At 39.0% G+C, this 72,089-nt stretch overlaps 2 protein-coding genes across 2 annotated transcripts; one reads left to right on the top strand and one right to left on the bottom strand.

The window, feature by feature from the left end:
- Positions 1-2,050: 2,050 nt before the first annotated feature.
- Positions 2,051-3,771, bottom strand: LOC137390893 (uncharacterized). Its single transcript, XM_068077208.1, has 2 exons — positions 2,133-3,771; positions 2,051-2,058 (listed from the first exon to the last, which is right to left on the bottom strand). The coding sequence occupies exons 1-2, from the start codon at positions 3,769-3,771 to the stop codon at positions 2,051-2,053; spliced, it is 1,647 nt and encodes a 548-aa protein (XP_067933309.1).
- A 39,211-nt stretch (positions 3,772-42,982) lies between these two features.
- On the top strand, positions 42,983-71,629 carry LOC137390892 (disintegrin and metalloproteinase domain-containing protein 12-like). The gene is made up of 8 exons (XM_068077207.1): positions 42,983-43,874; positions 45,025-45,177; positions 58,339-58,449; positions 60,496-60,777; positions 62,338-62,493; positions 68,344-68,354; positions 68,985-69,216; positions 71,598-71,629. Exons 1-8 carry the CDS (start codon positions 42,983-42,985, stop codon positions 71,627-71,629), a joined length of 1,869 nt encoding a protein of 622 aa, XP_067933308.1.
- The last annotated feature ends 460 nt before the right edge of the window (positions 71,630-72,089 follow it).

The following is a 72,089-nucleotide window of genomic DNA, read 5'->3' as shown; positions in this document are numbered from 1 at the left end:
CGTGTTCTTAGATACATGAGCAGCCTTATTTTTTGGATTTAGTAGGGAGAGTAGGCATCTTGGTTGTTGCCCGTGTAACATTTCGGAAGGAGTTTTCCAGTTAAGGCTTGGGTGAGGGAGCATTTTGTAAGTGGCAAGCGCAAGACGTACACTGTCCTTTAGCTGAATTCCTCCAACACAGTTTTTTTCTACTGCTTTCTTGAATGTCTGTACAAAGCGTTCGGCTTCACCATTAGATGATGGATGGTAAGCAGGGGAAGTGATATGTTGAATAAAATGTTGGCTACAGAACTCTTCAAACTCTTTAGATGCAAATTGTGGGCCGTTGTCTGTGACAATTGTTTTTGGTAGGCCCTCCAAGCTAAATATATCTTTGAGAACATGAGTTGTTTGCTGAGTTGTAGTCTGCCCAATGTCCATCATGCCGACGTAGGGAAACTTCGAGAATGCGTCAATGCACAAAAGCCACATCTTGCCTCTAAACGGCCCGGCGAAATCTAAGTGAATGCGACTCCAGGGCTCTTCTGATGCAGGCCATGAAGTGTAGTGTTGTGGAGGCGCAGGGGCCTGCTGTCTACAGATGTCACACGCGCCTGTCATTGCCTCAATGTCAGAATTAATTGACTCCCACCATACGTAACGCCTAGCCAGCTGCTTTATTTTCATCACTCCCCAGTGGGATGTGTGTAGAGTCTCTAGTGTTGCAGATTGTAGTGCCTTGGGTACAACAACTCTGCAATTGGCATCTCTCTGAATAAGCACCACGTCGTCTTGTATGGTGAGGGAGTCTCTGTGCTCCCAAAATTTGTGAAATTCTTTCCCTTTGGGATTGTTTACAGGCCATCCTTCGGAAATCCATTTGGAGACAGTTTGAAGTGTAGGATCCTGTTTAGTGTACTGCTGGATCAGCATAGCGTCTATCGGATGGGTTTTTACTTCTTCTCTCAGCACGTGTGATACTTCTTGACTCTCCAGCTCTTCAGCAGAATCAAACTGGCTGTCAGGACCAAGTGGTAGTCGAGACAATGCATCAGCATTAGAATGCCTAGACGTGTGTTTGTACTTTATGTCATACTGGAAACCCATAAGAGTCAGGGCCCATCTTTGAAGACGTTGGGCAGTCATGGTGGGTATGTTCTTGCTTGGAGAGAAGATGCTTACTAAAGGCTCATGGTCTGTTGGCAGAACAAACTTCCTTCCATAGAGAAATTGACGAAACTTTGTGATACCATATATAATGGAAAGTGCTTCCCGCTCTATCTGGGAGTATCCTTTCTGAGAATCAGTGAGAGTCTTGGAAGCGTAGGCTATTGGTGTTTCATCATCACCATTAGTGTCCTGCATTGAGAGTACAGCACCCACTTTATAAGAAGATGCATCAGTTGCAAGCACTAATGTTCTAGTCTGGTCATAATGTGATAGGTGAGTGGCGCTAACAACATCATTCTTAAGTTGGATGAAGGCCTGCTGGCAAGAGTCACTCCAGACATATGGTACACTGTCTCTGAGTAAATAGTACAATGGTGCCGCTTTGTCTGCCATATTAGGAATAAATCGACCGTAGTAGGTTATTTTTCCAATGAATGCTTTCAACTGCTGGATATCTTGGGGCACAGGCAGCTGTTTAAGGGCAGCAATAGATGAAGCAGATGGGCGTTTAACTTGCTTGTCAATAACATGGCCTAAGTACTCCACGGAGTTTTGGAAAAATTGACATTTGTCAAGCCTTACACGAAAACCATGTTCCTGCAGTTTTGCTAATACCCGTTTTAGGTTATCCCAATGTTCTTTCTCTGTGCTTCCAGCTATGATGAGATCATCGAGATAGGCAGCCACACCAGGAAGTTCTTGAGTCAGAGCATCCATACATCTCTGAAATTGTGCTGGGCTTGAGGCAACTCCAAAGCACATGGTCTCATATCTGTAGAGACCAAATGGTGTGTTTATGACACACAAGTTCTTGGAAGCATCATCTAGCTCTAGTTGTAGATATGCATCTGCAAGATCTAACTTTGAAAAATACACACCCCCTCGAAGTTTTTCCATAAGGTCATCGAGCTGTGGCAAAGGATGCTGATCTACAGATATACTTTGATTGAGTTGTTTGAAATCACCACAGATTCTCACTTTACCAGATGGTTTAGATACAACGACTATGGGCGCAGCCCAGTCACTGAAGTCGACACGTTTTAGAACACCTTCTGAGACTAGGCGGTCTAACTCATCTTTTGTCGCTTGTTGTTTTGAGTAAGGTATGACACGTGGTTTAGAAAAGGCAGGCTTAGCTCCTTCTTTCAGATGAATGGAAACTTTATGTGATTTACAACGGCCTATACCTGATTTGAAAACGTCAGGAAACTGTTTTGAGATTGAGTTTATATTCGATTTGAGAGCTTGATCAGTGTCAGTGTTTGAAATAGCGTGTGCAACAAAGGAAAGACCTTGCTGAGATAACCCAAACTCATCACTCCAGTCCAGTCCAAGAAGGTTTGTGCCTTGGTCCGAGTCAACGACAAGTAAGCGCAAGTTTCTTTTTAGAGTTTGACCAACATGTACATCAACAAAGCATTGTCCTTTTACCTTGAGAACGGTGTTGCCATAGGCACGAAGTGACGTTTCTGAGGGTTGGTATGGAGGAAAACCTAGCTGTTGATACCCTTTTAGACCTACCATTGAACAAGTAGCGCCTGTGTCCCATTGAAACTTAGCCTGTCTGCCATTTACAGTGGCATTTATCCAAATTTGTTTGCCTTTGCGCTCGTAGGTGTCCGAGATTTGGAAAACACTGCTTGTTTCATCAACTACATTATTAGAGTTGTAGCCATTACTTGTATTAGTCTTGGATGATTTCATGCACACAGAACTGATATGTCCAAGGCCTTGGCAGAAGTTGCATTGCTTGTTGCGATGCGGACACTGTTTTCGGTCATGCTGTATGAAACACTGTGGGCAAGATTTGAGTTTAGACGTCTTACCTATTTCTGGCGTAGTCTTATCACTACTATGTCGTTGTGTATATTGTGCTTTGGGGTTAAGGTGTCTATGCTTGTATGACGATGCCATTTGATGAGTGGTTGGTTCCACTACTGTCTCACCTTTTAAGACTCTGTCAGTCTCTGATGTAGTAATAAAAGTGGAAGCTTTTTTAAGCACATCCTCAAGACTTGGATCCGTATCTAACAGGCATTGGCGTCTTATGTCAGCGTGAGGCGTCTCTTTTATTATGACGTCTCTAATCTGATCGTTGACATAACTTTCGCCACACCCTGTGTTTTTGCAAATAAAATTGCAGTTGCGGGCAATGCCTCGCAGATCAGCTGCCCAATCTGAGTACGACTGATTTGGCTTCATTCTGCAGTTATAAAATTCATATCTAGCTGCTTGTACGTGTTTCTTATCAGCAAAGTGTTCACTGAGCTTTATGGTAAGCTCATCAAACCCTTTTGTTGTTATGTCATCCTGCCCATACAGCTTTGTTAGTAACTCATAGGTTTCTGCACCAACCCATGACAACAAACATGCACGTTGCTGAGTACTGTCTGTTATGTTGTATACTGTAAAGTGTTGTCTAAGGCGTTGTAAATACTGTACCCAAGATTCCTTTTCTCTGCAGTAGTCATCAAACCTCGGTACGTTTACGGATGATGGCGCTGCAGTTGATTGCGCTGTTTGGTTCGTAGCAAGTTGTCCAAGAATCGCTGTAAACTGCTCCATCTGTGCCTTTTGTTGTGCTTGCATTGCTGCTATCAATTCTGTAATATTCTCTGCCATGGTTGTGCCTTTAATAACTTCAATAATCCCAGTTCCGACACCAACTGTTATGTTTTTTAGTAGAGAAGCTTTCTTTGGTAATTGCTTTAAAGGTGTATTGTGTATAAATACATGTTAGCAATAATAGCTCAACGTGACAAAAGAAAGTATGCAGCAAATCGTGCAGGTGTTAAAAGTAGGGCAAATGATGAGTCAGCAATTACTACTAGAAGAAAAAACAGCAATTGACTTAATAGCAAACTAATTAACTAAATAGGAATATATGACAGTATCATCACCTCGCAGTAACTACATGTATTTCATGTGTACTCTGAACTGGGTATTGAGTGTGCCACTAAAATTCCTTTGATGCTCAAAATTTCTCACTGATATGGTCTGTGTAGCTTTTATTGACTGCTTTTAACAGTTTTTGTGTTGTAATTAAAATGGTCCGAATGAAAATAAGTAAGGATTAGAAAGGTGCTGATAAGTTTGTGCTCTCGTAAAATGTCTTGCGCCACTACAAGCAGTAAGTAATGATGGTAAAGATGCTTTAGGCTTTGTTAGCTCTAACATGAAACATGTAACGTCTATTTAAGATAAACATCACTATTGCTCATTTAGTTAGAAATTATGGTTCTGAGGAAACAATATGTGTTAAAACTATAAAATTTGGTTACAGTATAAAAAACGGTTCACAAACAAAAATACGATTAATTGTTACAAGTTGAAAAGCTCAATACAAATGTTAATTCTGATGAAAATGCTGGAGTAAGAAAAGATTTTGCTCCAGATATAGATTTTAATGTCTTGAAAGAAAACCTGTTGCAAATGTCATTAATGCAGCAGAATGTTTTGAACTAAAGTGTTTTCACAAAGACCCATATAGCCAATGCAGTGGCTGTATTACCAAGTTGATTATTACTAAGTTAAAAGAGGCCATACTCGTTACCTCACAGACATTCGAAGGATATTTTGGTTATGGGCAATATGTTTTCTAAGTTTGGCGTCTTGAAATGGTCAGGTGAGACAATGCGAAGAGCTATAAAAGTGTAAAGTTCAGGTTGCTTGCCAAAAACTCAGTTTACGTTGGCCATCAGAAGCTCGAGGCAACCTTATTCTAATGGTATGGCAGAAAGTGCGGCAAAGATTGTAAAGTAGCTGGGCAGAAAACCTGCTAATCCCGCGACCAAATGAGCGGAGCGAAGTTTGAAAGTTTTATGATAAATGCATGTGCATACAACTTACAAAAAATTTTCATCAACAACGTCGCAGACCCTTGTTTCGAAATCGCATCAACAAATTTAACCATCATTTTGTAGAGTCGTTAAAGTACTGTACAGGATGAAAATATTCGTTGGTTATAAAAATTCGCGATTTCGCGAACAGACAACTCCGCGAATTATAAAATTCAGTGAATAATTAGTTCTATTTTTAATCACAAGGGAGAATAACTACTGCATCAAATTAAAAACTAGCCGCTAGGCTGGTTTTTAATATAAATACTAAACGTAGCTGAGTTTCAAAACATTTTTAAAATCATTGCCTGGGCTTTGAGCTAACACCATTGCAAATGCATCACATTTATTTACCAAATTATTCAAGGTTGTCACAAGATATGCAGACTGGCGTCATCGCAAAATAGCCACTAGGCAGAAGTACTAAACGTAGCCGAGTTCCAAAACTTCTAAATCATCGCCGGGCTTCGAGTTTTATTGCCATTACATCAAACTTTACAAAATTATTCAAGGTTTTCACAAGTGACCACAAGTTATTCGGCATGGCTTCGTCATCGCAAAAAATCTCTCCTAGTCTTTTTACATTGAAATCAACTCCATCAATCTCTAATACCGAAGTTGAGAACGATCATGATTCTGATCTGGACATTATGGTATGTATTTGCTTTGTAGTGCAGATACGTTTTTTCCATAATTAACTGCATTAGTTAATTCGTTTGTTTAAAAACTGATCGCTTTCATTAAATACTTCAGCTATTGTTTTTGTACTTTCTTAACACTTATTAATATTTTTTGTGTGTGTTTACTGCAGATTGAGAATGAAACAACCTACTCCGATTACGAAAACTAGAGACAAGTAGTAATATTCATCAAGGCAGGAATATTGGCAGAGAAGCAACCAGTCAACCTAGCCAACCAGCTTCATCGACAACAGCTCTTTGATATCGCTGCAGCAAACATGATTAAATTATATATTTTATTTCATGTTTAGATATATTATAATTTATTACAAACTTGAGTGTACAAATAAAATATTTCAAATACAAATAAAATTTTACAAACGATGAATGTAGTAAATATAAACAGTTTAGTCTATATGGCGGTTGTCTAGAGCAATAAAATTAAACTGATACTCTTGAGAAGTGAATACTAGCGTGTAATGGTGCTCTCTGATTAGTTATTTTGGTAATAGCAGCTCTATATCGCTGTCACTGTCTTGGGTAGATGTTAAAGGCAATTCTCTCGCTACTACATGACTGGTAAGGAAGTTATCATCAGAACTCTCCTCCTGGCTTACTATTGCAAAATTCTGCCGGTTGGCCAGTTTTGTGCTCGTAAAGGCGCTTTTGTTCCTTTTTTTAAAACAGATATATTCTCCTCGTAAGTAGCTGCGGTCACTTCTACCTCAATTTCCAGACTTCCCTGAATGATTCGTGGTCTCCTAAGAATGACATATACCACCCTTGCAGTATTGTGCTTGCGCGTATGATGAAAAGTCTCTCTCTCACACTAAAACAAATAATGAAGCGGTAGGGATGAAAAAAATAAATAATGCGTTTTACCGAAGAACCAAAGTAAAATTCAACTAATTTAGTAAATAGTTTTGAAAAAACTCATTACTTACCACACATTGTTGGCTTATTAAAGGCCTCCAAAGCGATGAATATTCGTGAAAACCTCTGGACGCAGCAAAAACTGTTTACCGTAGCTTAGCATGATCGCCTCGCAGTTGTGAGCTAAATATAAACCGGAACACGCGGTGTGCGCATGCGTAGGAATAACTCTATTACTAGCCGCAATAGAGTTAACTTTTCCTAGAGAGTGACAGTTTTCAGCTGCGAATAAATTCATCCGCGACTATGCATGAAAAGACAATTTTCTATGGAGTGCCATTTGTAAAATTTTGTGATATCCACAATATAAAAACTTTTTTAGTATATAAGTTTACATGTTTAATATGTGAAGATTCATGTTTAGTATGCTAACTTACATATTTAGTATGCCAACTTACATGTTTAGTATGTGAAAATTCGTGTTTAGTAGGTCAGTTCACATGTTTTATATGGCAAGATTCATGTTTAGTATGCTAATTTTCATGTTTAGTATGTGAAGATTGGTGTTTAGTATGTCGAAATTCATGTTTGGTATGCTAACTTTAATGTTTTGTATTGCGAAATGCGCATGTTCGCTATTCCGCTGCGATCCTGTTTGATATGCCAATACGCATGTTTGTTATTCAACTTTTATTTTATATGCGATCTCCTTTTTTATTACATTTCGAAGAAATTCTCCTAAGTCAATCGCGCCCTGTTTTACACGTAGCCCGTGGCCCATCGATAAATAGTTGGCAAACTTGGAGAATTCCTCAATAACTATCTAACTTTTAATAACATCTAATAACCAACTTCCTCAATATATTATAAAAAAGGTCGTTGAAGAACTCTACGTCTTTGTTACTACAAAACAGAACAGTAACCTACAATACTCACTTGCTGTGATAAAAAATCACATATATAGAAAGTTGAGTCTTAATAGAATCTTGACTCTTACATTTTTTCAAAGTCAAGTAACTTTTGAATTTGAAATAATTTTCTATTAAACGAGTGTGGCAAAGCTAGCTTCGGATGTACACAAGTGAGGAAAACTCGCTATAGTGTCTTCGCTCCCCAGGGTTATTGATCGAAATTCTCCGTTTGCCAACTATTTATCGATGGGCCGCGGGCTACGTGTAAAACAGGGCGCGATTGACTTAGGAGCATTTCTTCGAAATGTAATAAAAAGGAGATCGCATACCGTATAAAATAAAAGTTGAATAACAAACATGCGTATTGGCATATCAAACAGGATCGCAGCGGAATAGCGAACATGCGCATTTCGCAATACAAAACATTAAAGTTAGCATACCAAACATGAATTTTGACATACTAAACACCAATCTTCACATACTAAACATGAAAATTAGCATACTAAACATGAATCTTGCCATATAAAACATGTGAACTGACATACTAAACACGAATTTTCACATGCTAAACATGTAAGTTGGCATACTAAATATGTAAGTTAGCATACTAAGCATGAATTTTCACATATTAAACATGTGAACTTATATACTAAAAAAGTTTTTATATTGTGGATATCACAAAATTTTACAAATGGCACTCCATAATTTTCGCAAAATATAACTCCGCGAACAAATTCATCCTGTACGGTATAATAATGATACAGAACACATATAAGCCTATTTTAATATTTTACCAAGTCTTTGTCTTTGAAAATCACCACAAAACGCTTAAAAAGCTTGGTTTAATAAAAGTTAAGACCGGCCTATGATACGCCAATAAAGCCGTGCGACAGATAGTAGAACTATTTAGCAGTGCGTATTTCACGAGAAAACCGTGCTCATTTCACCAGTCTATGGCATTGTTTACTTGTAATCGAATTTATCCGAAGGTTTCTGTAATAACTGTAGACCGTTTGAGGCGTAGACCGATTTACAGGTACGAAATTGTGGTGCACAGTTTTGTTAAATAACGTGCAGGTACATACCTTGATACGACACTGTAGAATAAGCCGATCCGTGAGTTGCCGTATAGCTTATATGTCATAGCACCGAGAAGCCAATCAAGCTGTTAATCTGATAGCTTTAATACCATGGCAAAAGCATCACTTACCTTGACTTGTCTCACCATTGCCTTAGACATCATTAGGCTACATAATACCTCAAAACACGATTACACACCATGCCCCCTCTCCTAGGAAAAAGCCAACTCGGAAGATCCTAATTTCATATATTGTTATTTCCAATCAAGTTACAAACTTCCAAGATCAAAACTACAATTTTCCTTTTATCCCAAATACTCTATCACCTCCTTCGCTTCCCAAGGATTCTTCCTCTGCAGCTAGGTCAAGGGTCTTGGACTCCTCTTGACCAGTGCAGGCATCTGTCGTACTGACAGGCTTGCTGCTTTTATAAACCCTGGGGTCTCAAAAGACTCCTCCAGGGAGCTTTTAGCAACGCCTACAGTTTCCACCCTGGCCTTCTCCGCACTCAAGCTTTCCTCCCTGAAATCGCCCTCCAGGCTTGGATTACAAGAGCCAGGTCCAGCAGCCTTCTCTGCTTAAGCATGGGCGCCGGCAGAAACGCTGTCCACCGCGGGCCTAGCCTTCGCAAATCTAGCTGGCATACAGGCTTTCACCTTGGCCATTCCAGCTAAGACGCCTTGGAGGGCGACAGAGCTCTCATACTCCTCACTCAATTCCATTTCCTCCTTCTCTAACTCCCTAATCTGCTCTTCAAACCTGCGCTGTAACCTCTCTCTCCTTAACCTAATATTTTTCCTTTTCTCCTCAAATTGATTCTCATCCAAAAAGCGGTCGCTTTCTATTTCGTCTAAAAACTCATTCACTTTGTTCAATATAGAGGCTTTCTGAACTTTTCCACTGTTCTTTATTACACCCGCATAACTAGCGCCAGATCGAGAAATTGATTCACTAGCTGACATTATGTCTAATTCTCTTTCAGCTTGATCCTTAAGACCAGACACCATTGGTTTGGGTGTTAATAAACGCTTAAGTTCCATATTTTCCTTCAAGTTCATTTTAAAACCATGAAAAACGTCAAGAAACTCCTTTTGGTCAAAATCATCTTTGCACATACTATTAATGTCAAGCAATTTTAGCTGATGTAACTCATGTAATCCTAAAAGATTTTTCCTAGAACCTGTTAAAACATACACGGAAGTGTCGACTGACCTAAAAGTGCTTCTGATTTCAACTTTACAAATTCCAGCTACAGATAGAGAAGATTCATCTGCGCTATATATACTACGTTCAGGTTTACTCAAACTCAGACCAAGCATTTTACTAGTCTCTTCTGTTACCGTAGAAACTTCTGCTCCTGTATCGAGTGTAAACTCAACATTTTTCCCATTTACTTTTAAAACTTGTTTAATGTCACTACTACATAGCCCATCTTTATTGCTTTTGGTGAATCTCACTCTATGTGGGCTTTTTCTAAAACTCCTACTTTGTCTACTAGACTTGTACCTATCCCCTGATGGGCTTCTACTACTACCACTGCTGCTATATCTCTTACAATCACGTCTAGACTCTCGTCTTTCAATACACTTGTTGCGAGGACAATCCTTAGAAATGTGACCTCTCAAAAGATTTAATGCCGTTTGATAAGCATCAGCTGCTTGGCTCGCAATATCAAACCCTAAGCTTCTCAGTAACTCCATTCCTCTGCTACCGATAGCGCCCAGTAAAACTAACAGCTTAGTCCTCCCCGCAAAGAGTGGGACCCCACCTTCAGTATTATCCATACGGAACGAAGTAAGCTCGCACACAACCTCAAACTCACTAAGCCAAGACTTAAAGGAACTAGAGACGTTTCCACTATCTAGCCTCAACTTAGGGAAAACACCAACATCTAGCTGTCTAGCAGCCATAACCGCACACAACTATGACAACCACTTTTGACACACCTAACAATTAACACCTCGAGGAATCACTATAGCACTACTACGATAATGCTACTCCACTACCTATACAACGTGGCAACCCAAATCTATAAATAACAATCACCTACCCGACCAACGCTGCGACACAATAGCGTTACTAATTAATATTACCAACCCTCAACGATATATTAGAACAACACAGTATAATAACACCCCTCAATTAATTAATGTAACAACACAGTACCCCGCCTACGACGCCATGTTAAATAACGTGCAGGTACATACCTTGATACGACACTGTAGAATAAGCCGATCCGTGAGTTGCCGTATAGCTTATATGTCATAGCACAGAGAAGCCAATCAAGCTGTTAATCTGATAGCTTTATTACCATGGCAAAGCATCACTTACCTTGACTTGTCTCACCATTGCCTTAGACATCATTAGGCTACATAATACCTTAAAACACGATTACACACCAAGTTTATCAGCCTATGTTTTTTTACCAATCACCGAAGGTTTCATTAAATTATTTAAAACGTTAGCCGAAATTCTTTACCACTTATGTACAAGCAGGGCCGAACTACAATGCCCCTTTATGACGAGAGAAATTTTTTATTTTGCTACAGTTTGCAGAAAACTTCCAGACACGTCAACGCTCATATTTGCTTTCTGTTAAAGATCGTTATCAAAACCATTCTACATTCAACACAACCAACTTTCAAACTGTGTATAGTACACAGTAACTTGCCACATACTTATTATTATTATAATTATCACATAAGTATTGACACATACCTATTGATCTAAATGCCTACTGTAGATTGTATACATTGTAAACTGTTGAATATTACGCTAAATTGTGTTACTTACCAACATCAAAGTAGGAAGAAGCACAGAGATAACGGCCTCCTAATGGTGAAACACGGGCTCGAAATGGTTGTAAAGAAAGTTTGAAGCTTATTGGTAGAGAATAATTGTACTCGCAGAATAGAAGACCACACATCCCATCTTGAACTGTCAGACATGAACTGTATTGTATTTCAAGGTTGCTATCTACCCTCCAGCCACAGTTTCCATAACTGTTGCCTACAAAAAATTGTTGTACTAGTGATTTTCGCGAGAAATTATTGTTATAAGGAGGACTTGACATTATTACAGGGTTTTGCCCATGACAGAACCTTATAATAATAACTGCACTAGTTGGGCTGCCCTCAAGGGTAGGGCAGCACAACCAATGAGCGTACAATGATTGGGCTGTCCTATGGTAGGCTGGTTGTAGCCTTTAATAACCAGCTTTTTTAATCTCTTTGATAAGCAGTAGCCTACTATGTGGAAAATATAGTAATTAAATCACCATAATTCTCATTCGCCTACAAGTACATATCTTATTTAAATAGTTCTTTTTAGGAATTCACTCTATTAAAGATGTAGTTGCGTCAAAAAAGCCAATTTAATGAAATTAAGACCCATAAAAGGCTAAAACATCAGCTACAATTTGATGCCATTTTTGTCTTTGTAGACCAACCCTGTCCAGAGATATATGCGTTTGAATGAGGTCCTCTTTTAAAAAGCTCACGTTCCAGCCGGCGCCTATTTCGTGACGTCACAAGCAAGGTATCTGAAACGAAACCACGAGCAATAAATATGAGGTCGATTCGTTAGCCAATCATGCGTGCGAAATTTTTATATAGGCCGTAATAAATGTTATCACTCGTAAAACGCGTTGTCTGTGATCTCGAAGATTCTCCTAATTAGAGAATTCATTCTCATTCGTTACTGATTCAACGCGTTTCAACAATTACTAAGTTATACATAGTTTTAAAATGGCTTCAAGTTTGAGGGACCGCTACTCAGAGTTATCTGAGCAACTTTTAGTAAAAGATTAGAGTAGACAGCCTATGGCCAAAGCTGACAGGCGTCAGCAGCGTTTTGCTGCAGAAGAAGACAGAATGGAGGTAAATTAACTTAGAGTCTTCTATACTTTAGTAAATGTAATATTTTTATAGTCATAAATACATATACTAATTAATAAAATGATAATTCTTTGCTACCTCCAATCATTGTTTCATAGCTTATCTGCCGTTTTACCTAGCTATAATATTTTTTTCGAATTTTCTTTGGTAAATTAGAGTCATGATTACAAATTATTTTCACTCGTAGGAAGTGGGTAAAATCGATTGATCATTGCAAATCTTTAATTTCCAGAACCAAAGCTTCGAATCATTGGCTTGGCGTACTTGTGCCTTTATTAAATGTTTATTCGTTTTTAAAATTACACTCACAATCTATTTAACTCCCAATTTGGAAGCTGTCAATAGATACGCTTTAGAATGACATATCTATGAATGACATATTTATTGCATCTACTTTGTTTACATTTACTTGTTTTACTGATTACAGAATGTTTATGTCGTTCCACCAGCCGAAGAAGCTTTGTCAGTGTGGAAACTGCCATAAAGGAGAAAGCGAGACTTGAATGCGTGCTGAATGATGTTTTGTTTGAGTTTGTTGCAGTAGATGAATTTGTCTTATTGTATCAGCTAATACTATGTGAGTGGCCACGACTTGATGAATATTTTTAATAAAAGCTTTATGCCGAGATGAAAATATTTTTGCTTGTAAAAATTATATAATAAAATAATATTGTTGAAGATAATGCAAAACATGATTTGCAGAACATTGTAGTGAATCGGATATGGTATATGGGTGTCCGCAGAACTGGAGAATGTGAGTTCAAATCCAGTTTGCAGCAGACTTCTCATCCTTAAAACTCTATCCCTGTCTATATTCTTTTCAAAGAAATGGCTTGCTTATTTCACTTATTTAGTATTCGGTAAGAATACTACTAGTAAGAAACTAGTACGTAGGCAATAGGCAATAGGCGACATAGTGTGGGCGGGGCTTATGGGAGGCTGTATATCGTTTGTATGGGTAGCTGCAGAACTGTGCTGATACAAAGACCGCGTTCTACATAAGTGACTTGACAGAATTACCGTAGACCGGTAGAATTGGTAGTCGGTACCCAAATGTTTACACAACATTTGGAGAAAGTGAGTAGAACAAATTTTCAATTTTCGTTATTTGAGGCCTTTGAAACATTCATAATAATGCATCTGTAGCAGGATTTAAAATTTTATTCTAGCCAACATGAGCAAATACAAAATAAGATATATGCCAATAGAGCCGCGTAAGACTAGACCTTTATTGCAAATACCCGATGTGAATACGAGAGATAGAGACAGGTTGCCAAACGCGTGACATCATTTTGGGCAAGTCTGGGCACGTTTTGGTGGCCTGAGCGTTTTTACGGCGATCAGATTTTTTCGGTTTTAATCTTCAAATATCTTGGCAATGCGATCGCGTAACACAACAAACAACATATCAACTGATAGAGAAAAAAAATGCTTTCTTTTAAGATCAACTTAAATTTGATGCAACTACATCTTTAATACAATGCTGTTCATCACTCTACATAACAAAGCTGGTTCTTTTATGCACGACTCACCGACTATGTGTTTCTGCACAGTCATCCGTGAGATGTGCCCACAACAAGTACTATTATAGCATACATAGTGTAAAGGTTTGTGCGACCTTCACTTTCTTCCTCTAGTACAAGACTCATGCATGAGTACAATACATATATTTTCCTCGTTCATCAAGGTGTACAAGAAAGAATCAAGTAACAGGCAATGAACAGTCCCAGAACAGCTCTGCTCTTCGACACAAATGTTCGAGCTAATATAGCTAGTAAGCTCCGCCTCCGTTCTACTTGGCTGGCCCCGGCATGGCTCTGGCCAGTGTCGTATAGTTTCACAGTGTCCCGTGACCAAAAGCCGGAAACAAAAACGTCCGATTCCAAACAAACCCGATCGACATACTGATCTCTAATGGAATATTCTTACCTCGCTCTCAGCATCTCACTCTTTTGCATTTACTTTATTTTATTACAAAAAATCATTGGTCGTTTCTTGTAGAGAATTTTGTCCTTTTTTCAAATGGTGTATAATACAATAATCAATTTCAAAAGGACTGCCAATGGGAGTAATTTTTGTTGGTTAGTGTGGCGGCATCTCCATTATAACTTATATAAAACAATAGTGGGTGCGGCTTGTTTGCTTGGAGCCGTGCGAGCTTCGATATGCCCATCCGTCAGCAGCAAAACTCTGTGAAGTTATACAGCTCTGTACTGTCAGAGTCATATAGCTTTAAAATGTCTCGCGACCAAAACCGGAAACAAAAACGCCCGATTCCAAACAAACCCGATCGACATACTGATCTATAATGGAATATTCATACCTCGCTCTCAATACCGTTCTTTTTTGCATTTACTTTACGTTTTTACAAAAACGTTATTAGCACCTTTTTGTAGGAAATTTTGTTTTTCTTTCAAATGGTTTATGATACAACAATCAATTTTAAAGTGACTGCTAATGGGAGTAGTTTTTGTTGATTAATGTTGCGGCCTCTCCATTATAACTTATATAAAAATAGTAGGCATGGCCTGTTTGTTTGGAGTCGAGCGAGCTCCCGTATACGCTTCTGTTGGTCGCGAGACTCTGTGAATCTATACGGCTCTGGCTTGGCTTGGCTGAACTCCGATCTCATTAACACACCTGACTGAGCACAGCTTGGCTCGGCTTAACTCAGCCCTATGCTCAGCTCCCAGTGGACCACATTCCACAACAATAGCAGACTTTTTCATTAGACATTTTTAGAACATCCCATAAGACATCTTTAAAACATTCCCATAATATACCTCCATAATACATCTCCATAAGACATCTTTGTAATATGATGTAAAGGAAACTGTCATACCCCTTTCTTGCTCCACAATAACCAAACGACTTGAGCGCAAGGCAAATTTATATATATTTGATAAATATATATAATAATAATAATAATTTGTCATACAACAGACTGCATGTGAGAGGCTGTTAGAGATCTCCGCTCTTTTTCACTCTCCCTCTATAGTAATTCTGAGAAAATAAGTCTCAACCCTCGGTTGTTTGTGTTGAATCAGTAATAGTCTTGAGGCTGACTTGGTGATCCTATCAATAGCCATGTCTTCAGCTGATTCGAAGCTCGGTTTAGTCTCTATCTTCACCATAAACTCTTTTTCCTTCTTGTCGGTCTTCTCTTTTGGCCCTACTCCCAACTAACTGTTCTTACATTCTCCTTTCAGAGAACGCTCTGGGAGGCACCTACTCGTCATCAGATAAGAAGATTAGTTTAGCCCAAAGTCTACACAAACGGGCCATGTACTCGAAATGGTAGACCTCCAGTTCTGTGAATGTCTGTTTAGCCTCTGCCTGCCTCTCGGCCTAGTTTAGTTCAGCAGTATGCATGACCAACTACTACCAGTAGCGCCTGTCCTCAGAGTTGCTTAGCTTTTTTGTTTTTGCAGCGGTACAGAAGCTAGTCAGCAGACCATCTTGGTACCGGATTCAGACGTGTCCGGAATTACTTCAGACTAGTCAAAGAAAATATTTTAGTTACCAGCTTAATAGCCGAGTCATCAGTTTGGTACTCCATTTAGCACTGGCTCAATGGCTCCAGCATGACATGCAGGAAGAAAGACAACTCTTGGCCATTAAATTGGCTTTGGCGACTTGACTGGCCATTTCTGATTGGTCCTTGCCAGCTTGTGCCTGCCCACTCTGACCGGCTTGACTTTCGACTTCCTTCAAAGCCCGCGGGTCGTGGTCAGAGAACAGATACACGACTTTGTGGCATGCCCCTAAAAACCATTCTTTTACCTTAGCCTTGTCTACATTATTTATAGCACTCCTTCATTTGCTACCTCAGTGCGCCTTGGGTGTGACTTGACTTGGTCCTTAGAAATGTGCTGTCACTTACAAGGACAAATGAAGATTGCGAAGTGCTGTAACAAGCGATGTTGGTTTTACCATTTGCTTGGTTTGTTTGCTTGTAAAGCCATACAATTCACATGTGTCAGGCTTATCCTGCAGGGCCTTGGTGACTGTCTAAATTTAACTGGTTTGGCTAACAAAACGCTCAATCTTTTTATGGCTTTCTTGGCTGGCTGTAGAGGTTTCTGTTTTAACTCCTCTAGGAGGCTTGGTAGTAGTCGAGGTAAGAGTTGACGTTGGCTCTTTTGCCGAGTTTGTTTCTATTACATGTAATTGAGAGACTCAAACCATTTAGGCAAGTATAGACTTATCCACCTCTTCTAGCCAGTCAAGGTTTTTTGTGTGTCAAAGACTTTTGCTCAGCTGGTCAGTGGCTCCTGCTGTTTTTACGAGGAATGATCGTGGCTGATTTCAGTCAATTGTTTGTAGAAGCATGAGTGCCAACAAGGTAAGTTTCAATGCAAGTATCTCTGCTACTAAAAGCAGGGTTGCTTGCAGAGGCAATCTGGCCAAGACACTCTTCTTCTGTTCCGATGGAAGACCCTACTGCCTTGTTCGAGTCTGTTGCATCCGTGCTCTGATACATGGTCAAATACAAAAGTACTCTCATACATGAATACTTGGCTCCACTCCTGCCTACAAACATGGCAAGCGGTTGAAGGAATGCTTCACAAAAACTAGCTGCAAAATATTGATAAAAACTCTGGGCAATATCTTCTCCTCAGTATTCCAGATTGCAAATGTCCTCTCCCAAATTGTTATTTAAGCTTGGCGCCTTTCCGCTTTTTGATACACTTTTGCCAAAAATCGTATGGGATTTACTGCTTTTAGATATAGGCATCAGTATCGGGCTTATAAATAAATAATAGGCATCAGATATACCACATCAGTCCGGTTTTTTAATAGTCCGAGCCGGCAGAGAGTGTTGTCAAACAATCTTCGGGGCAGACTTTTCTCGACTCTAAGACCAAATTGGTAGTCCTGTAATGCTGAAATGTTTTTTATTTATTTCATTTCTTTAAAGCTTTTTCACTAAGGCTTCAGCTTTTGAACTTGGTTTCTGATTTTCTGTCAGATTTTTGCGATCTTGGGCAGGATGGCTCTAGCCAAGTTTTCGGCCAGTTTTTATTTACTCCTTCCATGTTCAGTTGCTTGTGCTTGTCCAAACTCCTCTGGGCCAGCATGATACAGCTTCTTCAACTCTTGCTTTGGATAGAGGTTGTCCCTGTTGCTCTACCAAATACAGTCAAACATGGATAACTCGCCCACTGATAGCTCGAACACATGGTTAATTCGAACAGTTTTTTTGGTCCGTTTCCACATAATGATAAATTGCTATAAATAACTCGAACTCAACACTGTTAACTCGAACTGTTTTTTTGCCCAACGGCTACCGAAACGGTTGTTATCGCTTTAGAAAATCACTTTATTCAAAGCCATAGAGGTAAACCTTATCTTTTCGTAATTCATAAGCATCGTTATTACCACCATCGGCAAAATATTTTTGTCAACGACTTTTCTAAAGGTTTGGTCAAATTTGATTTATACTGCTATACGATGAATAGCACGGGCTAGCCGGGTCACGCGCGCAAGGATTTTTGCCACGCACATACAAAACAAAAGCAGCATGTTGTTTTTGTTTCGTAGGTGCGTGGTGAAAATACTTGAGTGCATGACCCGGCTAGCCCGTGATGAATAGTTTTCCGACGTTGATTCCGTGTTCAATCAACGTCGGAATGTTGAATGTTTAAAACGTCTTAAAAATTGTTGTAATTAAACGTATACGTTGTCTTAGCTAAAGAAAACTATTCATCGTTTGACCTAAACACAGAATACATGTGTACATTCAATAAGTATCTATTCAAAAAGCGTAAGTGATATACAATGTACCGTAAAACCTTGTAAAACATCTAATTGAACTGCCTCGGAGTGTTGCTCTTAACGAATCTCAGGTAAAGTAAGGTAATCTTTGCATAAACTTCAAGAAAAATCGGCAAAATTGATCGTGGGTAAGATGCTAAAAAAAGATGTCTTTTCTTTTGAGCATTTCAACAACGATCAAGTTTTGCCAATGTCAATCTAAAAAACGTCCTGGCAATAACATCACCTCAAACAGCAAACCAATCTCAAGTGATAGAAAAATCTCTATACTTTTTGATAAAAACGTTTTAAACTTTACATTAGAAGCATTTAATTTGAAACAAGCCATTTGTGCTTTTGATTTATATTATAGTTTGTATATGTACATGTATCTACTAATAAATAAGTAAATACATGGACTTGCGACAGTGCTCTGATAACTTGAACGCTCTGGTAATTCGAACACTTTTGCTCGGTCCCGTGAAGTTCGAGTTATCCATGTTTGACTGTATGTGTAAATGGGCCAAACTTTTATGATTTTTAGAACCTTTATAACAAGGTCCTACAAATTTAGTTTGCAATTTGAGATTTCTCTCATTTTTGCTGCTTGTTTATTATTCACACCCAGCCCCCAAAAATGTAGCAAACCAGCTCTTTTTTCACCTATTGGCTTATTTCTATTTGTGCCTCTTTGAGGGTAGCATGGACCTCCTCTAGCCTACTGAGTAGCTTTACCAAGTACTCATGTGTTGGCTGGAACTCTGTTGGTAAAGGCTGGTAATTTAGCTAGCCTGGCAAGCATAGTTCTCTTTTAAGCATGAGTAGGTTTGCAGTCTTTCCTATTGCTGAGTGTGTCCTACCCCGGCACACATTCGTTAGCTGGAAAGCATGCATTCCATTTCACTTAGCTCCTGGTTAGCAGCAACACCCTGAGTGAATTACCCAGTTCACTCATGTTGTACTCTGCAACTATATTTGCCTGGAGGTGATGTGGGGTTAGTTTTCTAGAGTGTGGTGTGTTAGTTTTCTCCACTCTAGAGCTGGCTAGCACAGTTCAATCAGTAGTTGACTCTGAAACTGTATGGTTATTGTGAATCTGTTTTGGCGAGCCCATGTAACAGAAGACTCTTTCATTCAGAGCACTAACCAACACTGGCACGTGGTTTCTGGAAAGACCAAAGCATTCTGCCAACAAGTCAAGTGCTCGGTTAACAGTAACTTCCACTAGTTACTCTTCAGTGTGATTCACAGTTGCCTTACTAAGTTTACTGCTACCTTTTGCCAAAAATGTCTAGTGTACTGTCAGCCTCTGCATGCTTCTGGCTGTCTTTTTCTTACTGTACTTTGCCAATTGGCATATCTCACAGCCTTTGACCAGTTTTCTTACTGTCACTTTCAGGCCCGGCCAGTACTAGATTAGATGGAGGGACTGGTAATCCTGCCCTGCCCCAGATTGGACCAACACTTGAGTTAGCCAAATGGTGGCTTGGTGCACAGCTGGCAAGCAGTTTGCACATCATTGAAGCCTGGTGGAAGTGATATCAGTGCCTCCGATAAAGAGAAACAGCTAAAACAGCTGAAAAAAGCTGAACTCTTTTTTAAGATAGTGCTCAGTAAATGGTGGCTACAGGTCATTGGTTTGTAGAGTGCATTTGAACCAGTTCCTTGCCTCCATCACCTCGAGTCTTCACTTGAGTAGTGTCACAGAGGCCCAGGGTGGCTTCAGCTGGTTTTGAGTAAACCCTTCCTATTTGTGGCTGTTGCAATGGCAGTGAGTTGGCTTATATAACCAACTGTTTTGCGCACATTCCTGGTGACTCCTGACACTGTCGTCAAGCTTTCCTTGAGTCTGCTCAGTAAGGTCTGGCTCTTTATGGTGAGTACCTTTTGAGTGGGTTTACGCTCTCTTGGCTTAATAAGCTCAAACTGTCATGATCAAGATTTCTATGACATGACCCAGCCTGGTGCTTCAGCGGGTTCTGAAACTACGACATGATTTCCAGTTATTGGGCCACTTGATTGATTAGTTCTTTCATCCAGCACAGCAAGCAAAGTGAAACATGGTCAGACCGGAGTAGTAGAAACTGCCACTCAAATAGGTACTGTCAGAAGTGTTTCACAACCTTCACATTAGTTCTTCTCGACATGGGCCAGAGTTTTGCTGAAGTAAGCAATTACCATTCTGCTGTCTTGGACCGGAAAAATTACTGACCCTACCATGCATCTACTGGTATTTGTAACTAATATGTACAGCTGACTTAAGTTTGGGAATCTCAATACAGCTGCAGAAAAAACACATTCTTTTAGAGCCTCAAAAGCGGCCTGTTTCTCTTTTCTTTTTTTTTACTTCTCGCTAACCCTTCAGCCTGTTTAAGCTCAGTGTAATTCTGTTTTGCAGCCAAAAACATGTTCTTCAGGTGGATTGGGCCATTGTCTTTGAAGGTTTTGTACCCGAGTCAGGAAACCCGAGCAGGAGAGGGGTGACTTTTTATCAATTCAGTGGTATTTCAAGTCTAGCTGTAGTAGCTGATTAGTAATGTTCAGACACTGCAAAATTACGCTTCTCTTTGGCCTAAAACAGTCAAACTTGTAGTCATTGGAGACTTCCTGGGCAACCCTCTATCAGCCTCAAACCGCAGTAGTTCTAGGTATAATAGGAATGAAACAATAGGAATAGCCTCTACATTTGCTCTCTATTCAGTCAGACAAAAACAGTCTGATATCTCATTTCTACATTTGTACCAGTATCGAGAAGTACTAGTATTGCCGTATTCAAAGATTCTGTTCTAGAACAGTAACCTCTTTTATACACTTACACTTCTATGCACGAATTGTCATTAATAATTCAACATATTCATAATTTTTTTTCTGTTCTTATTAATTGTATCATTTCCAAATGATATTTTATTGTAACCGTAGCAAAACAGACTTAATTTGGCTGTCACTTGCTAATTATTTCACATTTACATATAAACGATTTTATAGTTGTTTTATTTTTTTCTTTAATTTACTTGCCCTGCCACAATATTTTTTCTCATTATATGAAGTTTGAAAGTTATCGTGCTTTGACAAACTTTAAAAACCTTGACAGTTGTTTCTTTGTTTTAATATATTTAAACTGCACAAAACACTTTTCTCATGATAGAAAGCTTAAAAGTTAGAATAGCAACATTTGGTATATGTTAAACAAAAATAAATTTTCTTTGCGAGTCTTATGTTATCCGAGCAACACCGGGCATTTAGCTAGCGTATTCATATAATATATTCCCATAATGTATCCCAATAATGCATCTCCATAATATATTGTAAAGGAATTTGCCGGCCTTTACTTGGCACGATCTAGATTATTTCATACAGAAATAAATTGCGTGTGATTTCGTTCATTGTTTTATTAGCGAAGGAACTTCACTAGCCAAGGAGCGTACAGCCATTTGCTCTGTCTACTAAGTGAGCCTTGCTCCCTTATATACAATAAAATCGCCCGTTCCGGCTAACAGGACCGAGTAAGAACACCGGCTAACAATGTGAATAATTAGGCTCGCTAGTGCGTTGATATGACAACATAAACGACGACAATTGGTAGCATAACGAGTAACAAGGCTATAATAAAAAAGGACAACACATATAAACAAATATTTGCAGCCATATAAAATATATACAAACATATAATAAAATATTTACAAGAAGTGTAAAGTATTGGCCCGGCGTCCACCACAATATTTTCATAATATATCTCCATGACATCCCATAAATAATCCTCATAAGACCCTCTTCCAACTAGCAACATAACTCAATGATTCTGTAGCAGTTTGCAAATTTCCACATTCTTCAAAGTATTTCATACTACTCCGCTTGAAAATTGTATCATCATTGCAAAGGAAGTTGATTCAAAAATTTCTAATGGCTTGTATACAGTAATTGTAATCATACCATACTGGTTGTATATGTCATAGCACAAGTCATTTGATTTGCCAACATCTGTTCCATTGTACAGCATGGTGCACTGTGAGTTATGGCTGTTGCACTTGCCACCATAGCAGTAAGCCTCTTCTTGGTTGTAGCAGGAAGTGCCATCATGTTTGTGTTTATCTTCTGGACACCACTCCGAGCTGCCATCACATAACTCTTCCAAATCACACTCATTGTCTTGCGAAGCCCGACATAATGTAGATAAAGGTAACAAGGTGCAGGTATCAAGGTCACAGCAAGTACCTGTTCATATCAAAGCAATAGTACTTGGGTATTACGAAAACGTGAAATTTCAATTTCTGTCTGTATTTTTTTTTAGAAGTAAATAGGATTGGGTCTTATTGTTTAGCAACATATATAATTTAATATAAGGTATAATACATAAAGTAAATATATATAACTATTTATATCATATTACATTATATGCATGTAAAATTCATAGGCTATACATTGTTTGCATATGTGTAAGATTTTTTATTAAAAGAGTGGCCACATTTTAGTACATCCCATTAAGGTTTGACTCAAAATATGCTTTAACATGTTATTGTAACTTCCCAATTTTTGCATTTTATTATATTATAATTTGTTCGATATCATGAATATTAACTTCAAAATAAAATTATCAATGTTATCATGTTTGTTCTCTGTATATATGTAAATTTTGAAATGTTCTTAAATGGAAGTAAAACAACTTTTATTAAGGTTTAAATATAAATTATTTTAACATCTGCAAGACAGTGCTATGCTAGTCATTACAATTTGTCACAACAGTTGTAGGCTCGCTTGTAAAAAGTATTATAACTGCCTAACTACTCAATCTAAACCAACTTTTAATAAAATATAAAATTTTACACTTCTAGCAATTTTTTACAATAATAATAATTGGTCTTTAAAACTGGCGCTGCAAAAGAATTTATATCATAAACATGACATTCTTATTGAACTTTGATTATTCAAAACTAATTTAAAATTATCCCAGTTTCCCTCTTCAAAAATCAAAAAGACATACTTTATTTACAAAATAGAGTGCAAGTATAAAGAAAAATGCAAAAGGACCATTGTGAATTGCTCTTTATTGGTTTTTAATAACATGGAGTAAGCTTTACTCTTTTTTTAATGCTGTTATACTGATGAGAGGATGAGCAGGGGCAATTGTCACTGTCATTACTTTTTAATGTATGTATAACATAAATCTTCTATTTAAATGTCACTGGGCTTCGATTTTCAGTCCTTATATTACAGTGGCGATCCAACAGAGATGGCATTCAAATAAATGTTTATGGTAGCTGTATCTTATTAGTGATTTGCGATATGAAAAAATGCCGAAACTGGTAGTAAATTTTAATTTAAAAAAAGTTTATATATATGTACATAATAGACTGTAAACTATTCGTTTGCCTTACACTAATAATTTAGTTTATGCAATTTTAAAATAATCTTCTTACCTGTTAGTTTCTCACTAAATAATTATAGATAATAGTAAAATAGGAAATGAAGAGAACACTTTAGTTACATGTATGTGTACCTATAATTGAGTGAAGGTGTCATAAATTATTACAGTTGTGTATTTTGTCTTATTGTAGCGTCTTATTGAGTGTATGCGTCATATTGTAATTATGTCATTTTTCTTACTCTTGTCATTATTGTCTTATACACCTGTCTGAAATCAGGTTATCAGTTTTGCCTGTGAGTAAATGTCTTACGTAGCTTTTTGTGGTTTCAGTGCATTGCAATTGCTTCTTTGGTTAGTTAAATACTTGGAGTAACTGTGATGTAATAACTTCCTTCTGAGTTATCTTTGTGCGATTGCAAAACCCTTTTTATTCTCTTACATATTTGCACTGTAATCATTCATTGGGTGATTTTAATACAAGTGTTCAATAATGCATGTCTTGTTGCTCCTTCACTAAAATCGTTTGAGCAAACTATTTTGGCGATTAAAACGGGTATGAGTTACAGAAATAATGACAGTAAAACTATCCAGTTTAATCAAATTGTATGAAAGCAGGCAATCTTGGGGAGAATTCATCATGTGGTTTAGCCAGTTGGAGTTAATAGCTAAGTTTTAGAAAGTTGAAGATTTGACATCATTTGAACAGTTGCGGCAATCAACAACGGATGACTATGCAAAGTTAAATAGAGAGTTGCTGACAGCGTTCGGTGTTAACTGTTGTAATGCATATGAACAGCTATGTCTGCGTACATCCTAGAATGGAAAAACCACGGATGTATACTTGTCAGGCTTGCGTCGACACACAGATTCCGTTGGTCAAACTAACCCTGAATCATTGTTAAAGTGTGCATTTGTATTAGAATTACCAACAAAAGTAGCAAATCAACTAAAGGCAACAGCAGCTGTGGAAGGCATGAGGCTTGATGCGATAATCACAAAAGCAAGGTCAGTTCTATCAACTAAATTAGAGTCATCCTCCGATGTATGCAGAACTGTAGTCACATGGAAACTTGACAAATTTGCTAAATGTTACCCTCGATCTAGCTTTAGCCAGGTTTTAGGAGAATGACTTACTGGAAGAAAAAAAGACATCAAACAGATCTGCTGTCACAATTGTAATTTGCTAGGCCACATCAGTCGCTATTGCAAAGCTTAACAGTGCACGAGAATTGGGCTTGCAAGTAAGTGATTCTGATACTGGTAGGCTTAACTGTTGTAAAGATTTTGAGTCACCGGCACTAGAACTGAATGTAACCAAAAGGTAAGTGTTGTCTATATGTGGCAGTTATCTTGGACAACACCCACTAGCGAAGTGGTTAAGAGCTGCTTGCAGTTACTTGAAATGTGAGGTAAATTTATGTAAATGGAAGGCTAGAATACCCAGTCAGGTAATGGCAATGCTACTTGAAGTGTCTTATAGAGTCAAAAAGAGGGATCCTGTTAATGGCGGATGGAGTGTTGCAGATTCATCAAAGGGAAATGTATGTTGAGATGCCTGTAGCAAAGCAATAGGCCTCTGTGTTGAAATATATCATAATGTACTTGAAAAGGCAAGTTGGTTGAGGAGTAAGGACGATGGAGCTCACATAAATGTAAGTAGAGAGCTTTGGTTTTGAAATACTTGACCATATGCTGAAGAAGTGAAATGTGACTCGTACCTTCAGTTGTGCACACAAGGCATCAGTAAAGGACGTTGTGGAGCACAATCATGGCACTATCCAACAAATGTCAGCTAGATCAGGAGGTAAAGTTGGTGGTATGATGAACTAATACAACAATACACCTCAAGCTGATGGTATTGCGCCATTTAAGAAACTATTTAGATATAAATCGGATACCCTGATAGCTTTAGATACTGCTGAGAGACTAACTTAACTTCAAACAGAGTGCGAGATTTAGTTCATGTAAAACCACGGAATTGCAGGGGTACATCAGTATGGCAGACAGGCGATGTTACAGCCCTAATAGCCCTAGTTTCTAATACTGCATTCAAAAGGGATAGTATTACGCGGCATGTAAAAGATATCAGGTTTTTGCTGACGTTCTAATGCCCTACGTTCTTCTAATATATGATACTGTAAAGTAGACTTCAGTGTTGATGTAAGCACTGATAATGTTGTAAAGACTGACAATAATCATATTGAGGATAATAGTAAAAGTAGGGATGAACATAACCTTGGAGATGCTAGTGATGATGTTGCTAGGGCTAGTTCATCACGGCCTATTAGAGAGCGTAAAATAAAGGAAAAATAAGGTGAAAACAACAGTCAGCGGTGCCATAATTATTATTGCAGTATGGACTGAAAAAAGACAAGCTAAGAGAGGCGAAGAATGCAAAACACCAAAGCAGCATACCATAGTCCTGCAATTCTGTAAACATGGGGTGTCACATTATGCTGTTGCACTGACTTCATTAGTGTCATGTGACTATTATGTTGTCCTTTTGTCACATGTATTCACATTCCGATGAAAAGTCACAAAATCGCCAATATATCGTGAACCAAAAGTCTGATTTCAAAATTTTTTGAAGTTTTAGATAGATATGTTTTATTATGACAGACTAAAATTTGCGAAAACTTGAAAAACATTAAAAATTTACCAAATTTTATGCAGGCTTCTTATAACAAAAAAATCTGGTATAATATACATTATATAATATATATTATATAACATACATCATATAATACACATTATATAATATAAATTATATAATGTACATTATATGCATCAGACTTTAAGATGAACAGATAACCTGGCTTTAGCACTGACAGTTTTTTTACCAAGTTTGTTTGTTAATTTTTTCCAACTGCTCCTCTTCATAAAGGTGGACTCTCACACGGGTTTTGATAGTAGTTTTGGCAAACAAAGCAGACAAAAATAGAAAAACCAGATTAACTGGCTTGACTTATAATTATAGTACCTGTGGCACAGGAAGCTCCAGCAAAAAGACGACAAGTGTTGGCATCACAACATCTGTTCTGGCAGTGTGCAGCTGGTCCGCAGTCACACTCCTCACCTAAGCATAATAAAAAGATTACTTACTTTAAAATGCTGTTAGTAGCAACCCACTAGTTTTTCATGATTAAAGGACTTTTATAGTTTTTATATAGAGTTTATAAGATAGATGAGACTCTTTTTGATGAGTTTTATTGCATGTAATTAGAATGTCTGGTAAAAGTTTATATAGTTAGCTCTAGCTTATGAAGGTAATAAACTATGTAATAACTGTGTTAGGTCTATAGCAGTTGCTTGTTTAACGTGGTTTTAATACTTCGATGTATGTAATAAAAGTTTTAAGCATTTATGCTGGAATCTGTACTGATACATATTTTGAAGCTAAATTTTTAAAACTACTTTGATTACAAGTGGTTTCTATTTATGTGCACAAGAACTGTATATTTTAAATGGCTTGACGTAAGTAAGTTTTGCTCTGTTAACAAATTGTTTGGAAGCTAATATCGATTAGCTCAGCTGTGCGGAAAAGAGGTAGAAGGACCCTATGGAAGGTATTGAACATCCAGAAAAATATGAAAATGATCTAAACGAAAAATGGATTGTTTATGCCCCTTGTTCTTGAATACACTCGTTCCAACTAACTAAAGCGTTTTTTTCAGGATTTTTACTCAGTTTACAGAGTTTTTCAGGCTATTTTTTCAACAATTTTTCAACAGTTATTTCAAACAATTTTCAGAATATGCAAATTCAAATCTATCCATACTTATCTATTTTTTTCAAAGTTTATTTAATTAGTTAACAAAATTGACTAATTAATTACAAGGTGACTCTTTAATAATGGTTGTTCAGCTAGCTACGCTCAACGAGATGTTCTAAAGCCTACCTGGTTCAACAAAGTAGTTACCACAGCGTGTTTCTTCACTGTAAATCGGTTCAAAATGTGTAGGTTTATTTTTGAGGCAGGAGTCTCGACCTTTAGCAAACTCTTGAGCAACTTTTTCAAGAGAACACTCGGACCACTCTGTAGGGTTGTTATAACCTGTAAATCAAAATTCACAAAAATTTACTCTAACTCAAAAGTTGATGTAATGACAAGCTTCTGCAAAGCAAACTTGGTAGAGATGATTATGTTCAGGCAAAAAGCCAAATATTCTAGCAACAAACATGAAGATTACAAACATGTTCAGTTTGCTCTGATGCCATTATTTTATTTATGTTACATAGTCTACTGCTTTGACTTGATTACAAAGCCATTATTTGTAATCCTGTAGTTACAAGGTCATCTTTCTTCCTCTTCAACTGGTAAATTTTTTAATTTTTCTAGTAAGGTTTTTGTGGCTCAACAGTTTTAGATGAATACTAATTTGATTAGGCAAGCAGACATGCATACAGGCACCCATGCAGACGCGCGCGCGCGCACACACACACGCCTGCTTATGAGGACAAATGTAGCTGGTGTTAGATACAGATGATCAAGTCAGATGCCTAAAAGCTAAATTGTTAGCCAATTTCTTGCTACATTTTTGAGTAAAGGCAAGCAATTGAAAGCAATTTAATTTGTACTATTTTTACTTTTAGTTTCAAGCAAAAAATAGAATATTAGTAATAAACTAGATTAATTTGGCAACTGATTTGAGAAATTTATTAAAAAAATTCCATAAAAAATCTAAAAAGCAAAAATGGCCACTTGATAATTTATTCCTAAAACATTGAATAGTAGAAAAGAAAATATTGTATACTTACGATCTTTATAGCCACGCATTATGCATTCATGAAATCCAGGTCTGTCAGGATAAGTACATCCACAGCTAGGAGTAATATTCAAGTTGATGTGCTCCATCCCAAGTGTATGTCCAACTTCATGAGCAAAGGTAAGTGAAACCCACTCAATCAAGTTATTATCCAAGTCATAGACAATGATGCCACTGTCTAGGCTAGTGCAGATTCTATCTGCTCTACCAACGATGCCACTATCAAATTTTCGAGCAGAAAAAAGTACAGACAGATCATTTGAAGCTGTAGGAAGTATTGAATTAGCACGATAGCGATTGAATTCTTCGTGAAGTTCACGTGCAGAATATTTTAAATTGTCATTTGTAGAATCTCTGTGTTCTTGGTACCGTATTTTATCAACATCTGTCCAAATTTCAATGCCAATTAAGGCAAAGAATATGTTGAGTCTTTTATATAAAGGGCCTGCATAGTTTAGGATATTCATGACTCTCATTACTGTGTCATCTTCAGAACCAATGCGTGTATATAGACTTTTGTCTATTACAACATACAACTCTATGTAACGGGTGCTTACATTGTGCCCCGTAGCCTGATATGTTGCTCTAGGAACCCGTTTGCTTTTGTGCGAACAAGTGTAATGCCTTGATATAACCTCTTCTCCATCTTTCTTTGCCTCATAGGATTCTAAATGAAGTACATCAATGAGCCTATGAGTAACACTGTTTCCTTTTATTACAGGTTCTATTGAATATTTCTTTTTTGTACTACTCCAAGTGCCCTTAACTCCACTGCATAGATTTACTGACAAAGAAAAACCTTCCTTCGGAGTTCCTGCTGAAGATGAGTAATAACATTTTGGATTTATTTGTCTGTATGTAGCTTTAGGATTAAATCGCTTTATCATCACCATTGTATTGCCAATTCCCATAGCAGGCGCCAGTTGAACTGATGCTATAGTTATGTTTTGCTGCCTAACCAGCAAAACAATATGTCCAGAAAAACTTTGAAGAAATGTTTGTAGCTGGTCAAGTTGTTGTTTCGTATCCAACGGTAAGTCAACAGTTTGATTGTATTTCAGAGCTTTTAGTAATATTTGTACGCTATGATTTTGTACCTGACTCTCAATCCAAGGTTCCAATGATGCACTAGAGCTCATAGTCAATAACAGAAAGACTGGACCTGCCAGCCAACCGATACTCATGTTTCGGTATGACATCATCGATCAAGTCTCATCAAACCTTCCAATATCTTGGTCATACTTTATATAAAACTTGATTCGTTATTTCAGTACTGTTCAACTTACCATGTTCTCTTTTTACATATTGAATGTCTTGTGAAGCCAGAAGAATGCTAAGACTGACAGAAATTTTTTGAAACAAGTGATTGTTGTGCTGGCTTGATCTTGATCTTACAACATTTTTATTACTTTTATTTAACCGAGTAGTAACTTGACAGCGTGGCGGTCACAATGCTAACTAACTAAAAGTGTTCAAAACAGCGAGGGTTGGCACAACTTGAATGACTCTAAAATTAAGCCAGATGCAACACCTGCTAAGACCTGTGTATTTACCTTTCATAAGGTTGATGAACAAACAATAGACTCAACTCTTTGATGGATTAAGGTGAAGTGTTGAATTTGAACAATTTTTAATAAAGCATTATTAGACAATTAACTTCAGTTCTGTTTTCTTTCTCTGATGTAGAGTCTTATATGCTGAGATTTGACAAGGAAGAAGAAAGTATTTTAAAAGGATGTGAGTTTAAGGTCAAAGTAAACACACTCATTTCTATTGCAAAATTTGCAAGAAAGCATTAGAACAGCAGTCTGGGTCCTCACATTTCTTATATATAAAGTACTGCTAATGTTGTAGCTAGTAGAGCAAAAACTGATATCTATATAGGAGTAGATCCCGATGTAGAAACTGATATCAATGATATATGAACTGATGATATCTAAAATTTTGCTTTCCAATATCCACTAATGCTATCTGATTCTAAATAGCCATTCTCATTGTTATAATGTGGAGTTTCCTCAAGGTGGTTTTATTATATGAATGTTGACAAGGATAATTCAAGACGACTGCTTAGCTAGGCTGCTTGATCAGTACTGATGAGTCATAAAGATAACACCAGCTAGACCACCCATAACATTGCTTCAAGGTCACACATACTTAGTGCACATATAACATGCTCCTTTTTGGGAGGACCGTAAAACAAAACTTAAAATGTCAGTGAATACAAAAGCATAAAAATAGAAAATGTTTATAATAGAGTTTGGAGCTGAGTTAACTAAAATGTATGTCGGTGGATGCAGCTTACTAGGTTAGTGTTACATGCTCAATTTTTAAAATTAGTTTTCTGGCTAGGGGTACCTCACTGGAGGTTTGGATATGCGACCTGACCTAGTTGTGTGCGTTTGCGCAGATGGAAGTGACTGATAAATACTATTGGGCTGGTGGGTGGTGTGTGAAGACTGTGAGGTATCTGATGAGGTTAAAGGCTGTGTGACCTCTGACCTTGTGTCATTGTGGTTTACACCTTGTGCCGTTCTATGTTCCACTGCCATAAAATTACGCATGTTTCTATTCTCTAATTGCGAAGATTGCAGGGTTGCTGGAGTTTCCTTGTATGGCCTCAAAAATTTTATGTTCCTTCTAAAAACTCTACCTTTGCCGATATCCACATAAAAGCTCCTGGGTGTCTCTGCTCTCCGGATGATCACACCATCTACCCAACGCCGATGGCCTAGTTGGCACCAAACTCTCATGCTCACACACATCTCAATAAGTCGCCTAGCCGGGCTTGTGTTGAACATATCTTGTGACTGGCGCTCTCTGAAAGCTTTCTCAATGAAGTTAATGTCTACATTTTGAAGTTTGAGCTGTTGAAGCATAAACTGAAGATTGCTTCTTAGATTTCTTGACTGTAATAGAACTGAAGGTGATGGTAATTTACCCCCCAGTGGTGTAGATTGAAGGGAGGCTAAGACATCAAACAATGTTTGATTTGACTCATGGGACTTTTTCATGCTGCTTTTGATAGTTTGATTCATCCTTTCAGCAAGGCCGTTAGAGCGAGAATAATACGGACTAGATGTGATGTGCTGTATCTCAAGTTTTTTTAGAAACTGTTCAAATTCAAATGATGTAAAATACAAAGCATTATCAGAAACTAGGATCTCAGGTCTACCAAAGTCAAGGAACTGCCTACGCAGTATCTCGACAATGTTACTTGATTTTGCACTCTTCAGCTCACAGCAGGTAGGCCATCTAGAATATCTGTCTACCGTGACTAGACACTCCTTGCCAGCTAAGTGAAAAACATCTATGCTTACTGATTGCATTGGATACTGCAGTATGTCATATCGTTCGTAAGCACATTGTGCATTTGCCCTAACATTCTCCTGGCATGTTGCACAACTCAACACCACATCCTGTATCTGCCCCTGATAACAGAATTTTTGGCTTTCTCTATGCAGATACTAACCCCTAAATGTCCTATGTGAATAATATGTATTACCTGCTTGCGCATAGACACTAAGATGACTATTTGACTGTTTTTAAGTATTAGACCATCGTGTGTCGTCAAATCATATCTTGCTGCCAAAATGGTTTCAGTGGTTCAATGCAATTGCTCCTCTTAGCTGGCCAGCCATTTCGTATGTAGCTGCTAAGAATTTGTAGAGTGCTGTCTGATTGCACTGCGCTAAGGAGCCGGTCTTTAAAGGTTGGGTTTCTAAGGACACCGCTTGTGACTGAATAGATTTTTTCTGTATCTAGTGAGCTTAGAGCTTCTGCATTTTCACATAAATCTGCCAAAAAGGCACGCGATAGTGTGTCTGCAAGAACTAGAGCTTTACCTGGTTTATGCACAAGTGTGTAATCATATAATTGATTGCGTAGTCTCATTCTCAATAGCCTGGGACTGATATCATTAGGACCCTTATTCATGATTCCTATGAGTGGAAGATAATCCGTTTCCACCAATACATGTTGACCATATATATATATATTGATGGAATCTTCATAAGCCAAACTGAACTGGTAGATATTCTTTTTCGATTTGAGCATACTTTTTCTGAGTGTCTGTCAGTGTGCAGCTAGCAAACTCAATTGGCTGCCCGTTATGCATTATCCCTGCACCCATGCCAAACTGACTGGAGTCCACAGATAATACAATAGGCAGGTATGGATCAAACATTCGCAATGTTGGAGTGGATGTCACCATAGCCTTCAGTTGTGCCAAGGACTCGTCATGTGTGCCCTACCGCGACCAAGTCACATTTTTTTGGTTAGTTCTCTCAGCGGGGTGGTTATGTCTGACAAATTAGGGCAAAACTTTGAGAGATAAGTTGCCATTCCAAGCAATCTATGAACATCTTCCACATTTTGTGGTTGAGGCATGTCAATGACTGCTTTGGTCTTAGCTGGATCCGGCTTGATGACCCTATCCCCAATTATGTGACCTAGATATTTGATGTGCTTTTGTCTGAATGTACACTTTGACTCATTTAACCGGAGGTTCCTTTCTCGGCACCTCTCTAGCACTGATTTAAGGATTGCTTCATGTTCAGCCATTGTGGGTGCATGAATCAAGAGGTCATCGACATAGCACTCAACGCCTTTTATATCTTCCAATAGTTCAGAAACTGTGCGACAAAATATCTCTGGGCTTAAAGAAATACCATATGGCAACCTTAAAAACCTGTATCTACCGGAGGGAGTGGCAAATGTGGTGAGTAGGCTACTATCTTCATCTAGCTCCAACTGTAAGAAGCCAGATGTAGCATCTAACGTTGTGAATACCCGCGATTTAGATAGTTTAGCAAATATTTCTGATGCCGTTGGTAGTGCAAAATGTTCATGTCGTAAACATTTATTCAACTGGGTAGGATCTAGACAAATTCTAAGTAAGCCATTTGGTTTTAATACATTTACAATAGGGTGAACCCAATCTGTGGCCTGTTTCACTTTGGCTATAGTGCCCTGAGGTTCCATTTTTTGAAGAGTGTCTTTCAACTTATCGCGCAATCTAAAGGGAACCCTTTTGGCACTTTGAATTACTGGTTTAGCATTTTCTTTCAGTTGCAAGGCATGTTTGCATGGGAGGCACCCCAAACCACTGAACACATCTGGGTAAGCTTTAGCAAGGTCATCGCTGACTGTATTTGAGACATTGACCAAACCCAATTCCATTGCACTTGGTAATCCTAACAAGGTCTTCTGACCAGCACTTGATGACACTATTACAAAATCTAGTGGTACAAAACGAGCGCTAACATCCACCAACAATGTTACTTTACCAAGTACATCTAGTTCATGGTTGCTAAATGAAACTAATGACTTGCCATACTTTTGTAGAGGTGTATGCACTGATAAAGAGTCAAATATCCCTTTAGGCATGACATTGCATGAAGCTCCAGTGTCAACTTTGAGATGTAGCGGCTTTTCATTGCACCTTGCGGTGATGCACCATTCTCTTCGGCTCTTGTTGTTGTTCACAGTAAAAGTTATTTCATTCTGATCTCCAATGGTCTCTACTAGCTCATATGCAGCTTTGGCATCAGACTTACGTTGTGGTGCCATACAAGCTATGCTGAAATGATTCATCTTGTGGCAATTTCGGCACTCTTTGCCGTATGCAGGGCATGCTCCTTTAGGGTGACTCGACTTACAGTATTTACAGTTGTTTACCCTGACGCCGTTCTTATTCTTGTGAGCTAGATGAGTCAGTTGTTGTACTGTATTAATATTAGCATTCTCTTTGTCAATCTTCATATCTGTAAGATAATGTTTGGTGCCTTCCGCCCGACGACACAGCTGTATGACTTTGTTCAAATCCGGATTGCCATCTAAATTGAATATATCCTCTCTGACTTCTGGTGAGTTAATGCCACATACAATCCTGTCTATCAGAGCACTATTTTGTTCAACAGCATGTATATTGCAAGTAGACAAGCGTCCACTTAGTGCAGTTAAAAAATTGTCAAATGATTCACCTGTAAGCTGTGTTCTATTATGAAACTTGTACCGTTCATAGATAGTTTTTACTTGTGGTGTAAAGTGCCGGGTGAATGCCTCCTTAACCTTTTCAATATCCATGCGGTCTTTTTTCAGGAAGATTGAAAGTTCGGAATATCTCCTGACCCTGTGGTCCAAATAGGGTTAACAGTATGGCTACTTGGATTTCTCCCCCTTTTGTTGACTTCTTTGTTGCTAACATATAAAAGTTAAATTGTTCAAGCCTCTATTCAAGCATTTGTGCCAGCTTCTGCTAGTCTCACTGGGGTTACCAGCATTAGATATAAAGACACCTGGAGCTCGCAAACCACCCTCTACCATTACTATCCAGAAGCGATAATCCACATTATATACTATAGATGTCCTGACACCATGTTATAATGTGGAGTTTCCTCAAGGTGGTTTTATTGTATGAATGTTGACAAGGATAATTCAAGACGACTGCTTAGCTAGGCTGCTTGATCAGTACTGATGAGTCATAAAGATAACACCAGCTAGACCGCCCATAACATTGCTTCAAGGTCACACATACTTAGTACCCATATAACACTCATTAATCAGCACGGTGTATGCAACAAGAGAAAATATATGTCCTGCGTAGTGTCTGAGAATGTTGCTAGGTTTTAATACTTTCGAGTACTTGGATTTTTGAATTCGACGTTTAGCTCTGACATGTTTACAGTGGTAAATTTTGGTAACCAAAAGATTATGCAATTTTTTATTAAAAAGCACATGACTTGAACAAACAATGTTTATAATGTTTATAGTATTTGCATAAACCGAAATGAATACTTAAAAAAATTGTTTAGCATTGTTATCTTTTTGGCATCCGCTGCCAGTTGCTATCTGGTTCTTGATTCTATTTTGATTCATTTCAAGTTGTTCTGGATGTTCAATATCTTCTTCATAGTTTTCTGACCTAAAATATATCTTTTTATTACTAGCCCATTTAATAATATTGTCCAAACAAATTTTCAACAGAGCACCAACTATTATGAGTAGCTATTTTGAATATTTTTCCTTTAAAGAAACAGAAACTTTTTGCAGTGTGCACAGTTTGCACACATGTGCTAACCACAAATATTAGTTGTAAAAAAGAAATACAGCTCAAATCATAATTACTAAAGACGTTAGCAGCATTTTTATTTTTTTGTTGTATGTAAAATATGTCAAATAAGTCTGGCCGATAGTTCTCATAAAATCGTTCAGACATCGGCCATAAAACTCAGTTTGCAAATCAGCTGGTTTGAAGGCAGCTTCATTCCGAAAGTAGTGTCTGAATTTACCATTGAAATGTTTGGTATTATTTCTTTCTCTTGATTGGACATCAATGACTCTTAAGACCATCTCCCCTGTCACGCAATGAAAGACCTATTTGGCTTGGTTGACTATAGTTAATCGCTAAAGAGTACAACTTGTTACCTTACTACTAAAGGATTGCTATCAATATCTGTGCTGAGCCAAAAGTGGCAGTTTTCGGGATAGTTCAAAATACTGTTTTAAACTATACATTGAACAGCTACAATAGCAGTTTGATTATAATATGGCAAGTGTTGGCAAGTGTTTCTAGCACTATCAGTAACATTTAGCCTTATGGCAAGTGTTGGCAAGTGTTTCTAGCACTATCAGTAACATTTAGCCTTATGGCAAGTGTTGGCAAGTGTTTCTAGCACTTTCAGTAACATTTAGCCTTATGGCAAGTGTTGGCAAGTGTTTCTAGCACTATCAGTAACATTCAGCCTTATGGCAAGTGTTGGCAAGTGTTTCTAGCACTTTCAGTAACATTTAGCTTTATGGCAAGTGTTTCTAGCACTATCAGTAACATTTAGCCTTATGGCAAGTGTTGGCAAGTGTTTCTAGCACTATCAGTAACATTTAGCCTTATGGCAAGTGTTTCTAGCACTATCAGTAACATTTAGCCTTATGGCAAGTTTTTCTAGCACTATCAGTAACATTTAGCCTTATGGCAAGTGTTTCTAGCACTATCAGTAACATTTAGCCTGTTGGCAAGTGTTTCTAGCACTTTCAGTAACATTTAGCCTTATGGCAAGTGTTTCTAGCACTATCAGTAACATTTAGCCTTATGGCAAGTGTTGGCAAGTGTTTCTAGCACTTTCAGTAACATTTAGCTTTATGGCAAGTGTTTCTAGCACTATCAGTAACATTTAGCCTTATGGCAAGTGTTGGCAAGTGTTTCTAGCACTTTCAGTAACATTTAGCTTTATGGCAAGTGTTTCTAGCACTACCAGTAACATTTAGCCTTATGGCAAGTGTTTCTAGCACTATCAGTAACATTTAGCCTTATGGCAAGTGTTGGCAAGTGTTTCTAGCACTATCAGTACCATTTAGTCTTATGGCAAGTGTTGGCAAGTGTTTCTAGCACTATCAGTAACATTTAGCCGTGAGATTTTACAGTTTTACTCATTTCTAAAGAAACTGCATCACTATTTACTAACGTCAGAAAAATTTATGAAAAATATACTGATCTTTTAGCAAATGATCAACTAATTTTATATGTAAATGAAATATCCCAAAGCAGCTCCAAACTTTTTCGCTGCTAAAAGTAAGCATATCTTTGAGAGCATAATTTGAAACACATGATCAAAGAGAACAATAAGCAATCATCAATTACTTGTATAAATATAATTATGGTTGAAACTAACAACTTTCTCTTCACCAAAGCATGATGGGGAAGTGAATGGAAGTGTAACTTTGATAATACTGAAGAGAGAAAGGGTGCGAGTAGAAAAGGTAGCTAAGGTATTGCTCGAGTCCAACTTACCATAAAACCTCCAATGGAATGCCATGGCACTCTATTTTTCTACCCTTCCTCTATTATAGGCCTACTATAGGGACGGTCAATTGGAGCTGGCATTCAAATAGAGGCTGGCATTGTATTTTTCAAATGGCTCATCAGAATTATGGGAAAATAAATTTAGCTTTTGTACGGGTGTGGCAAATGTCATCTATATTTTGTCTTCTTTTCTCGGTGGAGTGACATTAAACCGTTTAGATGCAATAAATCTGCTAACTTACCTGCAACTTGTCAAATATCTCTTAATAAATATACATTGAAGAACCAAGAAACATCACTACCGGCTGACATCCATCGCTTGCAATTAACCTACAATGATATTTGTAAGATTCTGCTTGTCTCTGTTAAATTTCCTAATTGGATAGTTCACTTCACAATCTAGACATCCTGTATGATTCACTGCTCCTGACCAGAATGAAGGCTAGTTGATGTCTTGATCTTGGTTTGTCTGTAGGTCTTGTGTGGTCTGTCTGACTTGCCTAACTATTACACATGTATTTTTATTAGGTGTACTTGAAGTCATTTTTCTGGCATCGTTTGAGCCAACAACATGTAGTTTTTAGCTCTGTTTTTCAATACTGATGCTTTCTTTTATTTGTATTACCTGTAAGTTTCATTATTACGACAATGTTATATACATACCTATATAATCAAGAATTAACCAGAAAGGTAATCACGTGCTATTTATCAATCTCCAGGATGTGTTATTTTGGCGGACTGACGCATTATGTATCCATTGCTCACCGATCATATATGTATCCACTGAAATTACTTATATAGATTAGCAAAATAGCCTGCCCAAACTTGCCTGCATGCACTTATGTAACCTTCGTATATTTCTTTTATCGAACTTGCTTGCATGCGCTTATGTAATCCTTGTATACTCCTTTTATGGGCATGGATAGGGTAGGGGCGGAGTCAACGCCACTATATAAGCCAGTGCCCGAGTTGCACTGGCGGCTTGGTATAATTCTATGTTGTCATACGCATATACTCAAAATTATATTAATAAACAGAATAACTCTACTCAAAAGGACTGATCGTGTTGACGCCTGCCTGGGTGGCTTAAAGGTTGTAAAAAGCAGGCTTCGATTCAACATCAGACAGAACTGCTAGGGTGGATCTAGGGGACTAGGGATTGGTCTACGCTTTAACTAGACCTGATCGGGTATGCAAGGGCATAAGAGATCAGACACTAGAGCGAGCTACTAGTAGACCTAGACTAGTCAACTATAGAGACACAGAGGGCAGGCTAAATTGGTTTCGGAGTAAGCCTGACTGCTGGCCCACTGGGTACTTGTCGTGGACTGACCTGACCTTTCGGGCGTGTCAAGCAGGCCTCAGATAAGGTGTACCCGGAGTTTAGGTTACGTCCACCTGTTAGTGTAGTAAAGCTGACTCAGCTACCGGAGTCGGTTTGAAAATGAAAAGGATTCGTGTTTCATAGAGTATGGCAAAAAATCTTGTAACAGGAGCATTGTAATGCGTAGGTGCACTGTATTAATTATTAATTTAGCGTGTGCAATCACGAAAAGGGTATACATTATACAGAATGCAGTATACAGAACGGTGTAGGTTTGTGGTTAGGTGCACTTGCCTACAAACTTGTGATTGCGTTTTTTACGAGTTCAAACCTGCTACAAAACACGTTTTTCAGTTTTAAATTTCAATTGTTCAATCTGGACAGACAACAGACAAACGGCAACAAATAAACTTTGAGATTTACGTACATAGATTGATAAAGAATTGATTTTGTTTATTTGGTAGAATTGAATTAAATCACGTCATTAAAGTTAAGCTACATGTAGCTAAGGAATTAAAAATGGAATCACTAATTTCTTGATGAGAATGGAAATGACTCAAGTCATTTTTCAAAGACTTATAAACGTCTCTGTCAGGAACTAATAATCTTTTCATGTTGCATAGTCCTTTCTTCTGACACCATGTGAGCTTTCTAAACATGATTTTATTCCACTTGAAAAAGCAATGAATTCTCTAATGACTCGTATGCTGTATGGTCAACTTCCCAGTGTAGGTTTAGCTGCGGATGTAAATAAAGTTTCAGCTCAGTCATCATGCATGGCCATGCTATCGTACAAGCGAGGCCTTTTCAACTTCAAGCCCAATTTGATAACGTGGATTCTATCTGTAGCCTCAAACAAATAACCTCTGTCAACAGGATCAACGAAAAGGTGTTTATATAACATATAACAAGGAAAGTTTTCAAAATGTATAAAAGAGGCGGTTTTAAGCATCGAACAGTAGCAATAAAAGAAGAAAGAATCACATTGACACCCTAATTTAGTTTGATTTCAATTTCAACAATTGTTTCATCTGTTTTTTTCTACTTATGTTGAACACCGGGACGAGAAAAGTGATAACTTTAGCACTTCAAGTTCTTTACAAGTCTTGTTTTTAGCGAGATGGTTCGATGACTTGTCACTAAAAGCAGTTTTTGGAATTTTCTTAAAAAATCTCAAATGTCTAAAGGTCAGAGTTCGTCTACTATAAGTGGGCAGAGTTTTCGACTGATCATATATTAGTGAACTCGTATGGACTAATGATTATGGAAAACTTTCGGTAGGTAGCCCCTCTGCGATGATACTCATGTGTTACACAAAATATCTCACAAGAGTTTTTGTTATATAGGAGCTTAAATGTTTACATTGGAATTTCTAATAATCTTTGGTAAAATAAGTCAATGTTGTAGACAGATTGTTTCCGGAGTGCAATATCATTTTACCTGTTGTTTTTATTTTTAAAGCTGTAATTTCTGATAAAAGCCTAAATTCTAGAAACCAGATTTAGCAAACCTCTGATTTGTGGTAGACTGGTACAAAGAGTAAGCTATACACATTCTAAATTCTTCCTTTTTGTATGTTCAACTTGTATATGTGTTTTTTCGTTTGTTTGTTTGTATTTTCATCAAAGAATCCAAAAAAAAGCATAATAGAAAAATCAATCTGTATTTAATGATGAGGGCCCACGTGCACAATAGCGTTGCTAGTCGAGGTGCAGAGCCCGAGTAGACAGTCAACAAAAACAAAAGTTAATTTACTGCAAAAAACAAGCTATGTCAGAGAGTCAAGGAGCCATTGTTTTAGAGTAGTTCGAAAAACAGTGTGATTTTCAATCCGCCTCAATCCAACCGGCAGTCCGTTCCAAGCAGCCGCCAGCTGGTAAGCACAACACCTGTGGCCAACAGCGGAGGTCGAAGGTGGCAAGGGAAGAGAAAATTGAGAGTTTCTGGTATCATAAGGTGGATCTGGCTTAGATTTAATATAGCTTTTAAACTCAGAATGAGCCAATGTGCAAATACGTAAAAGATATAATTCATGAATAGGTAGAATATTTGCTTTTTGTAAAGATCAGAAGTATGATAGGTGGGGGGTTTATTAAAAATTATTCTCAATAGTCGATTTTGAATTACCAAAATTTTATTTAGGTGACTCCGTGGTGCATTTTCCCAAGCCTCAATACAATAGATAATTTTACTGTTGATCAGACTGTTGTAAAGCAAAATCAAAACATTTCTAGGTAATAATCCTGATGCTATATAAATCAGAGATTTATATAGCATCAGGTACATGTATAATAATACTAACCATTATATAGTTATGCATGACTGTATAATAGGACTAACCATTATATAGTCATGCATTGACGTGGAGGCCTTGTTGCTGCTAACTAAGAATCCTTGTAACTCTTATATAACTTAGCTAACCTCTTTACCCTTTTGAACTAAAGTCGGTCTAAAGTCCGCCCTCTAAAGTATAAACACTTATGCATGCGTGATTAGATTCATTATTGTACACAATAAAAACATACTACAACCTGTTTTGGATCGTTGGACAAGTGTCAATTAGCTAAAAAAATTTGTCATTCCACCAGCATTTACAGTGCACCCAGCAAGTATCATCCTTAATTGGTGACTATGTTTGAAATCTCTTGTGGAGATCTATGTGGAGTCCGCCAGCAACACAGTGGACCAACAAGAGTCATTTTCAATTAGCAGCCATGTTAGAAATTTTTAAATTGCAGCAGCGTTTTGTGCACCAGCAGGACAGATGTATCTGCCAAGAAATTTTTACCACCCAGAGAAAGCGGTATTTTTCCTTTAAAAACAGCAGCAAGTTTTGAGTTGTGGTTCTTACAAACAGAGGGTCAAGAATCGGATAGCCTATTTTTACCCGCTGACAAAAATCCATTTCGGATTTTAAAGAAATATAATACCATAGTGTGATGGAAGAGCATCGCGGACGGGGCCGGTGCCGGTGTGATGATCGGTTGCCGAGCTGAGCCGTGCCTCTCCCTTATGCTCAGAGGTCTGGCTGGCGATAGACGACCAAAATGACTCGGCAGTTCATGGGTCACGTAGGCCGAATAAAGAATAAAGCGTTATGGCGGGAAGCAGAAACCGCAAGGGGGCAGAGCCAAAGGATGAGAAGATTATAAAATGAAGAGCGTTTCACAAAAACAGGCAGAGCAGCACAGCTCCCTGCATACGATAGACATTGTGCATTGGTACTTGTATATTCTTTATGTATGCATGTTTTGACCACTGTTATTATGATGCAAATATATTTATTCTATAAGTATATGTTTATGCTTTAATAACAAATCGGTTTTCTTTATTTACTCGGCTTGTGGATAAAGTTAAGGTGGCACGATAAAATCCTTCGCATAATGATTAATAATTGGCTTACCAGTAAAAGCGGATAAAGTGTAGCTGGTTAATACTCAAATATCTATACTATGGTTCTGAAATAATATGGCTAAGCGAGGGAAAAATATTTTCGTTATAACATTCAGGAAAGCTTAGCGCAGAGAAAGAATTCTTAAAAATTCATACAAAAATGTAAATTTTTGAATTGTAGTTTGAAAGAAAATCAAACTTCAAATTTTGTTGTCCTTCTATAGGTTACCTACGAATGTTGTTTCTGGTTGTGCTAACAAAGGATTTGCTGGTTAACTAAAAAAATCTCAATAAAATGTAGGAAGTTTAAACTGATATATATGTTTACTTGAGACATAAATGAATAGGAGTCAATCTTTATACATAAAGTATGATTTTTTACCAGTTTTTTTATTTAATAAAACATTTTTTTATTCATGTACTGAGTTTAATAATGATTACTACTTGAAGTTTGCGACTAAAAGCTTTACGTCCAACAAAGCATGCTATCTGTAACAACTTATACATAATAATGTAGAATTATTATGCCCAGACTAGTCAGCTTTCTCCACAGTGCTGGTAAGTGTTACTTGTCCTGATCATGTTACTAGTTGTCATAGTAGTAGGCAGTGTTACATTAGAATTTTGAAACATCTGTTATTGTGTATTGTTTCAGCTTTGACCTGTTGAAACTAACTCTCATCAGTAGATCTGATGCTGAAGCAGTTGAAGAAGCTATTTGAAAATCAACACATCTAATAAACAGACACATGCACGGATGGCAAAAACTAAGTTATACATTCCAGACAATTTTCTTAAGGTTTTTAATACACTCAAGTGGTTTTCCTTCATGTTGAATAGTTGGGCATGCGTGCTACTAACTCTTGAATTAGCTGCAAATTTGGCTGGTGCATCACATTATCCAATGGAAGGCATTATTTCAGAGAAGTTGTCAGTCCATACTTCGCAAGAAATGGAAACCGTCAACATATTTGCTAGACTTGCTTACAAAGATGGACATATAGGCGAGTATTCATTACATACTCTACAGGACATGAACAAGTTTCATAGTTACATCTCTACATATCCTGATGATTTAGAGCTAGTCATCGAAAGATCTTCTAGCCATTCCGTTATTGTATATCTGTAATACTTCAGTAAAACTGGAGAAGCTATTATGGAGAGAGATAACAAAGATCGTTCACTTTCAAGATGTTTTTTTACTGGAAATGTGTTGAGTGTTTCTCACTCTTTGGCTTCCTTCAACCTCTGCAATGGTATCAAGGGTGAAATCGAAGTGCCTGAAAAAGGGTTTTCTGTAGACACTTTTGTCATTGACGGAAATATTCATTACCACTGGAATGAGCAAGATGTTAACAATACAAGTGGACACACTCAGTGTGGTACAGAAATTTCAAATATTAGCAAGCCAATGTACAACAACCTGCGTCACCAGAAGCGCTTTGGGAGGGAACTGCAGCTCCCCGCTGGGGTGACAGCTAGCACCAAATATACTGAACTATATGTTGTCATGGACCATGCACTTTTTCGCAGAACAGGCTCTTTGGATGCTACAATTATGAGAGGAGTAAATATGGTTAACTATGCTAGTGCCCTCTATCGACAGCTAAATATGTATATTGTACTTGTGGGGCTAGAAGTTTGGAACGAAGGAGATAAAATAGACAACAAGCCAGCAAATGATACAGAAGGAGAGTATGATCCAGACTGGATGCTTGGAGAGCTCAACAAATATAGGCATTATATAATTAACCGAGAGACACCAAATGACAGCGCTCAGCTTTTTTCAGCCCTTAATTTTACAGGGAGTACGATTGGAAAGGGTTTTACTGGAACAATTTGTATGCATACAGATAGTGGTGGTGTTACTTATGATGAGTACGCTAACATCTATGCTCGAGCTGCGTCTACCATGGCTCATGAACTTGGCCATAATTTGAATATGGGTCATAGCAATACCGAGGAAATTATTAACGGAACGAAATGCGAGTGTGACTATCCTGGAGATCCAGACTTCCATCCCTGTCTCATGTACTCCTACACACGTAGTAAGCTGCTATTTTGCTAGCCACAATTTCTTAATAAGCCACATATGGTTTTAGTTGAACAGTTTAGTTTAAACTAGTGTGAGACTGTCTTAGCAACGCTTCAGATTGTAGTAAAATAATGACCATGGCAGAAGGGTAGGCTCTCACTATCTGAAGCAGCTGCATACCCACTTTTTGCTTCCTATTTAATAAACTCTTCAATTCCACTAGTTTATTGTTCATAAAAGACCACTTCGATCTGGTTATATCAGCCAGTAGTGCTGAATCTAAACCGAGCAGTTTGCCAGGATATTGAGGGTGCTATGGCCACCTAACCCTCAACTCAATATTAAAGTTGATTCACTGTGTGGGCCGCACTCTATTGTTGACTTTTCATTTAGTTAAACCATCGAAGTGTTAGTGTAGATCTTTGCGATGTTATAGTTCCTAAAATTATCCAGCTGGTGGAAGTAAAATGTAAATTTGTTTTCACAATACGAACAACTATCTACTATTCAGATTAAAGATAAAAACAAGCATAATAAGCATTCAGCTCAATAAGCACTGTTGGTTTAACTTGATGAAAACTCAACAGCTTTGTGTTACCCGTGCAATGAATAAACTCACATACGAAGCTGATGCAATTCATATCAAGCAAAGATTATGATATCTGATAGGCTAGTTCATATTTATGTTGGGAACTTTTTTAGTTTGGGTCTGCTCAGTTTTGTTACACCATACATTACTGAAAAGGTTTAAAGTTATACGTTATAGGTAAACAGAATTTTTTTAGTGTTCGGTTAAATTTATAATAACAAATAAATAATTTGAATTTATTTGAATTCATGCTAAGAAATAAATAAGAAGCATATTGTTATTGTGTATAGAATGCACAGAATAATGTTCTAACACTGTGTATACAAGCTAAGTTTCCGGCAAATAGGCCATGACCAATCAGGTTTTACCAAACAACTTTCGTAGTACAAACTCAAGTTATTAGAGTTTACTGCTTATAAAATTATCGCTTCATGCTAATCTTTAAAATACTCTGTTTGAAGGTCACTTATGGTTCTCTAGCTTAGAAGCTGGCTAGCTTGTTTGAGTTAAGTAAATTTAAACCGCTGCTTCGATATTGCTTTATACGAAAATATTTTTCATTTTCGGGTTTTAGCATACAAGCTCGCTACGAAATGGTCAGAGTGCACGAAAGACCAACTGTCAAAAGACTTGGAGCGAAACCTTGGAGACTGTTTAACGAATGAACCAGAACAAGCATTGAAATTGGAAAATTCTGCTATCTGCGGGAACTTCTTTGTGGAAGAAGGTAATATGGTAGCAGGAAGAAGCTAACATGGTGGTAAAAGTATCATAAAACATGATCAGAAATATTATTGAATGATTCAGTGATTAACATTGATGTGGATTGTCGAGCATGTAAATAGCTCGGAACTAGTGGAGCCGGTGAACTTGGTGAATAAAAATTGACTATCTGCCTGCCTCTAAATGTGTGGTTTTTAAACTATTTCAAGTAACAGTCAGTGAACCAAGACATGATTTGTGCCGTGACCCAAGTGTTTCCTGCTACGAGTCACCAAAGTTGTAACAAATAGAATTTGTGTCAACTGTTTGAAATCTGCTGTTTTGACGAAGGGCAGCTCATATGTATTAATGTTCAATTTACATGCTGCTTCCATTTTTCGTTTAGTTTTAATTGTATCAGAACATATATTCTCCAACTTGCACTATTAGGAGATACATGGGTCAATAATCTTTCTTTTCTTTCATATGTTCACTCTTTACAAATTTCCAATAAGCTTTTTTGACTGACACAAATTAAACTAACAAAATGTATAAACATTTTGAAAAGATAATTTTGAAAGGTTGACTCGGTTGGGATGATTTTGTATGTGGAAGTCGCCATTGAAAATCCACATGCTCATGCTACTGACTTTGAGACTTCTCTTGTATGAGTTCTGCAGTTGTTGCTTTAACACTCGTCAGTGGGTAGAATTACATGTTATACATGAAGTTTTTATAAATTTTATTTTGGGAGCTGTCATAGATCAACTGACAGCTATCACAATTCTATGTCTTTCAAAATCAGCGCTATAGACAATACATGTAGATCAAATTTTAGTCATGAACAGTGGCTAATTGATGACTTGTGAAGTATTATTGAGATTGCTGTCCTGATAGAGGTATATACAAGTACAAGCTGTGTATCGTGTTATATATCAACTTTTACTGTCACTAGAGGTTTGACTGCCATAGTATGGTGATAATCATGTACTGGGTAAATCATTGTTTCTATGAACTATGTCAATTACATCATTTACCTACTCCAATGTTTATTTGAGTAATTTCATGCATGTGTATTTCTAGGCAGATTATTAAATGTATTTCTATGTCTAGGTAGGCAATTTTATATACTGTGGAGGACTGGACAAATATACTATTTATGCCATCTTTAGATATCTGTGTTCAACTATTATAACCTTACATACGCATTCCTCATATATCTTTGTTATGTAACACTTTATATTTAAGTCTGCCACGCAGGCCTGCCATAACTACACTCCTTTTATGGGCAAGACTAGAAGTGGGCGGAGAAAGGCCAGTATATAAGGAGGAGGCGCAAGCCACCTCATTGGGATAGTTGAGAACTTGATGCTGTTGTACATGTGTTCATGATTATATATATATATATAATAAATAGACTAAACTTCACTCACACAAACTGATTACGTTCATGCCTGCCTGGGTCGCTTAGACAGGACCATTCAACCAGAACTGGTCTGACTCCGGATAAGAACTGCCTGAGAGATAACTAAGGAAGGCTAGGGGTTGGGCTTCGCTAAGACTGGACCTGATCGGAGATGCAATAGCATAAGAGATCAGGCCCTACAGTGAGCTAGCCCGGGACCTAGATTAGCCAATGATAGGGACTCAGAGAGCAGGCTGTATTAGGGTTCCGAGCGAGCCTGAAGTTGGGCAACAGCCACGGCCTGATCTGACCACCAAGTGTGTCAGGCAGGCCCAACAAGGGGAAGGCCCAGAGTTCAGGCTGCACCTGCCTGTTAGTACAGTAAAGCTGGCTCAGCTACTGGAGCCAGGCCTTTACACTGGTGGCAGCAGTGGGATAGAATAAACCCACAAAAGAAGGACTAACAAGGCACAATCATGGCCAGACGCACTCGCAGCGCGGAATGACCGGGAGTCCCCCAATGGGAAGGACTAGATGGTCTAAAGCGACTGACGAACACGTTGGAGAGAATGATTGTTAACCAAGAGGTGCAGAGAAATCAGGGACCCCCAGTACCCAGAGAGACATTCAAGGCTCCCGAATACGATGGGAGCAGTGATGTGGAGGCTTTTGTCAGGCAGTTCAATGATGTAGCTATCGTGAATGACTGGGGAGCCAGATCCGCCCTACTACACATCCGAGGAAGGCTGAGAGAGCAGGCCAAGGAATGTGGACATGGACAGACGTTGCAGGCGGTATTTAATAACCTCCAAGCGAGGTTTGGCATGACACCCAAGGAAGCGAGAACTGAGCTACAGGGCCTGAGAAAAGAACAACACACCACCCTATTTGAGCATGCCCCTCGAATAGAAAAACTCACGAGTATTGCGTTCAAGGAACTATCCGATTGCATGAAAGAAGAGATGGCAGTGGACACCTTTTGCGGGCTGTTAGGGAACATATACCTACAAAGACACCTATTGGCAGTACCCATCCCCAACCTAGAGACAGCCGTGAGAGCGGGAAAGGAGTATCTGCAGATACAGCCCGATATGACTACTAGGCAGAACCACCTGATGAGATCCAGAATAAGGGCAGTTCAGCCAGAAGGATTTGAGCAAGCCAAAGAGGAGCAGGCTCTCGGGGAGCAGGCCGTAGTGGCCCAGACTACCTCTGACCCGCTAGGGGCTTTACTGACAACCATGAGAGACCTAAAGAGAGAGGTGGCTGACCTGAAAAAACAAATCGATCATCCACGGGCCCTTCCACAGCAGGTGACACGAGAAAGAGGTGTGGTCAAGTGCTGGGAGTGCAATCAGGCAGGTCACTGGAGGAAGAACTGCCCCAGGAGACAGACTGGTGGCAGAGCTACCAAGATACCGAACCAGGGAAACGCCTGCCGCCCGCAGCAGTAGGGCAACCTACTGGCTGCAATAGGGCACCAAGAGTTCATAACCACAGAAAACTGAAAGGGCAAGTCGAAGGAAGGCGGAGGTGGACCCAGAAGGCTGGCACCACCCCGCAAACTCGGTGGCTCTTGCCCGGATGCCCCCGGTGGGAATGGTTCATACCTATAACCCGTACCAGAGCCTAAAGGGTCTAGACGAAGCAGAAGGGGAAAAGGAGGTGGATCCTCGGGAATCGCCACAGGTGGCCAGACAGGCCCAAAGGCGATATATCCACCAAATACAAAGGCGAGCTAGACCACAAGAGACTTCAGAAAATGTTGGAAGTCTGGAGGGAAGTGCAACCAGAATGAACCACTCCAAAAGATTTGGGCCGCGAGGTTCGGGACAGAGAGCAGATTCAGCGTCGGCTGGAGCTCTCGGGAGACCTAAGCGCAGATTGGGGAGGAGGGAGAATTTAGCCACGCTTGAACACTTCCAGAAACAAGAATGACCTAGGTCGGAGAGAGAAGGTCCAGCAGGCACTGATCCTTTCCAGAGATCTGGACAGGACAGATCAGAAGAGAGTCGGCTCCTCAGGAGCTGAGACTCTCCAGAGATCTGTACCCTTCAGATCGGGAGCGAAGAAGGCCCCAGCAATGGTGGAGCATCTCCAGAAATCAGGGTGTTGCAGATCCAGAAATGAGGAGGGCTGGGGCAGAGCTTACCCCCCCCCCCCCCCCCAAAGGATCTGTGTAAGAGGAGGGATGAGAGCCGAATCAAGTTGGCCTCCTCCGGGATAGAGACCCAGGCCACCGCCTGAGTCCGGTGTCGGGTCCGACAGGCCGGTACGGGGAGAGCACAATGCCAGCTACTCCGGAGGAAAGCCTGGCGAACCAGCTCAAAGAGAGTCCACCACCGGACAGGCCTCGGGGTCATCCACGAAAAAGAGATTCAAAAGGGGCGTATAACGGCGCCACCGGAGTGGGGGAGCTACCAAAGATTGGGGCCTTGGAAAAACCCCATAAGTCAAGCTACTTTTTGTTGGAGAAGGTGGAGAGACAAGACCTGCTTTTCCTCATAGACACCGGCTTTAACACTAACCTGTTGTCCAAAAAAGTATTTGACAGGATGCCAGAGAGGGTGAAAGCACAGCTGGAGGAGAATGACCGGTACAGACTCATGGCGGACGAGAGCAAGCTCCAGTTCTACGGGCTAATCCGACTAGCAGAGAGAATCCGCGACGTACCGATTGAGGAGAGTTTCATTGTGAGTCAGATCAGCAAGGATGCCATCCTGGGAATGCCCTTCCTGATCTCACACTGATGCAACATGGAATTCGACCAACCAGTCATCTCTATTGGAGACAGAAAGCTCACCTGCACGGACAAGTATGGCAGGCTAATGGTGTCTAAAGTAGATACATGGAAGAAGGTCACCATTCCACCATTGTCAGAGCTAAGGGTGGCGGGGAGAATCTCAGCCAGAAATTACGTACCAGTAGGTATAATAGAGGGCTCCGACCTGCACCTTCCCGTGACGCGTAGCCTGAATCAACCCGGAGACCAGGGTGATGTGGCCGTGCAATGGCTAAACCCAGATAATCACCCCATAGAGCTGGTAGCCGGACACGTGATAGGCTTGTACAACCGCCATCAGGGAGGAGGATGTGCAGGCCGAGCTCTGGTCGGCATGGGAACACTCCAGTACCGAGGCAAACGGAGTAGGGTGTGCGGCCGTGCACGCCGGAAAAGCAGTCCCTGAGCATCTGGTCGAACTATACGATCAGGCCTTCCGAGGTTGTTCGCACGACCAGGAGAGACAAAAACTAGCCGCCCTGCTGGCCAAATACCAGAACGTATTCAGTAAATACGTGGCGAGGTAGGGCGAACTAATCTGGTGGAACATAGCATACCGCTGATAGAAGGAGCCAGACCCATTAGACAACCTCCTCACAGGTTGGGACTCCTCAAGGAGGCAGAAGCAGACAGACAGGTGACCGAATTATTAGAGAAGGGCCTGATTGAGCCTGCCAATGGGGCGTGGAGTTCTCCGGTGGTCATGGTACGTAAAAAGGATGGCGGATGGAGGTTCTGCATCGACTACAGGCAACTGAATGCCATAATCCAACAGAACGCCTACCCGATTCCAAGAATCGACGAGAGCCTGGATGCCCTGGCAGGAAGTCGATTTTTTAGCACACTAGACCTGACTAGTGGGTACTGGCGAGTGCCTTTGGATCAGGAGGCCCAAGAAAGGTCTGCATTCGCAACGCGGAGTAGACTGTGGAAGTGGAGGGTGCTGCCATTCGGACTGACGTTGCCCCCGCCATTTTCCAGAGATTGATGGAATCGGTGCTGCAGGGACTCCACTGGAAAACTCTCCTGCTCTACCTGGATGACATTATAGTCATCGCCCCCGACTTCGAGACTCACCTGACCCGCTTGGAGGAAGTCTTCGAGAGACTGGCAACTGCCAGGCTAAAGCTAAAACCCTTTTAAGTGCGAGCTCTTCCAGGAAAAGGTGAGATACCTCGGCCATGTAGTGAGCCCAGAAGGAGTGTCCATGGACCCGGATAAGGTTAAGGCAGTGGCGGAATAGCGGGTTCCCCGAAATGTAAAGGAACTACAGGCCTTCTTGGAAACCACAGGATATTATAGACAATATCTGAAGGACTACGCCCCTAACGCCAAGCCACTCACTGTCTTGACAGGAAAGGGGAACCATGGCAGTGGAGCCGAGTAGAACAATCAGCGTTTGAAACACTCCGGTATGGCCTTATCGTGGCACCCGTGTTAGGATATCCCGATCCTAAGAACAAATACATTCTGGACACCGATGCCAGCAATGTGGGGGGTGGGAGCTGTTTTGTCTCAAAACCAGAATGGTAGAGAGACGGTAGTAGCCTACTACAGCAAAACACTTAGCCCAGCGGAACAGAATTATTGCATGACTCGCAAAGAACTCCTGGCGGTGGTAAAAGCTGTCAAACACTTCCGGCTTTACCTGTACGGACAGCATTTTGTACTCCGTACAGACCATGCCTCCCTGAGATGGCTGTGTCGAAGAAGGGAGCCGTCGGCTCAGATGGCCAATAGCTAGAGATCCTGTCGGAATTTACGTATCAATTGGAACACCGGCCATGAGTCAAACAGGGAAACGCCAACAGACTGAGCCGGCAAGCCTGTCCGGAAGACTGTCGGCAGTGAACAAGAATAGAGGAAAAAGATGGGGGTCCAAGTAAACAGGCCATACTGAAGGGAGAGTCCGATACAGTAGCAGCCGTCAAGCTACCCGGCAAAAGAAACTTCTGACAGCTGGAACAGAGCCAGATGAAAGGCCAAAAAGCGGTGGCAAAAATGTACTGGGCAGTACAGAACGACCAGGACCTGTTGGAAGAGGAATTGACCCTGGAGAGCCGCGAGCTCTGAATCCTGTATAGAAGACGGGAGGTGATGAGACTTTCAGTGAACAGGATACTAGAGATCAGGCTATCTGCAAACGGTCATGCTAGGTGGTGTACCATATGCCCCAAGGCTGACCGGAACCGAGTAACCTGGGAGACACATCGATTGGCTCATGCGGGGGTGCACAAGATGGCGAAAAGGTTATTACTATACTGGTACTGGCCGGGGTTAAACGCGGATGTGCGAGACTCCTAAAAACCTGTGAGGTCTGCCAGGTAGCGAAAGCCGGGGAAACCACGTGGCGAAAAGTAGGCATCGGTTATATGCCGGACGACCTTGGCAGAACTTGGCGGTCAACCTGGTGGGACTGATGCCAGAGACTGATAGGGGAAATAAATGGATCCTGGTAATTAGTGACCATTTTTCCAGATGGCAAGATGCCCTAGCGATTCCGGATGCAACTGCCCCGGTGGTAGCCACAACCCTAGATGAAAGGGTGTTCTGCTATTTTGGCCTACCCGAGGAGTTGCATTCTGACCAAGGGGCCCAGTTTGAATCCAAACTCATGAGCGAGTTATGTGGGTATGGAACATCAACAAGATGCAGACCAACCCGTACCACCCCCAGGAGAATGGTATTGTGGAAAGAAACAATAGGAGTCTAGGAGACTCTTTGAGAGCCCTACGTCTATGCAAGGGGCCGACTGAATGAGAACTGTTATTACCCCAAATCATGAGGGCCTTCCGGGGCACGCCCCATTCCGCCACAGGAGAGACCGCCAATTTCATGATGATGGGTAGGGAACTCCAACTGCCCGACCAGCTCTCAGAACCAGTTACAGCAGACAGTCAGGCCATACAGCCCTACGTCTTAGAATTGGCCAATCGGCTGGAAGAGATTTACGAGATCCTTTGTGAATGAAAAACGAAGGTCCAGATCGAGGATGACAAGGAGCCACCCCTGTTTGAGGTAGGAGACCTGGTATTACTGGTGAACAAAAGGCGAAGAAGCGGGGAGATCCCTAAGTTGCAACCCAAGTATGTAGGGCCATATACGATCACCAGATGTCATGCCAATAATACCTACCAGGTAGAAAGGCAGGGCCAAGTGTCCGTGCAGAATGAGGAATGCCTGAAGCCGTACTTTGCATGCCTAGAGGTGGATGGTAGGGCCCCGGCCACCCGGGAGCCTGCTAGACGACCCAACATGCGGGGTGCTACCGGGAAAAGGAAGGGGAGGAGGGGAAAACTGATGGAGCTGCTGCCCACCCTAGAGCTCAGCAGAAGAGAACCCCCTTCTCGACCACCCATACGGCAAGGAGACATGGACCTTCTCCCCACCACAACTAACAGGGATATGTTCCAGAGAAGATTTCTGGAGGCCCTGGTGGAGGGAGAGGGTTCTGTCCCAGTGGACCACGGCACTAAGGGAGAGCACGACGACGCCACCGACCAGACAACTTTCCCAGAAGTAGAGCGGGACGACCCGGAACCCGAGTTCGACCCAATAGCCCAAGTTGAGCCTACCAGGCCAGGCTCGATAGGGGAAGAAGTGGTGGGGCGTCGACACAAGGACCTCAAGTCCTCAGAGCACTCGAGCTGGTGGATCAGGCACCACCCGCTAACTCTAGACCGGTTCTGGCCAGGGGAGAGACTCAGGTGGAACCAGAGTTATCCAGGACAGAGAGGCCCGTCGAAATGAGGAGAGACGGGAGGCCCAGCAGGACGACAGGACCACCCATACAATACGGGCAGGCAGTATGCCACCGGGTTGACCCCGAGAGTGGAAACCGAGACAATCCACTACCCTCTGAAGAGGCCTGGGACGACATAGCGGCTAGAGAGAGATATGAAAGGCTAAGAACCTGGGTCGGAGAGATAGAGAGGCTGCTCGAAGGAGGAAGCATTAGCCTCGACCAGGAAGGAAAAACGCAATACCAAACTCTGAAGGAATCGATGACAGAATTAAAAAAGGCGTTAACCGCTAAAGACCAACTCGCAAAGGCAGTAGAAGAAGAACGAGAAGTTTTGGGGGAGGGAGCGGAGATCGAGAAGGCTGTGGAGATGTCGGAAGTAGAGAAATTTTCCGGCCAGGAACGATCTGGCCCGAAAAATGCCGGCGATAGAGTTGACCGGGGTCAAGGAGTAGATTCCACCAAAAACTGGCCCCAATTACCACCATTCAAACTTAGCGCTGCTCCTGGACAGTCCATTCGTAACCTACTCCAAAATGATCAACTGCTTCAGCCAGTCCAAAACTATCTCAACCACGCTTACATGGATAAGAAAAACGCAAACCATGAGACCACGGAAGACGAAGAGCTACAGCAATTATTAGCCAAATTAGACGGTATATTAGATGAGACGGAGATATCAACCACGCACGAGAGATCAGGCCAAGAAGACAAATCAGGCCCATCTTCTAACAATATGAGGCCAGGTAGGAAGGTAGTACCCATTGCGTATAAATGGATACAACCAAGCAAAGGCAGTACATCCAACATACGGGTTATACGGATACCTACCGAACAAAACAGAGAGGTGCAATCACGAAGCCTGACTCCAAAAAATTTGGAGGAAATACTACAACCAAAGGGACTACGAGAGGAAATGACATGAGAGAGTAGGTAGGTGTAACCAGGGTAGGTGTAACCTAAACAAAGGTACACCTGAGACCACGAGCCAGAGCTCTCGGGTCGGGAGTGGAGCGGCAGTACCCTCGGGTAAGCCCCCACTAGAGACCAAGGATGGGCGCAGTCGAGATCCTCTGTCCAACATCAGGATAGAAAAAGAGAATAGAAATATGGACAAGCTAAAAGATCACTCTATCGAGTCGAAGCCAGTTCCGGCAAAACGGAAAAGCTCGACAAGGGATACCATAGACGGAGTGGCCAGAGATATCTGGTACACCCCCGCATCACACCAGAAAATGGAGGCCGCTGAAGACCGGGAAAAGGGGTGGGTCATGAACAGAAAGGCAGGCCAGAAGAGTAGGAGGCCTATACAGCCGGAAAAAGCGGGAAGCCAGGACCCAGAAATCGCCCAGACCAAAAGGGCAGGCCACCCTAACTTGACAATCAGGATAGATAATTGTCAGGCGACGGGAGACAATGAGGAACCGGGCAGATCATTTCTTCAAGAATATACGATCCCAAAAAAGGTCAGACGAGGGAGCGCACGGCAAGAGGGAAGCTCCCCGCCTACTCCTGCCACAGAGAAAAATCCGGGGAAAACCAAAGAAATTGAGCCGGTACTAGAAGTATATGCTAGCACCGCTGACCAGGAGGGGATAGAGACGGACTCAGGCACCAACACCCATATTCCAGCCAACAGAAGTGCAGAGCCCCGCCGCAATGACAGACGAGAGAGCTACCTCCGCGGCGCCGAACGAGAAGAAAGAGAGTACCAACGGTGCAGCCGGCTAGCCCGAGAAAGTCAGCAGGAGGTACAGCGACTAAGGAGCCGCGCCCGCCAGTACGAATAAGAACCCTTTGATGCCACCGTCCTTAATTGTTAACCCCGGGCTGAACAATTGGGGGGAGTGTGGAAGACTGGACAAATATACTATTTATGCCATCTTTAGATATCTGTGTTCAACTATTATAAACTTACATACGCATTCCTCATATATCTTTGTTATGTAACACTTTATATCTAAGTCTGCCATGCAGGCCTGCCGTAACTAAAACTGTATATTGTTATGTAAGAGTCGTTACACTCTTTTTATGGGCAAGACTAGAAGAGGGCGGAGAAAGGCCAGTATATAAGGAGGAGGCGCAAGCCACCTCGTTGGGTTAGTTGAGAACTTGATGCTGTTGTACATGTGTTCATGATTATATATATATAATAAATAGACTAAACTTCACTCACACGAGCTGATTACGTTCATGCCTGCCTGGGTCGCTTAGACAGGACCATTCAACCAAAACTGGTCTGACTCCGGATAAGAACTGCCTGAGAGATACCTAAGGAAGGCTAGGGGTTGAGCTACGCTACGACTTGACCTGATCGGAGATGCAATAGCATAAGAGATCAGGCCCTATAGTGAGCTAGCCTGGGACCTAGACTAGCCAACGATAGGGACTCAGAGAGCAGGCTGTATTAGGGTTTCGAGCGAGCCTGAGGTTGGGCAACAGCCACGGCCTGATCTGACCACCAAATGTGTCAGGCAGGCCCGACAAGGGGAAGGCCCAGAGTTCAGGCTGCACCTGCCTGTTAGTACAGTAAAGCTGGCTCAGCTACCGGGGCCAGGCCTTTACAATACCTAAAACTTCTAATTGAACGCCATGGCGCTCTGCTTTTCAACCTTTCTTTTATAGTGGCGGTCAATTTGAGGCGGTGTTCAAATAGAAGCTGGCAGTCTATTTCTCAAATGGTTCGTCAGAATTTTCGGAAGATAAATTTATCCCTATTACGGGCAAAGCGATTGTCACTTATATTCAGCCCACATTTTTTTTCGGTAGACCAATATTAAACATTTTGAATGCAATAAATCTGCTGATTTACCTCTAACTTTTAGTTAGAGGTCAATCATCTTTCAATAAATGTGTATCAAGAAACCAAGAAATATATCTACCAATTGATATCTATTGCTTGCAATTGACATGCGATGATATTATTGCCTGTGTACTTTTTTGCAATTTGTGGCATTTTCAGTTTTTATTTAAATTTGAAGGCATATTTTTATTTTATACCAATTGTTGAATAAAAGCTTATTGCCCTCACTAATACGTTTGCTACAGTTTGCAGCCAAAACTAGCTTTTTATGTGCAATAGAAGTGGAGTTATGAGCTTTGATTCATTGTAAGCTGTGTTAAGATAGCCGCAAGCATGCCGTTAAAGGTTGACTTGCAACAAAATTCACATGACAGTTATTTGGTATCATAAGATTCACCATGTTTTACTCTGTTGTGTTGTAGGTGCCAAATATGTGGGAATGTGATTACAAGCTCTTAAAAGCTCAAAAACGAAAAGCCGCCGTAGATTGGAATCTCTTTATTTTGATGACGTAGCCACGAAATTTGGTTATCGTCTTGTCACGTATGTTCTCACGTGAATTGAAAGGCCAATACAAAACTCAATATAAAACTTATCGTGGCACTAGTTTATGACAAACACTTCGGGTTTTACTGAAGACCCTGTATCAAATATAGACGCTCCGCTACTTTACAGTTTTGTTTCGGCCTGGTCTAATTGGCAAGTCGTAATCTGATCATGTGACCCAATACTTCTGTGTTGTACCAATATACCAATATTTTTGTGGTATTTAATAAATTATTTTAATATAACTTACAAATTTGAAGATTTTAAGAATATTTTTTGTTAGCATCATTCATAACCTGAACTCAGCTTACAATAGACCGAAGCTCGTAATTCTTCTTTTGTTGGCAATAAGTAGCCAGTTTTAGCTGCAAACTCTAGCAAATATATCAATGAGCACAATTAGCTTTTATCCAGCCTTGTTGAATCTTGATATACAAATCTTAGCGATGTTCTAATGTTTGTCAAGTTGTAGCAACTAAAAAAGTCACCTTTGTACTGCTATTAAACTCGCGGCATTCAAATCGCAAGTGTGCTAACATGCGTTAACATCGTTAAGTGTGCTAACATGCGCACATATATGTGCGTGATCAAATTTTTTCGGTTTTAATCTTCAAATATTATGACAATGAGATCGCTTAACACAAAAAACAGCATATCAACTGATAGACAAAAAATACTTTATTTTAAAATCACTCAAATTTGACGCAACTACATCTTTAATCCTTAGAACCCTGGCCGTTTTTGTCAATGCGTGCCAGAAACTCTGGGCAATTTTTCCAATGATCAAGTTTTTAGACTTTTATTAAAAATATCTAAATGCGCTCATAATACAATGATATTTGATAAAACGCTAGTAAAAAAGTCAGGCAACCGACAGCAAATGTCATCAAACTGAAAAAAACAGTACTTCACCATTATTCAGACTAAAACTAAAAAAGTTCGAAAAACTTTTTAAAACTTGTACAAACACTTACAGTAGTATCATATCCATCGAGCACATGTTCATCATTTCATTTCATCATCATTTCATCATCATCTCAAAATTTACTAGAAAAAAATAGTTATATATATAACTACAAGACTACAGCGTTCATATCATTTATATCGCTCTTCCCATATGTTGTATATCGTTTTCATGATTGCACACGCTAAATGTGTACTTTTTATTATAAATTTATAATAATTAATATTATATATAATATTAGTTATTATAAATTAATAATAACTATTATAATTAATAATATAAATGAATATTATCTTTTGCACATGTTTTTATCAACTTTTTAAAAGCTAATTTTCTTACCATTACCTACTTTTAGACTTATAAATTTCAAATGTGCTGTTTCACTTTTAAATGTGCCGTTACACTTCGATCACTAAATCTGTTAAAACTAAACACTTTTTACAAACACTATTTGTATTATCTTGAGTAGGAATTGTCTCTACATTATTTTGTCGTTTGGTCAGAAAATGTGTCAGACAAAGACAGTCCAATTTTACATTTTCACATTAGTGCAATTATTGAGATATATATACCAGTATCATCCATCAAAACTTTAAATACAAGAAGCTTCTGCTACAACAGTAACCTTTTTTTACACATACAAGTCTGCGTAGCCATTGCTATTACTGATTCAATTAATTTATGATTTCTATATATTTCTCTAGTCATACTAATTGTATCAGTATCAAACCATTTTTTACTACATGCTAATTATTTTGCATTTAAACACATTTACAGTTGTTTTATTTTTTCTTTCAATTTATTCCACCTGCACAAAACACTTTTCTCATAATATCAAGTTCAAAAGTTAGAATGGTAAATGGTGTAAATGTAAAAAAAATCTTTGTCTCTAGGCAGGCTATTTCATGTATGTCTATGTTTAGCGAGGATATATGTCTATTCAGGAGAAGAATGCGATTGTGGAAAATCATCTGACTGCCTCAGCAAGTGCAGTGCCTCAGCATGCTGCAATGCCTCGACTTGCATGCTCTTCCCTAATGCTACCTGCGCAACTGGTATGTGAGTATGCGGTTAGCCCTTCATTTTATTGAGTGACATTCCTTTGCTCTCTCTCCCTCTCTCCTCCATTCTCTTTCTCTCTCTCTCTCTCTCTCTCTATCTCTCTATCTCTCTCGCTCTCTCTCTCTCTCTCTCTTCCACTCTCTCTCTCTCTCTATCTTCTCCGCTCTCTCTCTCTCTCTCTTCAGCTCTCTCCCTCCCTCTCCTCCGCTCTCTCTTTCTCTTCCGCTCTCTTTATCTCTCTCCCTCTCTCTCTTTCTCTTTTTCTCCTTGTCTCTCTATCTCTTTTCCTCCCTCTCTCTCTATCTCCTCCGCTCTCTCTCCCTCTCTCTCTCTTCCCTCTCCCTCTAGCTCCTTTGCTCTCTCTCGCCCTTTCTTTTCCGCTCTTTATCTCCCTTTCTCTCTCTCTCTCTCTCTCTCTTCCTCTCTCTCTCTCCCTCTCTCTCTCTCCCTCTCTCTCTCTCCCTCTCTCTCTCTCCCTCTCTCTCTCTCTCTTCCTCTCTCTCTCTCTTCCTCTCTCTCTCTCTCCCTCTCTCTCTCTCCCTCTTCTCTCTCTTTTCTCCTTCACCCTTTTTTCTCTCTCCACTTTCTCTCTCCCTCTTTCCCTCTCTTTCTTTCCCTCTTTCCTTCTCTCTCTCCCTCTCTCATTCCTTTTCTCTCTCCTTTGCTCTTTTCTTTTTTCTCACCCCCTTTCGTCCTTTTTCTCTTTCCTTATCTTTCTCCTTTTCTGTCCCTTTGATTGAAATGTTAACATAAAAGATGTAGACTTAATTGACATAACTTTGTTCATGTTTATAACATCCTAACATATTAAAGTACCTATGTTTGTAGCACTGAGCGTGAAATAGTTAAAATGCATAGATGTTAGCAATTCAACAGTTCATTACAGAAAGAACAGGCAATAGGATACAAATCTATTGTTGGTTTTGGCCAAGCCTAAAGTTTGTATTACTGCATATGCAGTTATTAACACTTTTATATGCATTTGTTAACACTACTTTAGGAAGTTTCTGAAACTCTATTTTATGAAAATGTAAGACTACTGTATTAATTTGGGAACACTGTGTTGTATAAAAATGTTATCACTATATTGTATGAAGATATTAACATTTTTTATGAAGCTCTTAGCACTTTAATGTATGGAGTTGTTAACATGATATTGCGTGAAATCGTTAACACTTTATTGTGTAAAGTTTTTAACACTGCTGAATGAAATTGTTACCAGTCTATTATGTGAAGTTGTTAACAGTATTTTGTATGAAGCTGTTGCTGCTGCTGGTGGCCTCTTTTTATCTCTACTAGTTGGACAATTTAGTAGCAACTAACCAATATATTGACCACATCACCACATGCTTATTCATGCAGTTGATAGTTCATGGCAACTCACTAGCTTGCATTTATTGTTTTAATAGTTTTCCCTTGAGTATCATTGGTAATGCATGTCACCTCAAGCCACTTACAGTGCTATGGTAGTTTAGGCCTTCAGGGACTGCCTGATGGTGTACAGTAATCCTTCCTACTTTGAGTATGGTGGCTATGCTAAATTGCGAGTTTTCACTGTCCGCTATTTAGTAAAGCACCGTCAGTGTTATCACTAAGACATAAATGGGAGCGCACATTCTATCAATATCAAAGTTCCCTGGCAACTAGCTGGTTGATGTCAGTGATAAAACTAGATAAAAATAATGACAAAACCAGGCCCTCTAAAACAATATGTCATTCTGAATAAAGGTTAGTTTGCAAATATAGTTGTTTAACACGAATACTAAAAAATATAAAATTTTTATTATGAGCGTCAAACAATTGACAAAGGTCAAAAGTAGAAGATTACATTTGTTTGATCTCTAGTGTGCATTGATCTCTAATGTGCATTGATCTCTCTAATATCCTTTGATCTCTGTAGTGTACTTGGCAACACAGTCATCACAAGGGTGATGCTAGCACCACTGTTTTGTGAGGTCTCTTATTTTGCCTCCAGTGTCTTCAGCCTCCAGAGTTTAAAGTAAATAGTATTCAGACTTTACTGGTGCTATTGCTTGTAGGTGCTTGTTGTAACCTCGACACTTGCTCTATTCTACCCCAATCCACTTTGTGTCGCTCATTCCAAGACAGCGAGTGTGACTTGGAAGAATTTTGTGATGGTAGCTCTGAGTGGTGCCCAGACGATACTTACAAGTTGGACGGTACTTCCTGTTACAACAGAGGGAAGGCCTACAGCTATGATGGCAAGTGTAACAGCCACAACTCGCAGTGCCACTTTATCTGGGGCCATGACAGCGCTCAGTCAGCAAATGATAGCTGCTACAACCAGCTAAACAAGGATAGTAAGTGACTTCATGTTTCCCTCAATTATTGCAGATTGGCTAACCAGAACGCTGTGGACATCGAGTTGGCTCATAATAATTCTCTGGCGTATTCATTAGCAGCGCATGTACACTGTTACCCTTCTAATTTATTTGGTAATTAGGTTTCCGTCGGCACTGGCTGACCACAGAACCAACTTTTTCATTTATTACTCATTACAACTTACTGATGCAGCTGTGGCTGTCAACTTGTCATGGGTGATCGAATAATTTACACTGTACTGTACTTCTATTCTACAGTTGTTTTAACTTTCTCTAACTACAGTGGAGTCTGAACATTTTGGACCTAAAAAATTTAAATGTCTGCTTAATTCAAGCATTTGTTGAGGTCCCTGTCCCTCTACATCACTTACCATTGTAAATAGTTTAATTTTAATTAACTCTTGCTAATTTAAACTAAAAGATGGTAAAAGTGCAAAAACAAACAGAGCTGAATGTCGAATGTATTGGTTACAATCGTATAATCAACTGCTGTGACATATATTCTTTGGGGATTGTGAGAGGTGTGTCAAGTTCATAGGTCAAACTCCAGATTGGCAGCTAGCGCACAACCTTGAAAGAGCAAGTTTCTGTACTGGTAAAGTTGTATTTATTTTGTAAACTTAAAAAAATTGAAAATGGACTCACTGAAAAAAAATAGTGTGCTACAACTACGTACTAAACTTGAACAGTAGTAAACATGTATCTCTAGTATCTTGGATACAGAAGAGACTAATCAAAGTCTAATCAACAATTGCAGTTCCAAACTTTAATCAAAGCTTTTTCTATTTTTGAAAACGTGTCTTTAGAATTGAAATTAATGACAAAAGAAAAACCTACCAGTATAAGGGGGATATTACTAATGAAATTTTAAAAAAAGTAAAATTACATGTAAGTGAGATAGTAAAATAAGAGAAACCTTTTGAATCTTTAAATCAGAGATGAGGTTTTTTCTGCTAGCCAAGACTCTCTTGCTAGTTGAAAATAAAAAAGCGGGAAGAAACCAATACATGAAAACGTTGATCAACTATTATTAACTTGGCTCAAGCAATTGAGGGGCAACAATTTAATTGAGAATGGGCCAATCCTATTGGAAAAGGTTAATAAATTGTTACAGGAGTTAAACCGTAAAGCATTAAAAAAATCATAGGTAGAGATATGGAAAGTAAGGTATTAGATTGCATTTCAGACAATTAAGGTAAATTTAAAAGTGTTAACAGAGATGTTGTGATAGTTGTGATAACAGAGCTGCTTGAGAAATACTGTATGATCCCTCTGACGGTCTGACCTAAACAATATGAATGAAACATCTTTCAAAATGTTATTTTAAACAAACATTCTCTTAAAATGGCCTCTGATAAAATGATGCAGCTCAAGAGACTGCGCTGTTCTAGAGGTAAGTAGTGTCGCATCAATTCATAGTCAACTGCTTCAACCCTGCCTTCACAGATACTTCCCAGCCTGATGCAACTTTTAATATTTAATTGGGAGTGACGCTGAGCGGTGTGGGCTTGTCTGCAAATAAACTTTTTCCAATTGAAGCCTTCATCAATGCTGATCCAAGCCTAATCATTGTTGAAGATTTAAGTGATGGTGAGATAATAAACAGAGTTCGGGATCCCTCATCGACATCAAATGATGCAGAAGCAGAAGATATCGAAGTTGACAATGAGCCAATGGAAATCCCTTCAGCCTATTGTAACGGGATAACTCCCATATTAACTGGAATTGGTTGACAACAGTAGTTTATTTGAAACCTGTACCCTGAAATACGACATTTAAAAATAGAATAATAGTATTGTAATAAAACAATTCAAGCAAAATGAGATATTATAAAATGCTAATACTATAATATAATGCATGTGCTTACTAATCTTAATATTAACTGAAATTAGTTCTCTTGAGTACACAGTTTAAAACAAGATCGATAGAAGTAGACAATAGATAAAAGTAGGAAAAGAATTAAAAAACTCACAATTTCTGATCTCTTCCAGTCTTGTAGATACATAGAAAGTAGATGATTATTTAGAATGATATAATAAGCATAAGAGTCTTTAGTCTACTTTTTAACCAGCTTCAGCTGGCAGCTAGCTTTCCACTGTCTTCTCCCTTTGAGCTATCATGCTCTATTGAACATGACCTATGACCTCATGATGAGTAGGTTTGATACCAAATATGGTCGTTAGAAAAGCTATCACATCAATGCTATGTATGACATAACACAAAATAGTACTGACAGAAAATACTACTGATAGATAATACTGACAGAAAAGCCATCACACCAATGCTCTGTATGTCGTGACACATAATAATGCTGACACACCTATAATAAATTTAAAAAGGCTATATATGTTGTCAAAAACTTTCCTGAGACTAAAGCAAACATTGAGCAACATCAGCAAATATTGACCTTGAAAATAGTATACAGTGTAAAGTTCGGAAACAAACTTTGATACAACAATTCACCAACTCGTACATTCAATAAGTGTGTGTCTGTAAATCTTTTGTACATCTATCGTACAATGATATAAACATATATGATCAGTAAAATACACGTGTACTTTCATTTGTAATAACTGAATTGTGTTTCTAGTCTTGAGTAAATCATTGACACTTATCGTAAAACATTTATTTGAATGCCATGGCGCTCTATTGTTCAATCCTTCTTTTAGGTGAGGTTCAAATAAAGGGCAGCATCGAGTTTTTCAAATGTGTTGTCAGTGTGTTGAGAAAATCAGTGTCAGTGTGTCAGTGTGTTGAGAAAATATACATGTATTTAACCCTTTCATGGGCGAATCGAATTTTTCCCACATTTTACAGTCTCCTTTGGGTGGTGCGACATTAACTCTTTTGGATGCAAAAAATTTGCTAGCTTATCTCCAAGCTATCATATTCCAACTCTCTGAATAAATATGCATGAGGAAGCTGATACATGTCTCTACCAGTTGATATTTATTGCTTACCATCAACCTGCAATGATTTTATAGCCTGTGTTGCAGTTCGTTGGAGCTTTAAATATAAAAAATACCGATATTTTCTGATAAAATCTATTAAAATTTTATGTAAACGCATCTTTAAAGATGCTGTTAAAATTCACATGTTATATACCGTAAGCATAGGTGTTAAATGTTATATAAGCACAAGTGGGAATTGGTCATAGGTAGCTATTGACTTCCTTGATGAAAAGGAATTTTATTCTTTTACCAAACCCCACTTGCCAATGTGAGCCAATCCACAATAAACCGCATCATAAAAACGGCATAAACCCGGAAGTTAAGCGAGTTTTGCGATTGGCAAAACTTTATCAAATCCGTAATGCGTGCGAATAATGGAAACAGAACTTGCGAATTATGCGCATTAAAATCTCGCATCAGCTATTCAATTTTAAACGCTTTCAATACTTTGTTCGTCCTTTCTCGATTGAGTTTTAAGTGTTTGTGTCGCTAATACGTGTGTCACTAACTGCGTTGCTAATCATTAACTTATAGCATACAAATTCTTACCTCTTTTCAACAAAGCGCCAGATTCAATTCGCGAGATGGAAATGTCAATAAAAACACTTAATTCGAGTTGGCAGGTAATTGGCAGTATCTCTCCTTGTTGGTGGTTCTCTCTCTTGATTGGCAGTATCTTGCCTTTTTGGTGGTCCTCCTTCTTTATTGGCAGTATCTTGCCTTGTTGGTGGTCCTCTCTTTTGATTGGCAGTATCTTGCCTTTTTGGTGGTCCTCTTCCTGTATTGGCAGTATCTTGCCTTGTTGGTGGTCCTCTCTCTCTCTCTCTTGATTGACAGTATCTTGTCTTGTTGGTGGTCCTCTCTCTTGATTGGCAGTATCTTGCCTTGTTGGTGATCCTCTCTCTCTCCCTCTCCCTCTCCCTCTCCCTCTCTCTCTCCCTCTCTCTCTCTCCCTCTCTCTCCCTCTCTCTCTTTCTCTCTCCCTCTCTCTCTCCCTCCCTCTCTCTCCCTCTCTCTCCCTCCCTCTCCTCTCTCCATCTCTCTCTCTCTCTCTCTCTCTCTATCTCTCTCTCTCTCTCCCTCTCTCAAATGAATCTGTATGAATCGATTGACAGTATCTTGCCTTGTTGGTGGTCCTCTTTCTTTATTGGCAGTATCTTGCTTTGTTGTTGGTCCTCTCTCTCGATTGATTGAGTGACAGTATCTTCCCTTGTTGTTAGTCCTCTCTCTTGATTGACAGTACTTTACCTTGTGGGTAATACTAATTTGCGTTGATGGTATTTCGCCTTGTTGTCGGTTTTCTTGCCTTCAATGTTTGTCTCCCCATTTTCTTAACTCTCTCACTTTATCAGTAGCTTTTTTGTTTCTTGTTTCGTGTCTTGTTAGTAGTTATTTTATCTTGGTAATTATTTTGTCTTGCCCCTAGTTTTTATCGAATTTCTGCTCTCTCACTCTTTAAATTTTGAACATATGTTTCAGGACGAGAATATGGTAATTGTGGTTGGACCACCTCGTATGTTCAGGAAGGCATTGAGTATTTAAAGCAAGATTATCTAGATTATTAGAGCGAGATTATCTAGCCTGTGAGGTTAAGCAGGAAATGTGGTTTGCTGCACTGCATCTATGATGATGACCGCAGTCTTGAGACTCGTATCATTAACTATCCTCTTCTGAAGTATCGTCAAACGACCTACGATGGCTCTATCTGCATTGTTTCATCTTTTGACGTTGGTAAGTTCTTCAAGAAGTTTTTGGCACTCACAACCCATAAATTTCATACTTATATTTTACATATGAATCACAATGCTACTGTACAGCATTGGTGTAAAACCTTTTTTATTGTTCAGATGGGTGACGGAACAGTAAGTCGGTCTACCTACCTTCACCACTAGTATCACTGTTGCATGGACAGCTCAAGAATTGCGCTAAAATGTATACTGTAAACTATGCCTAAATTTATATTATATTTATATTATATAAAATTTATATCGAGTAAACTTTTGCTCATTTATTAATTATTTTCCAACTTTAGCTTTTATTCAAATACCCGCACCAACATTATGACAAAGTTAAACCAAAATCATTTCCAATAACATCATCTGTAACAGCTATAATTTTTTATTTTTGTCAGCACTTGCATTCAGCGAAATTCTCAGCTAAATTTCAATATTGGCATTTTGATTTGATCAAGCTTCAAATGCAAGATATATTGGGTCTAAATATGAAAGTATCATCACAGAAAGCGTAATTAAAATATAAAAAATGAACACACACTCAAAGTGAGTTCTCTCGTGGTAATTGGTGCATGGTGAATGGTAATTATGATAAATATTGAAAGAACTCATAAACAGTCAAAAAATACTACATTGAGCCAAAATATTGGTTATTAAGAGTTTTCACTTCGCTTACCTTTTTACCATACCAGATCTCAGGCAAGCTCAAAAACTAGTAAAATCTTTCATGTGGCACCTTAAGTGAACATGGGTTGTCTTTGCAGTATTAGCATATTCAAAGATAAGTATTCATACTAAATTGTTGCTAGCATTTAATTAGAGGTGAATTCGTACTGTAGGCCTGAAATACACAGCTGTTGATTTCAGTTTACTAACACAGCAAATCTGCAATGCTAAAGTTACATGATTGCTTCAGCATAATTGGTATGCAGCTATTATGGTAAATATTAAACGACCTCACAAACACTCCAAAAGTACTACATAGATGGCCAAAAATTTGGTTAACAAGAATTTGCACCTTGTATATCCTTTGACCATACCAGATATCAGGCAACCTCAAACACTAGTAAAATCTTTCATGTGGCACCTTAAGTGAACATGGGTTGTCTTTCTGTAGAATTAGTAATAAAACTATTTGCATTATCAGCATCAAAGGTTGCATGTTGGCAGCATCGTAATGATTTCTGTGGCTACTAGAAAGTCAGGTATTTGTCATTGCTATTTCACTGTTTCCTACATACTGAGTAGCTGTGAGCCTTTTCAGTTTAACAAGAAATGTTTGATGCCGAGTTTGGCAATGAAATTTATGTTGAGTGTTGGCAAAATTTTCTATAGCACAGGAATGGATTTTTTCTGTCATATGAGTTGTTTTTTATTTCAGTTTTTATTGTTCTTTTAGGCTGTGCATAAATCGCCTACTCAACTCTCAGATTAAGGTTTTTAATATTTCAGCCTCAGTTTGACAATAAAAATATGTCAACTGTGGTTTGAGTAGCTCAAGAGAATTTTGAATTTGTAGGTATATTAGTGAGTCTTTGGCAAGTTATTACATTTTTTCTTATTACACAAAAACTTTGTGCATCGCGCCATGTACTTCTCTTGCCCCATGTCATGAACTGTATGTAAACCAAGGCTAAGCTGCATTCTACTGTAAAACAACAAACTAGGAATAACTTCATAAGGCAATTGCTCTATCGTAATTAAATAACTGGCACTTGCCACTGCTCATTTTCCAGTCCGGAACCCGAGCACTGCCTGTTCTTGTCAATTTATTCTTTGTTTGTAAGCATGACAATCATATCTGCTTTCTAGTGTTCTCAGCCTGTTATGATAGATTTATTTATGATTGCGGCACCTTGATGATTTCACTTCCTCTCAGTGATATTTTGTCATGAAGCCGACTAATGCCTTTATAGTTTATGTTTTTCAGAAGCTCCTAATAAATGTATTAAAATACACTTTGCCAGAGTGGTGGCATATATTTACTAGTGTCTCTGTAAATAAGCTAGCATCCATTAGCCTTTTCTTTGGCTCACTAGCACTCGCTCGTCTAAGAAGTTCAATGGAAAAGGGTTTTAGTATTTGCTTGTGAATTATTCTAACATCGGTTCACACAAAGTGGCGGGCTCAACTTGGCTATGTAGTACTTAATGGAATGTTTATTGGTACAAAATATTAATGAGCCATTTTATTTATTTCTGCGGCTTGACATTTTCTGCAGTGAAGCAATCTCATCAGTACGGTTGTCTTGGTTTGCAGGCTATGAGAGGTCAGAGCTGTGCTCAAGTACTTTTTTTCAGTTTAAGTAGAGTAAGCGAGTACTCAAAACAAAATCGAGTACAAGTACAAGTATACACATGTTTCTGCCTTCCGAGTACAAGTAGAGTATCACAACTTGATTCCGAGTACAAGTAGAGTATTACAACTTGATTCCGAGTACAAGTAGAGTATCACAACTTGGTTCCGAGTACAAGTAGAGTATTACAACTTGATTCCGAGTACAAGTAGAGTATCACAACTTGGTTCCGAGTACAAGTAGAGTTATCTCTCAAATTTCAAGTTCAAGTAGGGTTTTCCTTCTGAATTTCAAGTACAAGTATAGAGTACATTAATCAAATATCAAGTACTTTTTGCCACTTTTTACAATTGCCACTCAATTAATCAATAATATATAGCAAGTGTGGATGTGCCATCAGCCTGCTGCTGCTCAGTCTGTTGAATTATGAGTCTGTTTTTGTAAAACAAGAAAAGTAACTTATAGCTGTGGTAGAGAAAAGGGCTACTAAACCACACCTAATGAAGGAAAAAGCGAATGTAACAACTAACCTCATAGTCAGTATATCCAAATTGTATTATTGTAGGGGAAGACTTGGTATTCCTATCTGTTACTGGCTCTATTACTGTCATTGGTCCTGCCTCTGCCATTGTTAAAATAAATCTCTCCTCATATTTTATTTTTCTGAATTCTCACAGACACTTAACTATCATACCATGTTACTTGCACAACATTTCAGTAGTCTATGTGACCTTGGATTGACATTTCAATAAGAAAAAGCCCTTGTTCCAACATACATTACACACGTACAGAGTACAAACAGAGAAATTGTGGTGCTGAACAAAGCAGGTAGTACACAATACAAATTGGATCACAGTCTAGGTAAAGTAAAGAAAAATATTGTGTATCAACAGGGAGTTGACAACTCCCTGGTGCAAGTAAGAAAAGAGTATATTTGATGTAGAGTAAAGTAGAGTAGAGTATTTTGATGTAGAGTAAAGTAGAGTAGAATATATTTGATGTAGAGTAAAGTAGAGTAGAGTATTTAAGTCTGCAAGTAGATTCCGAGTACTTTCTTCCCAAGGGAGTACAAGTAGAGTATATTTATCCCATATTATGGCCCCTTCGAGTAGAGTAGAGAGTAGTTGAAATCGGTACTCGAGTAGTACTTGTACTCGAATTTGTACTCGAGTAGCACAGCTCTGTGAGAGGTATGACCCTGGGCAGGTACCCAATGGAGCTGATTGCGGTAATAACAGCATGTGTGTAAACTCCAAGTGTGTTCCGGTGCCTGAAGAGGTTGAGTTGTGCAGCTGTAATGGGCATGGAGTCTGTAACCAGAAACTTGAGTGCCACTGTGACATAAGATGGGCTCCACCATTCTGTAAGACTAGATTTGGTGATTCCACTTCTACCAATCCTCCTGTCATTAGAGGTGTAAAAGTCACTTCAAATGAAGGTAAGTTTATCTTGGCATGGCTGCTTTGCTATAGCGACATTACTGAAAATGGTACAGTTTACCCTCAGGATACGGTTACCCTGGTATAATTATGATTTTTTTAATTTACGACGTGGGGCATTGTGATTTTTTCACCTCCACATATGAATCCTATTTCACCATTCAAATTCAAAAAAAATTTGCCTGACTTCAAATTTGACAGTCGGTGTGCCTATTGTGTACGTCACAATAACAAAGACTCCGAAATGCTATTTGCCAAAAATAGTTTCACGACACCTGAAAGAGACACCATGACCAATTTTTTTTAGTTCAGCAATTCCCGTGTGGAAATAGTAATAATTTCCTTTAAAGACCAGCTTCGTTTAACCTGCCAACAAAAATTCAATTCACTTCTTTACGAAAAAGAGCATTGTCAGAACTTTTTCGCTTAACTAGGTTGAAAAAGGGTTTTAAACAGATTCACTAAAAGTTATAGTAAAAGACAGAAACTGATAAGGAATAAAATTTTATTGACAAAAAGTTAAAATTCAGTAAAATAATTAAAAATACATACTAAAACTTAGCTTCAAGTGTGTGAGTGTTTAGTGAGCTAAACTTATTTGAGGTGAGTTTAAAGTTTATATTATACGTATGTCTGTCTTGAAGGTAAGAACTCCTTAAGGTACATACATTATAATATTACATTTACCAGATTATAACCACTAAATACAATAAAGTTACTGTAAGTAACTATAGTTACTAAGGTTAAAATACTATTACGTTACTAGTTTTTAATATGTACACCACTAATATAAAATTTTGACGATTTCACCTGAGTTTTCATTGTATAATTACTATGGTTTTAATACTCCTACATACAAGTTTTTAACCATACGATGCCAACCCTGGAATGAATCGAGATCATATCCTGATGGTGCACTGTAATTTTGTGACCAACATTTCACCTTGTGTCAAGCAGAAAATGTATCATTTAGATACTAATGTCAGCTGGCTATACTGGTGTCAGTCAGGTACCAAAGTCCTTTGTAACTAGTGTTTATCAGGCACTGATGCCCGATACCAGTGTCAGCGTCAATGCTTGTGGCAGATTTTTATTTTATCATATGACAAACTTACTAGATCTCTGTCCTGTCAAGCCCAACATTGGTTACAATTTTTGCGAAATGTTTGAGTAAAATGTGTATAACTCTTTTTTGTAGCTCGGTTTTAAGTTAAATTTATGTTTTTAGGTCTGATTGCTTTTTTTCTGTAGAACTGTACCCCTCACCCTTGTTTCCTTATTTATCATTTATATAATAAAATTCGTTTTGAATGTCAAGTATACTCTGATACTTTTGAATTGAGTTTTAAGGTTTAATAGTATTAGAATCTAAAATTAAGGTCGACTGCCTTTTACCTAGTTACATTTCACTGCCATCAACCTATACAACAATCATATCAGGTTTATTATCAATTTCAGTTGGAGCCTCAACTTCCATAGGAGTCGGCTGCATAGTAGTAGCCATAGCAATAATTGCTTACCATTAGAGAAGGAAACTTGATAGAGTTCCCTCATCTAATCCCAGGTGTGTATGGAGAGTTACCTATCAGCTTCATTCTGCTTACTACTTCTTGCTGTGTGCCTATATACAGTAAGAACCAGCATACTGTATCCACTGTATATATATACAGTATATATATACAGTATATATATATATATATATGTATATATATATACAGTATATATTGTATCTATATAAAACTCCCAGGTGTGTAACATCGTTCGTTGTCTGTCCAGTATTAGCGATTAAAGTCTAGGAAGGAAAAGTGCACTAGGTACTGGATTTGAACTCATGAAGATTTGCAACAGCAAGTTTGTAAACAAGCGTCACTAACCGCAAAGCTATGCCATTTTTATCGTTTTCCCTGCTCTTTCAATATAATGTACACTTTTTTCCGCGATTACACACGCCAAATAATTAATACAGTGCGCCCACAGAATATGATGGCCAAGTTATAAGATTTTTGGCCTTCTTTTATGAAACACAATGCTTTTTTGTTCTAGGACGAATTTGTTTTCCGTTATACGATATCAACAAAAATGTTTGTCGATTTTAAAATTTGACAGTCGGTGTATTGATATGCTATTGGCTGAAATCCCTCACACAACAACTGAGAAAGATATATGTTGCTTGTTATCTCAGTTCAGCATTATTCATTATAAGTTATAGAGAAAACAAATTCGAAAACAGATCAGTGATAAAGTTTTAGTGGAAAGTTGAAGTTAAGTAAAATACATATTAAAACTAAGCTTTAAAGATGTGATTGCCCCAAATTTTAGTTGATTTTAACAGAGCGTATCGATGTTTTTCTATCGTTTAAGATGTTGTTTGTTGTTTCAGGCAATCTCACTGTCAAGATATTTGAAGACTAAAATTGACAAAAATTAATCATGGTAAAAACGCACAGAAATAAATATGTGCCCAGACTTGCCCAAAATGATGCATATAGTGAAACAGCCTGTCTCACTTTTATTGCAATCTTTTGTATTCACATCGGCTATTACGATAAAAGTCTAGTCCTACGCGGCTTTATTGGCATATATTTTATTTTGTATTAGCTCATGATTGCTAGAATAAAATTTTAAATCTAAATACCGATATATTATTATAAATGTCTCGAACGCCTCAAATAAGGGAAATTAAAATTTTTCATATTAGTTTCTTTTGAATGCTGCTTCAACATCTGAGTACCGACTACGATTCTGCCAGTCTACTGTAATTAGGTTGTCTAGTTAACTTACTTCATAGCGATCTTTGTATCAGCTAAGTTATCAGTTGCTACCCACACCGGAAACTAAGTTACTAAATCAAATAAGCAAGCCGCATTTTTGA

The sequence above is a fragment of the Watersipora subatra genome, chromosome 3, assembly GCF_963576615.1.
Source record: "Watersipora subatra chromosome 3, tzWatSuba1.1, whole genome shotgun sequence".
Taxonomy (NCBI): domain Eukaryota; kingdom Metazoa; phylum Bryozoa; class Gymnolaemata; order Cheilostomatida; family Watersiporidae; genus Watersipora; species Watersipora subatra.
This window is presented reverse-complemented; position numbering and strand designations above follow the sequence as displayed.

Bases quoted from the DNA above. Each gene is read 5' to 3' on its own strand.
- LOC137390893 (XM_068077208.1), bottom strand. From the start codon at position 3,771: ATGGCAGAGAATATTACAGAATTGATAGCAGCAATGCAAGCACAACAA.
- LOC137390892 (XM_068077207.1), top strand. From the start codon at position 42,983: ATGGAGAGAGATAACAAAGATCGTTCACTTTCAAGATGTTTTTTTACT. The intron at 45,178-58,338 runs GTAATATGGTAG...ATGTCTATTCAG, and splicing joins GAACTTCTTTGTGGAAGAAG to GAGAAGAATGCGATTGTGGA. The intron at 69,217-71,597 runs GTAAGTTTATCT...TTGTTGTTTCAG, and splicing joins AAAAGTCACTTCAAATGAAG to GCAATCTCACTGTCAAGATA.